Source organism: Thalia democratica, chromosome 7 (genome assembly GCF_965202585.1).
Source record: "Thalia democratica chromosome 7, ktThaDemo2.hap1.1, whole genome shotgun sequence".
In the NCBI taxonomy this organism is placed as follows: domain Eukaryota; kingdom Metazoa; phylum Chordata; class Thaliacea; order Salpida; family Salpidae; genus Thalia; species Thalia democratica.
In genome coordinates, this window is record NC_139171.1 from 50,345,000 (window position 1) to 50,416,957 (window position 71,958).

At 26.4% G+C, this 71,958-nt stretch overlaps 3 protein-coding genes across 4 annotated transcripts; 1 reads left to right on the plus strand and 2 right to left on the minus strand.

Annotated features, from left to right (window-relative positions):
- The first annotated feature begins 7,289 nt into the window (after positions 1-7,289).
- LOC145841746 (uncharacterized) lies at positions 7,290-27,650 on the plus strand. Its single transcript, XM_082949100.1, has 29 exons — positions 7,290-7,427; positions 15,421-15,490; positions 15,557-15,675; positions 16,533-16,614; positions 16,822-16,901; positions 17,074-17,328; positions 17,661-17,802; positions 17,912-18,036; positions 18,129-18,456; positions 18,558-18,651; positions 18,793-18,897; positions 19,053-19,129; positions 19,196-19,306; positions 19,452-19,620; positions 20,148-20,267; positions 20,591-20,702; positions 20,840-20,949; positions 21,033-21,190; positions 21,701-21,830; positions 22,019-22,110; positions 22,196-22,252; positions 22,921-23,030; positions 23,100-23,164; positions 23,399-23,570; positions 24,029-24,320; positions 25,045-25,170; positions 25,404-25,487; positions 25,563-25,743; positions 26,225-27,650. The coding sequence occupies exons 1-29, from the start codon at positions 7,364-7,366 to the stop codon at positions 26,369-26,371; spliced, it is 3,777 nt and encodes a 1,258-aa protein (XP_082805226.1). The 5' UTR covers positions 7,290-7,363; the 3' UTR covers positions 26,372-27,650.
- A 530-nt stretch (positions 27,651-28,180) lies between these two features.
- Positions 28,181-32,322, minus strand: LOC145840792 (tetraspanin-18-like). The gene is made up of 5 exons (XM_082948125.1): positions 32,232-32,322; positions 31,191-31,376; positions 30,606-30,749; positions 28,777-28,947; positions 28,181-28,348 (listed from the first exon to the last, which is right to left on the minus strand). The coding sequence occupies exons 1-5, from the start codon at positions 32,292-32,294 to the stop codon at positions 28,283-28,285; spliced, it is 630 nt and encodes a 209-aa protein (XP_082804251.1). The 5' UTR covers positions 32,295-32,322; the 3' UTR covers positions 28,181-28,282.
- Positions 32,323-38,297: 5,975 nt separating this feature from the next.
- On the minus strand, positions 38,298-46,251 carry LOC145840530 (monocyte to macrophage differentiation factor 2-like). 2 transcript variants are annotated; one of them, XM_082947822.1, is made up of 5 exons: positions 45,965-46,251; positions 45,322-45,457; positions 42,405-42,547; positions 39,149-39,238; positions 38,298-38,911 (listed from the first exon to the last, which is right to left on the minus strand). In XM_082947822.1, exons 1-5 carry the CDS (start codon positions 46,153-46,155, stop codon positions 38,746-38,748), a joined length of 726 nt encoding a protein of 241 aa, XP_082803948.1. In that variant the 5' UTR covers positions 46,156-46,251; the 3' UTR covers positions 38,298-38,745. The 2 variants fall into 2 exon arrangements, with proteins under 2 accessions (XP_082803948.1, XP_082803947.1); XM_082947821.1 differs by having other exon boundaries at positions 39,089-39,238.
- Positions 46,252-71,958: the final 25,707 nt, after the last annotated feature.

Sequence of the window (71,958 nt, forward strand, 5' to 3'; positions counted from 1 at the left end):
AATTAAATGTTAAGAATAAATGAAAACTAATCAAAAGTAAAACAGAAACTTTGTGAAAATTTCTATTAATTTTATTTTCAACTAAAAACGGACAATTTTCATCGTAAATAATTTAAACAGTTTATTTAGTTATAACTTATATTATAGTATTTTACTAACAAAAACCAAAATTTTATGACGATTTGTTTGTTAATCAACAATTAAATTAAAGTAAACTGCACAGAACTTTTATATCACAGGTATGTTTTATAGCATAAGTTTTTAGCGATAATTATAGCAAAGAACTTTTACTAATTGTTAGATAAAAAACGATTAAAAAGCTATAAATTTCATACGAACAAAAAGTTTAACTTAATTTTGGTAACGGATAAATTAAGTTGAAAAAATTTAATTATATTTTTTTTTAGAAAAACTTATTAACTAAGGGTATTTTTTTAAATATGTTGTATAAAGTTCAAAAAGCTATCTGTAGTATCTTTTTTATTAGGTGAAAACCAATAAATAAAAAACAAAATTGGTAGAATTTTCACATAACAAGACATAAAAAACAAAGTTTGAAAAAAAACGTTTAAAAACGCACATACTTAGTTTTTCAATAAATTTTACTTTTTTAAACATAAAATATAAGACTTCCTGATTTAAATATAAACTACACTAGTATTAACTTTAAAAGCTATTAAAAAAGAAATTCCGAATCGATCATTAAAATTAAATTAGTTTTATGATAGTTAGTTGAGGTTTTTGTTTTAACTTTTCAAAAATCTTTCAGCTCAAAAGTAGTAAAACTACTTCATTTTAATTAATGTAAGTACAAATTCGAAAAAGATTTTGGTATTGGCTAGCACAATTATGTTTAAAGATAAGGATTAAATCTGAAGTTAAAATTGTTTTTGTTGGTTTTGTTTTTCATTTCATCTAATTTAGACAAAAGTAGTTAGAATTGTAATTTTAAAAGCTGAGAACTAAATTGTTTTTCATTTCAACATGTCTTCTTTTATTTGAATTACAATTTAAAAAGTACTCTAAAACTAAATATAAGAAAAATTATAGTTTTTAAATATTACCTTTAGAAATTTGAGAGACTTTTTGTGAAACAAAATTTGTACCTTGTTTATATCAGTAATTTAGCAATAATAGTACTTATTTTAGTGTAGAAACTTAACTAAGTCATTTTACTTGATTTTATAAAACAATTGAAACTTGTTATAAGCTCTTTAATTTTCATATTTAGTTTTATTAATGAATTTCTCTTTAAAAAATCTTTCAAAGCTCCTAAAAGCAGTGAATAAAAGAAGAATTCTTAGAAAATCGTGTTTAACGTTATATAATAACTTTTTTTTTTTAAACCTTATTTTTTGAGTTTTGTTTTTAAAAGCAGAGAACAACCGAGAAATAGTGTAACAATGACAATTTTATGAAAAATAATTCTTACGAGTTTTATGTATACGTACAGCTGCAAATTGAGAACCACTGCTCTAAGTTACACCCTTTACGAACAATTTCACCTATAAGTTATCATGCAATAAACTATGCTTGCTAACAAATCAGCTTCCGTTTTGATATTATTAGCGTGAAATTTTACGTAAAACACAGTTGTGATGCGTATTAAGCGTTTTTGTAGGGGTGTCGTAACTAATTAATAAATATTAAAAAATTCTTCTAACTTTAAACTTTTGTTTTAAGATAATTTAGATCGTTTTTAAGTACTGAAGTTGTATTTAATAAAAAAAAAACTAAATTTAAAAAATATATAATAAAAAAAGAAAGCTTTTTTTCATTTAACTAAATTAAAAAGTCTTTAAACTATTTAAAATGCACTCATGATTGATTAAAAACTTTAGTGTTTATTATTATTCTTTAATGAATCCTTTTTAATTTACGCAGTTTTTTAAATTTTTCTCTAAATATTTCAAAACTTTCGAAATAACTTGACTAGCAAAGCTTTGCATTATACTGGTTATACAAACTAGTAAAATAAATATGATGTAACTTTAATTTAACAAAAGTTTTATTTAAACTTTACACAGTCAAAACTACTCAGATTTTATATTCAAAGTAATTACAAATTAAACTTGAATCTTACATTTACAATATTTTTGCTGGCAAACAGTTGAAAAATAGTTTTCAAAACTAAATTCAATTTTTGTATTTTAGCTTTAACCGTTAAATCCTAGTAGAAAATAAAAAAAAAAAACATAAAAATAAACAACTTACTAGTATTGTATCAATCTACTCTTTTATAAAAGTATTTTTGTCTAGCCAAAGCGGTTCTTAATATTTTTTTCATGTTTTAACCCTTTTTGGAAGATTGTTACCAAATTTACCCCTTTCTGAAGGTAATAACAAAGTTCACCCCCAATATTCAAAATAGTGTTAAGTTTTAAAGAAAAAAACTAGATTTTGTGAACTTTAATCTTATTAGATATAAAAAATCATAAAGTTTTAAGCGTTTATTTAATTAAAAAAAATTACAGTTATGTACAATTTTATATATTTTAAAGACAATTAATAGACATTAATTTACATAACTTGTAAAAAGAAAGTTTACCCCCTAAAACAAGGGAATTTACCCCCAGGGGTAAAATTCCCCAGGTTAAGAATTGCTGAGCTAGACTATAAGTTTCAAATTTTAAATTCCTTTAATACAAATTTTAAACTTAGCCCAAAGTTATTTAGTCGTTTATTCAAAATACCAAAGGTAAAAATAAACATTTTATTTAAAAATTTTTATTTAAAAATTTTTTAAATCTACAAGTATTTCTTCTTATATATACTTTTAATATATTACTTACGACAAATAAAGTTGTTTCGGTAGTTTAAAACTGTTTAAAAGAAAATAAATTGAGTTTTACATGTTTTTTATTTTGAATAAGTATATTCTTTTCGCTTTAGAATTAACAAAACTTTATGTTTTTTTGCTAATCTTAAAAGTAAAAAGTTAGCAAGTACCTTTAATCCTATTTAAAAAAAGTTTAAGTACCGCAAATATTTAAACATATAAAGTCACTGGAGTTTTTCTGTTTCGAAAACAATTTCATTATAGTATTTTTAGAAAATTACTACGAATCAGCTTAATACTTTTATGAACTAATATTTTAAAACTATTTACAAACTCAGATTACGAGCTGTAGTGTATTCAAACTGTCAAAGGTTTATTAAACAAATACTTTTGTTTTATGACAAATTGGCTAGTTTTAATGACTCAGATGATAAAAAATATTCATTTTGCAGTAAAAGTGTACACTGTTTATAACTTAAGAAGTTGTAAATTTATACTTTTAGTCAAACCTAAAAATAACATTTCACAACATCTTGGTCAAAATGTTTGTATTAAAGATTGAGTAGGCCTAAGATTGGTAAAGTCGGAAAAGAATAATTCATTTTGTTTTAATAATTTATACTATTTTTATTAAAAGTCTTAGTTACTTTAAACTAGAATTCTTACATTTCAATTAAAATTATCTTGAATAAATACTAAACTAAAATAAATGATAAAATATATTATGGTTGTAAAACGTAATAAGTTTTTAACTATTAATGAAAAGACAAAAATTACTTTGATTAACTGTGACCGTTAAAAGCGGAATATTTGAAAGTCATGTTTGTAAATATTTTTTAAACTTTCATTTCTTATTGAATACTGAAACAAAAAAATTAAAAGTTTAAAAAAATTTAAAATTACATATTGAGCTCCCATATTATTCCAAAATTTTTCCTAAAACAACGTAAATATTGCTATTCCCTGATTTTTTATATTTCACATTTTAAGCGAATTTACGAGGCTATTAACTAAGTATTCGTACTTAGTAAACTCGACCATTCTTATCATTTGTTTATATTATTGATTTAGCGTGTAAAATAAAAAAAAACACTTGCTAATAGTTTGCTAATGAAAATTCTAACGAAACAAGTTCGTTTGAATTCACAACAATAACAACAATTTGTATTGTTTAACAATGACGCAATGGTAACATTAATTTTTTCTCTAACAGTCTATAAATAAATCAGTTTTGAACAGTTACAATAACATTTTCACTTTCATGTTGTTTTTGTTAGAAAACGATTAAATTAAAAGAAGATATATGTGTGAGAACGTAGCAGTTCTCTTACTAGACTTAAACCTACAAACGATCGTTTACACTAATCAAAATAAGATAAATACTTTTGATGCTGCCAAGTTATTTCGGCAACATTCGCTGGCGCCCCGAGGCCATACAGAGATGGCTGTAACCTGGCACCACGTTTGTAAGACAGAAGCACGCGCTTGTAAGGAAGCTCCCATTGGGAAGCTACAACTTCTTGTTGTACTGTGTTTGGAAGAAGTCTTAGATTTTGTTTGTTGTGTGTTTACGCTAAACAGTTTTTGTGTATACTCAGGTTGTTGAGTGCAGTTTTGTTTGGAGATGTGTGATTTTGACTTGCATGCATGTCATTACGAATTACGTCATAGAGAACAAGCAGTTTTGAAAACTGTTGTTTTTGAGTAACTATATAGTAAAATAGTTAATATAAACTTTTTTTTTTTGTTTTGAAAAAAAAAACACTTAGCTATGTTGAAATAAAACATTTTGCTAACTAAACAATTAGTTTGTCAAACGAAAAATTTTATTGTAATTTTTGTGTCGTACAGGAAACAATTAAAGCTTCAAAGATTTTTTTCTTTAGTTAAAAGTCATTACATTCTCTTGACTAAAACATTTTAAGAAAAGTATTAATTTATAAAATCTTTGTTACTGTTGTAAAAACAAAATTTTATCAGAATGAAAATTAAATTAAAATTAGATTTAAGTAATTTTTTGTGTATCATTTAGTTTTAGCTAGTATTTAAAAGTATATTTTTTAAAAGTTAAAAATATTTTTTTAAAGTCAGAAATATTTAGTTTTTGTTTTACTTGAAAAAAACCTTAAGTTCAGAACATTTATTTATCGAAAGTAAAACCGTATATTAACATAAGTCTAATTTAATATCTACTTATTCTATGCACTGATTGATTATATGGTTGTGCTAAACTAGAACTTGAGATATCACTTGTTATTTGTACCAGCCACATAACTGAAAGCATTTACCACAAAAACTTTAATAAAGTCTATGTAATTTTCCATGCGAAATTATTTTAAGTAGTCATTTAGCAACTGCACCTCAACTACAAGCATAGTATTTCGATATAAAGTTTTTTTAGGTAGTGCTTTAAAGTTTGAGTACTTTTAAAATTTATTAAACAAATTTAGACATTTAGTTATTTTGTCACAAAAATTGCTTTGTGATCAGAAACAAATTAATTATCTTTTTTTTCATTCAAACTTTACTAAAATTGTTGTTTTGCCAAATAAATATATTTTACTAAATTAGAAATATTATTTTGTTAAAGAAGTATGCTTTATATTACCAATAAAAAACATACAAAACTTTTAGATAAAATTTAATTAAAGACATGTTTATGCATGTACAAAAAAAAAGGAAAATAAAACAATATTTACATAAAAGTGTTGTTTTATTTTAAAACTTTATTTAAAAGTAAATTTTTGTTTTAATTTATTTTTACTTGTTAGAGAAGTTTTACTGTTAAATAGAAATATATTTGCATGTATGTAACAGTAAAAATGCGAGTATAGATTTACAATGCTTAATTTAAATGTTTAGATTAAATTGAAATTCGTAAACTGAGAAAGAAGTATTAATCTCTGGGTTTAAAACAACAATTTTTTCATCTGTAAAAACTTATAGTTTGAATTTTTTTTTAATTTAAAAGATAACTTGTTTTACTGAAATTTCCCTAATTTTGACGTCATTAAAAATTTCCTTCGGCAAAAGTATAAAGTCTAAATAAGTAATTCTAGATGTGTTGTTTAAACTAAAAATAAAACTAAATCTACAACTTAAGCATTTTCGTTCATTTTATACAATATTTAGATTAATATTTATGTTTTAGTAATACTTTTAACCGTACTTAACAGCTTTTCAATAGTAATTTCAATAGTATTTCATAAAATTTGTTTTAATTTGTTTTATAAAATATGTTTTTTTATAATAAAAACAATGTAAGGCTTCTATTTGTTATGTATTTATTATGACGTGTTTTCGTTGCTCAAAAATGAAATCCAAAATAAATAGCTGTATTATTATATACGATGCCTGAGTTATGCTTAAATTTTTAAGAGAAATATAGCTTAAGATGATCAAACATTATTTCAAAAAGTTAAGCTGTTTTGTAAACTCAAACTTCAAAGAATAACTAATAATCAACATTTTATTTCGATAAAACATAATCCTGTTAACTGTTAACAATTATATATACACAACAACTAATTTTTTTTCATTCTAGAAATTAACATACATTTTTGTTATATATTTTAAGTAATGACGGTTATAGTTACAAATTAAAATAGAAATTAAAATGTTCGTACAGTTTTTGTTTACTAAATGTACAATTTATAAAAACTATTATTTATGAAACTGTCTTGCTACTCATATCTTAAATTACTTCTTAGCAGTTAACTTTCAGCAGATGCTGTATAGTATTTAGCAACAGTTTTGAAAGCAAGTTTTTATAGTTGATAGAACATTATACATTCAAATAAAAGAACCTTAGCTTCGAGTGAAAGTTTGCGGTATTTTTATTATATAAAAATCGTTTGCTTAATATATTTTGTACGTATTTGTCTAATAGTTAATTAAATTTTCCTTAGCGTTTGTAGCTAAGTTAATATTTACAAATTTTACAATCAAGTTACATACAAAAAGTTTTATTAACATATAAGTAAAACATTTAGATTATTTAAACTTGAAAACATAAAGTTTAAATCATGATTTTTAACAAATTGTCAATATTGAAAATAGTTTTACTTTTCTGTACTCTTAACAAGTATTTAAAGGGTATGCTTTGAAAATTTAAAGTTGAAATTAAAAAATAACATATTTTGTTTGTGTATAGAAAACTAAAAGTGTATTAAAAATGTTATTCCTAAACAACAAACGATTACAACTAAGTACTAGTTGTATACTTGAGTCATGTATAACTTAAAAAAACTACCAGAAAAAAAACTAAATCAGTGTCTTTAAGTACTATATGCTTCATTTTCAACTACAAACATATAAAGGAATACATTAATGTCTTAAAAGAAAACACAATAAAAGTTATCAAAAATTAACAACAATACATTAGTCAATAATTTACTACACTATTTTAATTAAACTGTATGGTTTATAAAGACAAACAAACGAATTTTTTTTTCGTCACGTACAAATCGCTTAATTTTAAACTTAAAAAAGTAATAAACACAAAATTTCCAGTGCAACGTAAAATCACTTAATAACACAAGATTCAACTGCATCCGATCGAAGTTCTGAAACTTTCCAGCTCAGATGTCTACTGAGAGCTGCGTTCGCTTTCCAAGGGAAGCTTTTTCGTCTCTGCACGCCGACGGAGGTGAGTGCTTTGTGTGCCTCAAGAAATATAAGAATATAGATTAAAAATATATCAAAGGCATAGTGTTAGTATTATGCAACTGGTTGTAAAAATTTCATGTTTTCAATATTTAATTTTTTTTTGAAAGTATTTAAATACGCATATTTTTGTAAGTTCGTATTTCAATCTAGATGTTTGTGCTGAAAATGTTCTTATCGTATTAGTGTATGAACAAAACAATATGTCTATCGCATCAAGATTTTATTATAGAAATAAAAACTTTTATGTACACTTTTAAGCATAGCAGTTTTTATTTTGTCGACAGGGTTAATCTTTAATTTATACGACAAGCGCTTAATTGAAAAAGTAAACAAGTAAAAGTTTTAAATGGTTATTTAGAAATTTAGATAAAATTTATAAGCAAAACATTATGACAGAAAAACTAAATAATTATAATATGACTGTAAATACTTTTAACTTATAACTATTCCGTACTTAAAATTTACAACCGACCGTGGCTTTTATCTACTTTAAATACTTTTTAGGGACAAACAAAATTCCAAAAATAATATTCAGTTAAATAACAAGGTTTTAATCAAAATTTTGACTGTAATCATACTTCAAACCGACTTTAAAGCACATTTGTTTACTGATTGGTAGCTGCAGACTTGAATAATTAATTGTTTTTCTTTTTAATCTGCTTTGTGTATTTACCAAAGTGTTTGTACAGCAGGTGTCTCGGTTTAAACTATGTTAGTAAAGTAAATAGCATTTAATCAGTTAATTATAGAAATCGCTATCAGTTTAAAATAGTACAAGCGTTATTTCATTTGATAATCACTCTTTATCAGAACAATAGTAAATGTAGTGAAAAAATGTTAACACAAAATAAATAGTTATTTTAGATCAATCTGTTATCATTTAAGTTGCGATATATTCTAAAAGAGTAGCTTTTTTTTTATGTGTACTTTAACTAAAGTAAAAAAATCAATAACCACACAAAAAAGTCCTTAGTATAAAGATTTGCACAAAGCTAGAAAATTAAAAAAAATGTTTTAGATTAGTTCTGTTTAGACTTTAAAAAAAAAAAAAAAAAAATATTTGTATATTTATTTTTTCTAATGGGTTGGTTGATTTAAAACAAAGAGCAATTAAAATATATCTTAAGTTAATTTTTTGAATTCCAAAGCACTTTTACAGCTATTCTTTTCTTATAAATAACATTATGTAATGTAAAGCTTTGACAAGTAGAAGTAAAAATATTTTTTTTGTTAATTTATAAAATTTTAATAAAGAATTTATGTATGTTTTGTAAAAAAAGAAAGAGATTTTTTAAAATTACATTCATTTTTACTAAATAAAAATTAAGCAAAAAAATACTGAAAAATCGTAGTTATTATAGTTTAACATAAACTAGAAAAACTAAAATTAATCAAAAGGGATCTTAAAACTCAATTACATCTCTGATCTTTTTATAATTAAAGATGAAACTTTTACAAGCCGGAAATTAAAAAAAAGTATGTTTGACTAAAACCATTATAATTAAGCCGTCATAAGTCGCAACCACAATCTCAGATCTGTAATCGCACCGTAAACATTTTATTTACCTTCAAACTTAAAACCATGCTTCAAAATATTGCTTACAATGTAGTGATTGTTTATAACTTATATTTTAAGTTTTCAGTTGCAAAAACTGTTTTCTTATAAATATAAAGACTTGTATTTGAACAAAAAGTTTTAAACAGCTACAATTACTTAGTAAAATGCTAATAAGAATTTTCACATACTCACCTTACTTGTCCATACTAATACAGCTTTTAAGCATCTGGAAAAACTTTAATTTGAAAAGACTAAAAAAGTTAAGCCTTGTTCATAAATAACTTTAAGAACCTGACAAAAAAGGTTGAATCATTCTACTAGACAATGTTTATTTTTGTCTATTGAATACTTGAGAAGAAGACGTTTGCGTTGCTTCGCACATTCTTAAAACTTTTTGTTCAAGTAAAACTCTTTTTTTTTTGTTATTTGTATTTAATAATATATTTAATAACAATATTTTAATCTACTTAAGTTTAGTACTTAAAAAATTCATTTAAAAAAAGTAACAGAGAACAGTAAAATTGGACTTTATGTTATTAAACAAAGGAAATTAAAATAGAACTTTGAATATATTTAAAAGTTTTTCTAAATTATAATATAAAAAATTCAGAAAATAAAAGAACATTAAACTCTGTACAAAAATAGTTTAATTTTTTTTGAGACTATAACATCAAAAAAGTTTTTTACTAACTACAGTCAAATGCAAAGTTACGGCAGTATGTGCAAGTTATGCGTTAAGACTAACAAGAAACTAATTTAGTCACAATGTAAAATAATCAATATCATTACAAATTAAGACTAAATATTTTCTCGTCTCCATTAAAATTTAAATTTTTAAAAATATACAACCTTAAAGATCTTATAGTTTAATAAATTAAGGGTAGGCAACTTTCCTAGTTTGCAGACCAAATTTCTCGGAAAAAAATCTTTTGCGGGCCTGTTTGTTAATATAAGTCATCGCGGACCGCTTGGATTTACAGGGTAGTAATACTAAATAAAGAGCATATTTCAAAACATTATTTTAACGATTTCAAATTAATTTACTTTATACAAGTTGTTCTTAAACAAAAAGTATGTGTAAGGTCATAAAATTCTGCTTGTTGTTTCTTACGTTGCCTACCCTTATTTTATAGGGAAAAAAAAAGAATTTAAAAAATATGTCAAGTTATTTAAATAATTTTGAATTGGTAGAATCCTTTTAAGCTTTTTTGTTAAATAAAAATCTTACTATTTTTATATATCACTATTATTTAAAAGTATCTTGACTACAAAACCGAAAGAAAAACTATTTTTTGAGTAAAACATATAGTAACATGTTTTATAAGCTGCTATCAAAATAAAAGTTCTTGTATACTCTAAAAAAACATCATACTTATAGTACAAGTGTACCTAGCTTTACTTCTGGCTTTGATAAAAAATCATTTAATATAAACAGCAGAAAACTCGCTGTATAAATATGGATGCATTAATATTGTAAAACAGCCTAAGGGGACCTTTGAGTTTATTCACACACTGAAAGTCTCTCGTCGTTTCTTATGGCAGCTCATTTCTTTCTTTATCTGAACTTTTCGGCCATGCTTCCAAAGATAAAAGAGTCACAAAGTAGAAAAGTAAGATAAACAGCGTTTAGTTCCGCCACAGTGCTTAGAAAATAATAGATAGTTCAGTAGAAAGTCAGAGCATTGCGAGATTTTGCCAAGAAAGGGAATTGAAAGCCGTTTAGCAAATCAGTAGTATTAAGCTTAGAAAAAGTTTGTAGATTAAAGTTTTATATATGTAAATTAGTAGAGTTATATTAGTTAAGTTTCAAAGGATCGTTTTAATAGTTGCATGAGTTATTTTTAATGAAAGATTGTTTGAATTTTGCTCTTTGAAGATAAAACAGAAAACAAAAGCTTTTATTTTTGTAAAGTCCAAGTTTAGTTTTATGATACTTAAAATATATAAGAAGTTTTTTATTAAAACTAATCTTAAAAAGAATATCTATTAAACAACTTAATAAGTTTCCTTATAACCTTGTATACATCTCTTTACATCCTTTTATTCGTTCTAAAAACTCGTTGATTAAGATGGATTAAAGAGCTGTATTTTACAACAACATAAGTGCAAACAGTATTTTTTTTAAAGTATTGTGAACCTTACATCTAGTTGACTATAAAATATAAATCGTAAACAACAAAAAGCTCTGTTTAAAGTTCTAAATTCCATGTTTCGTGTCGAATGTTTATCACTTATTATAAGTGTATTAATGTTGCACTTTATAGCGTGAAAACAGGCAATCACTCCATTGTTGGAAAGTAGTCAAAGTTGAATAAAACAAACAAAAAGTGCCATAAAACTAACCCAGTTCCCACGGATTAAAAGTAATTTAGATGTTTAAGGTAGTCGTAAAAAAGACGCTTGTGCGGCTCAAGTTGTAACTAAGATTTATTGAAGTTTACACAAACAAGAAAAAGGTACCTTGCAGATCGTGATATAACTTTTTCTTTAAAATTTCGCGAAATAAATTTTTTTAAGTTGACTGTAACATACTTACATTTTTGTTAATTTGTTTAAAGCAAAACTGCTGAAAAAAATTGTTTCAAGTAGTAGTACACAAAGTTGTATGTTATTGCAAAGTAACCAAGTTTTATTGTGAAAAAGTAAACAACATCAATACCAGCGTCGAGATTTAACAAACAAAGCCACATAAACAAACAAGCGTTATCTGCAGAGTGTACTTGATAATGCAGCTAGCGCACACAGTTTAATCCGAAAAATATCTGAAATTTTATACTAATAAAACAAACCTCCGACTGAACTAACAAATACGGTTGTTTATTTAACAAGGAATAACAGCTTAATTTTTCGCCATATTTTCTAGCCAAACACAAACAAAACTGGTTTTTTAATGCAAAGCTGAATGTATTTCAAAATGATTTATAAATGTAAAAATAAAGACAACAACGCTTAATTGCTAATACAAGTTTAAAAAATATATATAAAAAAAATTATAAATAAATTACAGTGTGAAATAAATTAAGTTTTTCAATATTTGGCGAATTAAACAAAAACTGTATTCTATTTAATACAAGCTTGAAATTGTTTTATTGGATTCTAAAAAAAATTTATACAACTGCCTGGAATAAAAAGTAAACAAAAACATTGCAGAATTTAAAAAATGATAAATAAAAAGTTTTTCACCAGTCCCCTTTTAAGCCATATCTATAAACACACTGTTGCAAAATAAAGCACTGCGGCCTTTGAACGCCGATTTAGTTACCAAATCAGTTTCAACAGAAACCTGCCAACTAGTTATTAGCTGACCATATTAGCCGATGATCACTCGCTAACTACCATCGTAAATTAAAGCGATTCATCCTAATCGCGAAAGTTTACCGACTTGTTTTGATTAAGTTTTTTTTTTCTACCTGCGCTCCATCGAGATACAAACGGAAAGACGGCAATATATGGCAAGCATGGCCCGAGGGTACTGCCGATGTCTTATTTTGGTAGTACTGAGTTTTATCAAAATACATTTAACTGCGCCCAAGTTAAACGCCGACAGTAAAGTTCGGCAAAAAGTTCAAAAAAAAACGTATTTGAGACGAAACGAGCTTTGTTTTTGGACTTTTTGGAATTTTTTTGAAGCAGACTGCTGGTACATGTTAATTATTTTTATTGCCGAATAGCTTCCTGTTTATGTCTAAAGGAATTGAGATTTTTGTAGGTCAGTAAAAAGCTTTGTTTTTTAGGAATAAACTATCACTAGTTACTTTTTTTTGTAATTTAATTTGCGGCTAATAAACTAGTTTTGAATACTACAAATTGAAAAAAAAAACTCCATTGCATACAATTAAAATATCATTTTGTTGGAACTCTATACTAGTCTAACTAGTGTTTTGTTTATATTTTAATTTATTATAAAAACATAGACAGAGAACCGATAAGTTTAGCTTTATTTAACTTTTTTTTTAGTTTAGGAAAGTCATGTTAATAATTGACAAAAAATCTTTTTATGTTAATGGAGTGCAAATTACTTTAATCAACATGTTAAGGAGAAAAAAAATTGACACAGTTTTACTTAAATAAATAATAATAATAATATTGTTAAATTTCTTGTTTAAATTTTTGTAAAGACAATTCAAAAAAGACAAAAAGTATAATTAAATTATAAAGAGTTTAAAAGTACATAAAATGGAGTATGAGTATTACTTTATTTAAAGTACATTATCGTTTTAAATTCAAACAGAAGTTTTTTGTACTTAGCATTATTTTTTTACCAACAAAAAACTTTAGCTACGAATTGTTAAAAAAAAATTGTTTTTTTATGCAGGCCCGTACGCGGATGTAGGTATCATACTAATTATCAGTTTTTGTAATCGTTGGTTTGAAAACATGTTTTTATATTTTAAATAAACCTTAGAACGTTCAATCGTAGTTTTCTAACTAGAACAAATTTGCTACATAGGTTATTTTATAAACAAAAACTATAGAAAAACAATTGTGAACAATGTGATGTAACCACTCAACCTAGATAATTTCCATGCGCTTAGTCATTATGCATATACTTTCGGAACAATCCGTGTGTGTTTGTTTGTTTTGCGAATAACAGGATAATAGAGAAGTGCATAATTTACTATCAGGTTTAATGTCGTAAATTGCAATCGCCTGCCAAAAAAGTTTTCAGCAAACAATTTTAAAGTGAGATAAATCGAAAAAAAATACACGTAGTCCCATTTAATACATTGCAATTAAAAAATGAAAATGTTGGTAAAAAAGTTTCGGGTTGAGGGTAAAAATGTTTTTTAGGTAAAATAATTAGTTTTCAGAATGAAATTTTAACTTTTATGTTTATGTACTTTAGTTTAATTGTTAAAACTTTTTATATAAAACTTTGTTTAGAAAATGTTATGAAATCAGTATTTTGTCATTAGTTAAAATAAAATGGAGACATTAAATATTGAGTCAAATCAGCATCTAGATATAGTTTCTCCGTTCAAAACTTTCGAAGGTTTATAGTTGTATTTATAATTGTATAGGCTTAGTAGTGTATTAATTTATATATTTTCCATAGTATACCAAAGTTAATATTGTATAATATGTTATCTAGTGTTTGCAAAAGATAAATTAAAAAAATAAAAATTAATTTTTGTACGTTCATATAAACGATCCAATTTAAAAGTATAGCTTTATTTGAGAATAGGTATAAGCAATACTCGAAACTTGAAGAAGATAAACCATAATGATCTTTAGATCATGGGGTGTTATGATCGATTATTGATGTTTGTTTCTAATTCACTAATATGCTGGTTAACGAAGTATATTCAATCCGAATTTAATTAGATAGTTTTACAAAGCGTTTAAATTTCGGCTTTCAACAGAAAAAATTGTTAAACACTTTGTGAAATCGTCTAATTGAAATTTTATGGGAAAATTTCAAAAGTCAATAAACCAGTAGTAAAACAACTTTAAACTATTATAATAAGCTAATAATATATATAATTATATATTAAACTGTATATTTATCATAAAAGCTTTAATAAGTTATTTAGATGTCTTACTCTAACAGGTAATTAGTTTACTGAAAAATTTATAAGTATTTTTGTAGTTTTTGTTCGTTTGATTTATATTTTTTTGAAAAACTTATTCTGTTTGGGATTTTGTAATTTTTTACTCCTTTAATTAAGTTAAAGGAGTTTTACCAAACTCTTAATTAGTTTTTAAGAACTACGCATGCCAAACATTTTTATCTAGAATTAAACAAATGAATAGTTTTTTAGTTTTATACAAACTGCTCATTAGCAAAACTTGTTTAAAAGTCATAGCTCTAAATATGTGTTGCGCTAAAAGTTTACGAAGTATGAAGCTAATAATATCTAAACTTAATTATTAAACTGTTAATTTTTTTCTAAATGTTCTAAAAATTAACTTAAATGTGTATTTCTATCAAATAAGTAGTTTACTACACACTATTCGTATAAATACTAAATTACTATTTATGCAATCTACTATATTATTGATATATGATAAATATGATTATCTTAATCAATTTTGTTAGAGTTATATGCTTCGCAAGACTAACTCAACTAGTAGTTTTCAACTAAATATCACTTTAATAAAGGTAAAAGAAAGTTTAACAAACTTTCAAATTTTTTTAAAGAACTACGCTTGAAAAGAATTGTTTACCTAGAATTATACAAATATGATTTTTTTTACTTTTGTAAATAAAGATAACTAGCATAAGAGCATTTAAAAGTCATAGTACAACCTATGGGTTGTGCTAACAGTTAACAAAATGAAAACATATTTCCGCCGTGGAAGTTTTCAATAACTCATATGTTATTTAAAATAATACTTTTTTGAACAAGTTGTCGCTATAAAGATTTAAAACTTCACAATTCACCGAATTTATAATAGTCGATTTTTAACGCAGATGATTTATTGGGTTCTGCTGGAACTATGGACCTTGAACTAGATGATATTTTGTCAAAAACCGGCGAATTGTGAGTTGTACTTTATAATGTTATACGATTTGAGTAAATTTACTATGTTTCTTATAATTGAAACAGCCCGCTGGATAGCAATTGTGGTTACCAGAACAACACGCAAGTAGGTCACCCCAACAACAATGTTTGCAACTTGCAGTTACACGGAGGTCAGCACGTTGATGAACAGCAGAAAAATCAGAGTAAGTTGCTAAAGAGCTATACAAGCTTAAAAAAGTTTAAAACAATGTTTTGTTAATATTTGTATTTGTGCTCCAAAGAGATCAGCTGTAGCTTTAAAAACAAATTCATTTTTAAATTAGGTAAGTTATGAACTTTAAGCTTGTTTTCAATTTTTAAAGATACACAAACATTTTTCTCGGAAATAAATATGTAACTTTTGTTTTCAAACTGAGTTTGTTACGAAATTTTGCGTGTCGATGATTTAACTGTGTAATCTAATTGCTAAGTAAACATTTCATGAGAAGTAGTAAACTAATTAAACTGAACTTTCCCAAGAAACTACGACACAAATCAGAAATAAATTTAAATTCGAAATGTTTGTTTTCGGCAAGTAGTTTATTTTCTTTAAACATTGTATTAAAACATAAAAATACATTGTTTTTCTAGTATTTGAAACAATGTTGTTTCCTTTTTCTTTTATAAAAATAAATGAAAGTATTTATTTATTTACTTTGCTCATTCTTATTATCCTAAAACGCATAAAAAGTCTAAAAGTTATTTTAAACATTTTTAAATACAAAAACTATCTAATTATGGTTGAGTATACAGTATCATAATATATAACTTTAAATTTATGAAAAAAAACACATGATAAACACTTAGATATTTCTAAGTATATTTATCATAAAAAATGCTTAATAAAACATCAAATTTAGTTAGTGAACTATGTGTACAGTTTTTTGTTATAGATTAAAGTTGCAAAACTTGATAATGTGGTACAGCTATGATATGCTTTATAACTGAAAACGCAATTTTTTGTAAACTAATCTACACATGATAAACCTTAATTTCTTTATTACTTAACGAAATATTTTAGCTAACATGTACAACAATGCGAATGGTGTTTACAACATGCAACAGTTCAAACAAACAGACCAGAGGCACCATTTAAACAACAAGTTAGTTTTTACTGCATAATTTCAGCTTATTTTCCCCTAAAACAGTTTAAATACGTATCTAGATATGATATAAAACACTTGATTCATTTTAGTACAAAATGGTGCTAGTACTATGTACTTAACTTGTTAAAACTAAAAAAAGGACAGTAACAGTTCTAAATAAATTCAGTTAGAAAACATTTGATCGAAACTTTACAAATTTTACAGCGGATTCAAAGCAAGTTTACCCGACTCGCCTCCCGACTCTAGTTCGGAACCGCCCTACTCCCCTCAACAAGTGTTGACAGGTTGATTTGTGTTATTATTACTTCGTTAACATGGAACAATACATTTTATTAAAGTGCATGTTAAAGTCACGTGCAGTTTACTGTTACCACATGATACAATGAAGATCAGATAGGTTAAAGCAAAAGTTAATAAAAATTAAAGCCTCGTGTTTATTAATGTTTTTAATTTCAGCACCGATGCAAGGGTTCAACGGCCAGCAGAACAACTACATCAACAGCTACCACCAGCAGAAAATAAACGACAACCACACCTCCCCCAGGCTGCACCAGAACCCCCCCGAAAACAACTACTTCCCCTCCCCTGCCCCCCACCGAAACGAAAACCTGTACAATGCAGTTCAGCAAAGGGGAAATACCCAGAACAAAAACGAAATTTGCATGAGGCCCATGCAGGGTCTATTGAACCACGAGTTTGCCGTTCCAAACAGTTAGTTTGCTGTTTTTATTTATTTTTTATTATGAAATGTAATTTTTATTATAAACTGATTTTGTATTTTTGTCCTTGTGTTTTTTTAGATGAATCTTTAGACATATAATACAACCATTAAACTTTTGCTGCTTGATTTTTTGACTTGCATAGTTTATTTTTATCTAAAACCTTCCACCTTGATAAAAATTAAAAGTTAGCGCTCCAATCGTTTTCTGAATGTTTAAAAGTATACAACTTCTTTCAGTTAACTTTATAATGGAATAAGTTAACATTTTCAAGTTAGTATAGTAAAATTTATAAAATTCGCTTTAAAGAAAAAAAAAATACAGGTCAACACGCTTACGAAAATACTGGTTTTCACGAAAGCTACCCAGAAGCGATTGCGAAAGCGCCACAAAATAACAACATACAAAACAACGATAAGAGCTCCAGGCAGGAGGCGCAAACAAACTTTAACCTCTACAAACGAGGGTTAGTTCTCTCTAGAAAAGTATGATTTTGAAAAGAAACCCAGTGAAGCTTGAGATCGTTTTAATAAAAATTAAAACCAACTTGTATAAGTGTTGTTAAATTCTAACAGAAGCGGTCCAATATCCAAAAAACGAAAAATATCAGAGCCGAAAAACACGCTGGAGCAGCTGAACGCCTCTCTGTTGAGTCAGAAGTACAACGAAACCAACCAGCCGCCAATAAAACTCGAGCCAGGTTGAAGCTTAAACAGTATAAAGAGTTATTATTCAAAAGTATTCAAAAAAAGTTTATTCAAAAGCTGAAGTTAACCAATCGAAACTTTCCAGGTTCGCAGAAGTCCGCGAGAAGCAACCGGCAGAGAAACGCGCCGCAAGTGGGCTACTGCAACAACAGCTTCGAGCTGGTGGAGCCCCGCAACCAGGCGGCCCCGATGCCGCAAGTGCCCGCCATACCGACCGCCAACTACATACAGCTGTCGCGGACCATGGGCGGGCACCACTACAGGCCCGGCGGAAGAAAGAACGGCCACGACCACAGGATGGACCACTTGAAGATGGCTTTCGACGGGCCGGGCGGTCAGAGCCAGGTGATCAAGTGGGCGCCGTTCAGGCCGCAGGTGTGGCACAAGCTGTTCGACGCCAACGGCATTGAGCTGTGAGTTGTGAAAACTAGTAAAAGTTATTATCGTGTTCAAACTTTCTTTATTTAGTTTTATTTTCAAGTATGAAGACTTTTTGTCAGTTGTTTTTTTTCAGTTGCCCAATAAACTATCGTGTTGATGCCGACAAAGGTTTCAACTTTGCAGTTTCAGACGACACATTCGTTTGCCAGAAGAAGAATCATTTTCAAGTAAGCTATTATCTTAGTTGATAATTTAGATTTAGTGTGATTGCTTTATCTACTGCTATAGAAATCAGACAAAGTTTATTTTTAATAGGTGAGTGTTTTAGAAGACAAAAAGTATATATAATTGTAGTTTTTGTCTAACAGGTAACTGTTCATATTGGAGTCACAGGACACCCATGTTTCATTAAAACTCCAGACAACAGATTAAAAAGAATAGACAACTTCAACATAAACCTTTATGGAGTAAAGGTAGATAAACACCTATAAAGACAACTTTTATCAATATCTAAAAATTATCTAAGAGTTAAAGTTTACTAATAATTAATTACAACTTTTTTTAATTAAATTTTTTATTATCTCTAATTAAGATTAATATTTGTTTTTATTTCAACTTATTTGAACAGTACGAAAGCACCAGCCAGACAATTTCAATCGAACAGTCGCAATCCGACAGGAGCAAGAAACCCTTCCACGCCGTAAAGTACGTTTTTTATCAATGCGTTTAATACTTTAAAATTTAAGCCGACTAAACCTTTGTAAACTTCAGATGCGATTTACCCGGAGACAAAGTGACGAAGGTGACGATCGGCCGCCTTCACTTCAGCGAAACGACGACAAACAACATGAGGAAGAAGGGAAAGCCGAACCCGGACCAGAGGTTTGTTTTCCATTCGTTTGATTTCACGCTGCTACGTAACAAATCAAGCGTGACGGTCGGAAACTTACAAGTTTTCACAAGCAATGAGCTTGTACGTAATTTGCATTTTATACACTTTTAAACAAAATTCAAAAAAAATTTGCAGGTACTTTATGTGTGTGGTTGGATTGAACGCGGAAGTTGAATCGAAGAGCTACGTGCTCGCGGAGCAAGCCACTGAGAAGCTGATTGTGAGGGCAAGCAACCCCGGTCAGTTCGATCAGGACGATATCCAGTGGCAGAGGTCCCATATGCCCGATGCTATCTACCACCAGGTATTTTAAGTATTAATTTGATGCGAAAACTTCATACTTTCTTTTATTAACTTAATTTTGTTTAGTTTTAGTTTTTAGCTAAAGCTAGGTTTAAAATTTTTTTAAACTTACTTTAAATGTTAGAAACTCTTGTTAAATAAATTTTTGTGCATACTTTTCAAAACCTTTATTTTCTGTATATCATCAGGTATTTTACTTTGTTTTTTTAAAGTTAACTGCACCAACTTTATACTTTCATTTAATTTTTCAACTGTATCTAAAACAGGTGATTAGTGGTATTTTTTTTTTAAACTTCAGATGCTTTTTAAATATTAAAGTTAAATATAGTTGTTTTACATACTTAAAATGTTATAAAAATTTAAGCTTCTAATTGCCTAAAGTCCAATAATAAATTGAGTTAAATTTAATTAAAAAAAAACAATAAAAATAAAGTTATTTATGAAAGTTATCTAAGGCATTAAGGTACATTTTTTTACTACAAAAACTACTTTCAAATATTGATTAAAATATACTCTACAAAAACAAAGGGTCGAGTCGGAATAAATTACAACGATCCCGACGAAGCTCTAGTAGTGAATGGAAACATAAAAATGACTGGCCATCTCATGCAACCTTCAGATAAAAGAGCTAAACACGAAATTAAAGAGGTAGTTAGAAAAATACTTTGAATAAACGTTTAAACCTACGTTTTTAACTATGATATGAACTGGATATACTCATTTTTTCTTTAGTTCTAATTGTCATTTAAAAAAATTAAAAAACTAAACTTATACAAACTTTAATAAATGTTCTAGAAAATATGCTTCTGTGTACAAACTTTTGCTGTTATGTAAATAAACAATGTAAATAATCGATGCATGTTTTTAAAACATTACATATAGCTACACTTTAAAAATTTAAATTATGGTGTTTTTACGGTAAAATATATAGAAGTTTGGAAAAAAATTGTACTTACATACAATTTTTTTAGGTGGATACCAGCAAGCAACTCGAAAACGTGTCTAACATAAAACTTTACAACTACAAATACTCACCAGAATATGCAATGTACGCCGGAATAGATGCTGAAAGGCAGGAAACAGGTTGATTTTAAATTCTAGGTTCAAAAAAAAAACATTAAAACTACGAATTTTTTAGTCTCTTTTAATACTTTTAGCACACGAGTTATTTAAAAATTAAAATACTAAATAAAACTTCTCATACTTCAAATGAAATTTAGGTGTAATTGCTCAAGAGTTTGTTGAAGTCTTGCCGGAAGCAGTGACGGAAACCGGGGACGTGGAACTGCCGAATGGAGAAAAAATTGACAAATTTTTAGTCGTAGACAAGGTTAATTTTAACAATTGAACACAACTTTAATAAACAAGTTTTCAATGTTCATGCATAAATTGAGCAACTGATTTCAACCACAGGAAAGACTGTTTATGGAGAATGTTGGTGCAGTCAAGGAGCTTTGCAAGCTGACGGGCAACTTTTCCGATAGAATAAACGAGCTAGAGAGGTGGAACAAGAAGCTGACGAAGCACAGGAAGTTCAACGACAGTTTCCGGTCGACTTTGAGCAGTTTAAGGTGACTTGTTTGCAACCAAGAAGTAGTTTTGAGCTCGATAGCTTTGTTTTATTGTTCCAATTATATTTTGAAAAGTTGTACGGTTGATTTATAGTTCGAAATTTTATTTTTTAAATGTTTCGGAGTTAACAGCTTATAAAAGATACAGTTTCTAGCACTCATATACTTTTTTAACAATATAATTTAACTATCTGTTAGAAAATCGATGCTACAGTATAACTAAAAGCGGCTAATACTTTGAAAACTAATTAACTTACATTAGAAAAAAACACTATGAAAAAATCTCTTAGTTATTATCAAAAATGTCTTTAATTGTATTTTGATATAATCAAGAAAATATTATTTAAGAACTTTTGACTACAAAATAACAATTTGTTTAAAAGTATAAATAAAGTTTTTTTTTGCCACATTATCTGCGCCTACTTAAAAAACAAAACAAATAATGTTTTAAAACAAAGTAAAGAACGTAAGTAGGTTTAAATAGAAATTAACCAGTGGTTCCTATTTCAGTGGAATTCATACAATAAGAACGTCAGCTAACAGCGACAGCAGTTTGGCAAAAGACCTGAAAAAAACTAGTAAGAAAAATACACCGACAAACAAAAACAACAAAAACTCAAACAACAATGGTTCATCCCAGGTAAGTATATTTATAAACAGCTTACGAACAACATCTAATTACAGAAAACATTTTTCTGTCTAAACCTTATTAAATATTTTTATTTTTTCATTGTCGCCAACACAAATTTTATAGCTATGTTTTTAAACAGCATTTTTGTTGTAATGTACAAGAAGCTCAAACATGTTTTTCAACTATCTTTTTTCTAGTCCTCAGGATCACTCAATAAGAAATGGTTTTCTTGCAACAGACCTTGGAGTCACGCTCTACTAATTGCAGTCCTTATCATGGTTACCTTGTGGTAAGTTTGTTAATTGATTGATAAAACAATGTTTTGATAGCTGTTTAAAGTTAAATGCTCTTTTTTACGATGAAAATGTACACAGTTTTATCACGTGGACAGTTTTCTATATGTTACATGTTCCTAGTACACACGTTCAGGGGTAAGAATAAATAAAAGCACAAAAAAGTGCTCGGTGGCTTATGTGATATAATTACTGTAAACTTTTGTTTATTGCTTGGGTGTTATGCTTATAAGCATCTAGATATTGGTGCATGTCATTAAACTTTAATGATTACTAATTGTAGATATAGAAACAAAACTTTTGAGGAGATAATTTTTTTTTGTAAAGTAAGTCAAACAACTAATTTTAGTTTTCTGCTGTATTGAAACTTGTTTTATACTCTTTGCATGGCTTTTTTAAAATGTGCTATATAGCTTTTACTAACAAGTATGTATGTATAAACAAATTTACAACACGTCGCTTGTTTCAGCTTTGGCTTCATGGTGTATTTTTTTGTGCAACAAAACGCAACTGTAGATACCAATGGGTGAGTTTTGCTTGTAGTAAAAACATATACAACTTTTAATTGTAAAGTATAAACTATTTTTGTTTTAATGTTGTTATTGTTTTAAGTATAATAACATCTAATGTTTTTGTTTCTTTTTCAATAAATTTAGTATCTTGTGTTGAATAAAGTTATTTATAAAATTATATTAAAACAAGTCATTAACTTTTATGTAGAAATAGTAACTCACAGAAACTTAAGTTGTTCTTACTCTAACTTAAAAGTTTGCCGAAAATTTCTTATAAATATAATTTTTATATAGAAATAACAATTCACACGGTCACTCGAGTTCTGCCACTGCTCCAAACAACATAAAATTTCCAACTATAAACAGTCGATTTTCCGAGATAACCGAAGACCAGGGTCGAAAAAGTAAAACGATTCAAACACTTTTACTGTTTTTTGTTTGTTCAGTTATTTTTAACTTGCATTTTTTTACAGTACCAGTTGTGGAGTATTGTCCAACGACTATAAGCAGATGCATTCATCAAGTTCGTAATAACAACGTTAGTTTTACAAATTGAAATTGTTTTGGTTTCAAAAACATATTTATGTTTAAGCTCGTTTAAAACGGTGTATTAGTTTAAAATTAATTTAAACAACAACTTGTATATTAGGCCAGCGCAATGCAAATCCAAAACTTGTTTTTTAGAAAAAAATTCAAAGTCTCTTGACTTTTTTTAAAAGTTACAGAACTATTTTTTATTCAGAAAAATTCTTGAATATTTATTTTTGCACAGATACAGTGCTGTTCAACCAACCATATCGCGCAGAGAGACGGTTCAGTGGTGTGCCCTCGTGATTGGCTGAATCCCTTTGATCCCGATTTTATCGAAAAGTTTCAGAAGACGCATCCCGGCATTCCCATGGATAATCCCGGTAAACGAAAGGACGGAGTTGAAAATTCAAAAAGTAAGTTAATTCTAAAATTAAATTGTAAACATTTGTAAGTTTAATTGTAAAAAATAGTCTTTGAAGCTTATACCCTTATAATCATTTTTTATCTGCCGAAATAGATAAAAACTTAAATATGAATCACTCAAAACAAAAGCTGAAGTTCTGAATTTCCTAATAAAAAACTTTAAATTCAGTTTCTGTACTATCAATCTTTTTGCCTTAAAAATTTCGACTTTCTTATTTTTGTAAATCTAAACTAATATACTAAACTGTTTCGAGCAAACAAAACCTAAAAGAAAATAATAGTTTAACTCTAGTTTTAGAACAAATAAAAAAGTTCAATATTTGTTGATGTGCAAAATGAGTGTAGCTATTAAAATTTGACATAAAAAAATAATTTGATGATTAAAAAAAAGCTTTAACTTATTCTGAAATTTCCTTCTAAATAACGTTTCTTTAATAACCTTACGCAGTGTCATCGAGAATAAGACCGCACCCGACCTCAATGGTGATGACAAAGTCCAAGTTTCAGCCAGACTTTAAGCAAACACCACCGACCGCTAAGCTAACCAGAGATCGTGATTATCACTACGAAAACCCGCAGTATGACTACCTCAACCGCGACGACACCATTCAGGGGATTGACCCCCAGTCCGTCAGCCCCAAGCTGCAGGCCGTGTCCTCCGGAGGTCGCCAGAGAGCTCCGTTATACTTTGACGACGAGAACAACATTGGTGAGGGAGAGCGGTACAGGGAAAGATACAGGTATTTGCTTGCTACTGCAGCTTGTTTCGGAAAAGTAAAGTTAAACTGATTTTAAAAGTAACTTTTTTAACTTAAAACTTTAATATTTTATAAATTTTTATTTGCTATATGGTAAGTCTTTTTTTTTTTGTTATTTTGATATGCGTTGTGTTAAAATAAATAAGTTTAAAATAATAACCAAACTTTGTTTAAAGTTTTTTTAAAAAGGTTGTCGTATAAATATAGTAGTTTTTTTATCGATATAGAATTTGTCCAAAAGCTTTTAGAAATTTTATTTGCATATAACTTAATTAAAGAACAATTTACTTTTAATGAACAATTCATTTAAGTTTATATTAGTTTTGTGTTTGTCGTGAAACATAAAATATAGACTTATATTGTCTTTAATCTAGATAATATATCTAAGTCAGCTTATACAATTTGATAATTTTTGTTTGTTTTACACTTTAATCAAACGATTTTGACTATTAAAATACGTTTAAATTTTTTCTTATCTAGAAACTGCATTTTCATTTGTTTAATAACAACTTTTAAAGTTGCTGTTTGATTTATGCTTTTTTTGCACAGATAAGCTTTTAACTCATAATACTACAGGCGTTTGTTATTGCTTAATTAAAAGCATCAGTGTAAACAAACTGATAATCATATTTTATGCAAGCAAAAACAGCCTTCACCTTGTCTGTTTGCTTTTCATGCTGATTACGTAATTATCAAACGTTTGCAGGCGATCCGCCGATGAGACGAAAACGTTTCCAGTCGCACACAAAATAAATGCCATAAAAATTCTCGACCAGAACACAACGCTGAAATGTATATCGGATCCGGGACAAAGCACTCCCTACTTAAAATGGTAAGTACAATTTTAAAACACATAATTATTGTTTTTTACTAATACTTGGCCTATAATAAGTTTCGTTTATCGTTAAAAGTTAATTTAAACTTTTGAACTAAACTCCAAATTTTGTATATAACTTTAAAAAAAACAAAATAGTCAGTATTCTCTAGGTTATTCAACATACCCTATAATCTTTAGTTAGCAGAGTAATTGTTTAAAGCAAAACTAAAACTGTAAAACTCAAACAGTGAAGTGAACAAGTGGAACTTCACATACAATATTCCGATATCTCCCTTCACGCACACACCGGCCCAACTGAGCCTGAAAATTTTGTGAGTTTTTTAAACATTATTTCAAGATTCACTTTCATTACGAGGACATCGATTGTTAACAATAATTCAAAACAGCACCGAAGGCGGTTCCAAAGTGGTGCTGTGCAGTCAGACGTTGTACGAGCAGTGTTCCGGGCAATCGACTACTGTCAACGAGGCAGTGGAAGGGTTGGAAGGAGCGTCCAACGATTTCACTTTTGACATAAAACACGTGGCTGACTTTTCGATGACCGACTACAAGTTCCGCATCACCAATGTGAGATTTGTTTAATTATCGGCAGTAATATCACTGTGCTAGTATAGTTTATTTTTCTTAACTACTTTCAACTTTTAATTTAACTAATCCTTTAAAGATTATTAATTAGTTTGATTCGTCTTTAAACAAGTTTATGTACATATTAAATAGATTTACTAAAAACAACATACAATTGCTTATGAAGTTTATAGGTCATAAAAAAGGTTTAGCTTGTTTATTTGCTGTTAGCGGCAGTAATATCACTGATTAATATGATTTACACGCCTTAATTACTTTTAAGATTGAAATTAATTAACTACTTAAATCCGCTTTTAAGCTTTATTTATTAGTTTTAGTTTATAAAAACAACTTTACATCTGTATTCAAATTATAACAATTAGAATAATAACCAGAAGCTAAAACTTATAAAAATAAATAAGTAAAATAACTAAACGCAAGCTTGCACTAAAAAAGCAATAATTTACAATAAACATATGTTTAGTTGAATGAAAATGCGTGTTCGGAAGTAGAGAGCAATGAGGGGGTGAATTTTGTGGAACTCAACTTGAACTTCTACAGGGTGTGCCAGTCCGACATCAAGCACTCCAAGAAGGAAGATCAGGACTATATATTTATACCCAACAACTAAATTTTGCTTAGTTAGTACTTTTTCCGTTTAAACGACATATTGCAGTTTGAAGCCAACAAAGTGTTTTTAGTTGTGGTTTGTTTCTAAATTGATAATGTTTGAAGTTTGAGGGAACTGATTTATATGATAGCATGTCTCAAGTAGTTTTTTAAACACTACGCTTCGTTGTCAGATAGTATACGGTATCTTTTACTGCCATAAACGAACTTTGAAACATTTATAAACAAAACCATAAAAATTTTGCATGGTAACTGAAAGCAGTTTTTCTATAAAAAAAATTTCCTGTTTCAGCTTGTGAGCATTAAGATATACGTTTAAGTTTAAAAAAAATACTTTCGATATCCTTTGATTTAGAAAATTTAATACTTTAAACACAAAGCTTAAAAAGCCTACCTTTTATTTTACTTGAATGGAAATTGGTAAACGCACACTTACTTGCATATCCTTAGTAAAAGCACATAAGCTTGTATATTCGACTTGTATATCCGACGTGCACTGATAAAGAAAGCTATTTATTTTAGACACAAAATTACCCTTTGCACTTTGAGCGAACTTAAAGCAACGTTAAAAAATAACTTTCAATTTGCAATAAAACAAAAAAGCGGTTTTAGATGTTCATCGTTTAAAACTAATAAATCTTTAAAGGTTTGCACTTGATTCCTGATTTAATTCGTAAACTGATTAAATACTTATACAGTATGAATAGGTTTTTATATTAGCACACGCTTTCTGGTATTAAAACACCCTATTGAAGTTATTAGAGTGATAAAAAAATTTAAAATAATATTTAAAAAAGACCTTAAAATTTTACACTTTCTACTTGTTTTAAGAAAATTGTACAAAGTTTTACAACTTAATTTTGAAATCCACATCGGCTAAAAATGACGTATTTTTGCTGAAAATTTACACTTACTAAAATGTGCAATCAGTTTTCAGTTTTAGTTTTGTACAAATTTTATATTTGCTTTGTACTTTTTAACTTTTAAGTTTTGTTTTAAAGCATTTTAGTTTTATTAGTTGTATGTTAAAATATTTTCGCATAAATTTTATCTCGTAAAGTTCAACATAAGCCTTGTAAATTTTAAGTATTTTAAAAATTATCTAGTTTTTACGTCTTAAGAATATAATGAATTCTTTTTTCTGTGTTTTTTCGTTTAAGGGTACAAGTGCCTTAGATTTATGCGTTTTTCACTTTATTTTTCGAAAATATTTATGGTGGAAAGTATTCTAGTTATTGTATATACTTAAAAATGTGTTTTAAGTTCGTTATACCTTTATATCTCACACGTAGTATATTAAAAAAAGAAAACAAAATCAACTACAAATAAATGTACTTTTTAAATTGTTTTATGCACTTTTTGATCGTTTTTACTGTAAATAAACTTTTTTATAAACGTCTTTTTTACATAACAGTTTCAGTATGCGAGCAGTAGAACATGTGAAACTTTTACTTAAAAAACCGCATAATCACTTTTCAATACGTAATATTAACAATGTTTTATAAGTTTATTATGTCGTGAAAATATTCAAACTCTACACAAAGTATTCAAAGTTTCACTCAAGTTTGTATTTACATTTAACTTAGAAAGTATAATATTATTTTTATCCTGTACAAAAGTACTTGATTAAAAATTTTCAGGATACTAATGTACGTATAAAATTTATTCTTTTCTAAAGTGTGAAATATTACTCGATTTAAAAACTAAAAATTAAAATAGATTATAAACTTTAATTGTACTCTTAAAACTATTCATACAAAAAATGCATGACACAACAGTTTTTTTCATAATAAAAGTTGTGTTCAATATAGTAAATAAACATTAACACGTTTGCTTTATTTAACAAAAGTTGAACAAATAATGTAAAAACAAAAGTTTATATAATCAATAAAATGTGTGCATACATTAGCACTTAAGCTGTTTCGTAGCCGGAATCGGTTCCTTTGTACAAGCAACAAGCAGATATCATCCCGAATACCTTAAAAAAAAATTAAAAATGTTAATGTGTTTACAAGTAGACTGTGCATCACAGTTAGAATTTCCGCGTGGAAGTGACGCTGGCATACGCGCTTGAATAAAGTCATCGAAAAAGTGCGCAATATGAGACTTGAGAAAGTTTGTATGGTGGTATTAAATCATTTCGTAATAGTTATATAGAAGCATTACTGAAAACAACATGTGCACTTTAAACAAAAACTAAAGCAGAAATTTGTTCATAAGAATTCTTGAAATTTTTGATCATACAAGAATTATTTTCTTTTATTATCTTGACACATTTTATAGTTTTAAAAAGCTCATAAGTATAAAAATACTTTAGTTTTACAAACTGACACCTGTTTACTTAACAAACGTACTGAAAATACTTTAAGTACACAAAACAGCCAACAACACAAGCTTCGGCCTAACCTCAAGCAACAGTATTGCGATTCCGATTCCTCCGATGTAGTAGAAGTAGGTGAAAACGAATTCCTTGCATCCTCTGTCGTACAAACCGGTTTTGTTGGCTTCGTCCGCGTAACAAGCGCCCGGTATTTCTCCAGTGTAGTCTTTAGGTCCGTACCATCCGCAGCATTTTGCCTTGATTGGGTAAAAACAATCTTAAGACTTTTAACGGTATAAAATAAAGGATCTTGAGTTCATGAAATAAAAATTAGAATTTAAAAATTTTACAGTTTATGAATTTTATTACGAAAATAAGAACTCAAAAAATATTTATTTAAAATAAATTCTAGAAGAGATTTTGATTATGAATAATTTCTAAAAGTCTAATACGTAGTAGTATGATAAACTTTTATTTTAAGTAAAATGGTTTTAATTAATTTAGTAACATTTTTTTTTTTTATTAATTTACAAAAATATATGATTTTTCGCACAAAAATTTTGTGAACATCATTTTTGTTAGCTTAGCTTTTTAAGATTAAAAGATCTGTATTTTTTAATTAAATTGTCTAATAATTTTTATTTGAAGTTATACTTAAAAGTCGCTGATAAATTTGGTTTAGTAGGTATTTGAACCAAACTTTTTGAACGCTTTATTTTTGTCGTTCAATAAAAAATAACTGTTAAAAATTATTTCTTAAAAATGTTTCTTTACTTGGTAAAATTTACTGAGTATCTTTTATTGGCATAGTTAAATTCAATTACTAAGCTTTAAAAAAAAAGAAAATTTGCGTTATTAACAAAATATGCTGATAATATGTACCCCTTTTATTCATAAGATTTTTTGAATTCTTGAATAAACATAACTTTAGTTTTTTTTTAATAAAACTAATCAAAAGTTTACAGAAATATACCACTTAAGTTATTGGCACATTATTATAATATAATTAACATTTTTATTAACATCAAAACTAAAAATACTCTGTTATTGAAAATAGTTTTTATTTAATATATTTTTAAATCAAGCAAGTCTTTTAAATGTGTTATAGAAAATATAGCAATTGAAGCTTAACAAAAAATATTTTTCACTCAGATTTATATGTGCTTTTCTTAGTCTTATTTATTATGTTAGAAATTTAAGATAAATGTTTTGATAAACTTTTTTTTGATCACTTGGAGTCTTAGAAAAATAGACTACTAATTAAAACTTATCTAACTTCTAAAAAATCTCAACAATATTTAACTAGCGTAAGAGAATTTATTTGAATTATTTTTTTTTGAGTTTCTTCGAAGATAAAAATTACTAAAAAAAATTACTGATTTAGTTTTATATAAAACTTTGTAAATCATTACTATAGTACTGTTACTAAGAAAACAAATCTTCATACAATCGAGCAATTTTTTTTCCAAAACAAGAACACTAACAGTTCTGTAAAGTAAGTCTTTGAGATAGATTCATATAAAAAAGCTGCTATATAACAGTTTAAGTTATACTTTTGCAGTCTTTTTATTAAAAGCCTTCTGTTGTGTTAATAATATTTAATCTTAAGAGCTTTTTAATTTCAAACAAAAGTAAATTGTTTTCAAATAATTGAACATTTAAACTTCAATTAATAAATTTCTTATTAGTCTAAATTTCATCATAGTCATATATATATTGTTTGTGGAAATATTTGTGGAAATTTACTAATCTAATTTTTTATAACTTATAATATAACTTTATAACATTTATACATCGTGTTCATTATCAGTTCAGCAATGTTTAGTTATTAAAACTCCCACCGTCTCTATGTTTATAAATAGTTGGTTTAAAAACTTTGGTCTAAACTGAGAATAAATAAACAATAAATTCTTACATTTTTTTCTAGTGCTTCGTAATCTTTAGCGTTACCACTGTTTAGAACCTCAATTATTGCGGCATCTACTTTAGGTATGAAGATGTAATAAACAATGACGATTGCTATTTGAATGAGGAAGATAATCAACAGTACAATTCCATACTAAAAAATAAAAGTCAATTTTAGTTCTTTTGATTAAAAAAAAACACTTATAAAGAGAATATTAAAAATTTTTTACTTGAAATGATATACCTTTTTTATCTTAAACTTTTAAAAGGTTACAAAGTATATATTGCTGTCATTCAAAGAACTGTAGAACATATTTTAATTTAAACTATCTATACAATACTAAATTGTTCGTACTATTATTTCTTAACTTAAAAGTAAATAAATAATTAACATCACTTTAATGTGTATACTAAATAATTTAGGAATACACTTAATTATAAAAAATAGCTTCATCATAAACTAGATTAGTGCAAATTGTTGAAAAGTTTGCACTAAATGTTGAAACAATGTTCTGCCCATTAGGAATATTCTGTTATAGTCAGGACTAAAAGCACAACACTGTAGAAAATAAAAACAACAAGCAGGAAAACTAACAGTCATAAGCATGCACTTGCTCTCCCTGATGGCGCCGCAGCACCCGAAGAAGCCGGCAACGAGCAAGATCGATCCGACGAAGATGAACGATCCCACGACGTACTTCAGCTGGACGCCCGCAGGGAGCTGGATGGTGGTCTGGAGGAGAGCGTAGAGGCCGAGACCTATGATGCACGCTCCTCCCAGCTGAGAAAAAAAAAATTTGTTGTATATTGTATCATTCCTTTATGTGGTACTGTTAGTGTGAACAACCTGCAGTGTTTAAATCAAAAGAAAAATTTAAATATTAGCGGTGGTTGTCTTATATTTTTTTTTGTAGAAACTCTGAAGTATAACTAATCAATTTATCCTCCCAGGTACAAAAAAGTTTAACTCTTTTGTTTGTGTGTTAATGTATCATTTCTTTCTTTGTTGTGTTACTAACGTAAATCATTAACAGTTTTTTAAGTTGAAACATGTGTATATGTTTAAACGGTGGTTATTAATTGCCTTTTTTAAATTTTAAAACCTAAAGTTTAACTTTTCTGTTCATTTAATTTTAGTTGTAAAAGCTAAAAAACTAGCAAAGTGTATACATATATATATAATGTTTGTTTATAACATGCTGTATGTTTTTTGTTTAAGTTAATTATACTAGTGTTAAAGTTTTTTAAAATTTATAGAAAAAAGAAAACTGGAAAGTGAATACATAAAAATGCTTTTTAGAGACTTTTAAGTAAAGTTAATCGCTAAATAAAATAAACTATAAACAGTTTTAAATTTAAAGTGTTTATAGAATAGCTTTAACAATAAATCAAACTCAAAAAAGTTTTTTGTTCACTCTTACGATAAGCACAGCTGACTAGACTAACTCTATAGTATTTGAAACGTGATAATTTTTGAAACTGCTTCCTAATACTTTTACAGTAATTAAAAACAATTATAAACACTATAATAACATTTATAGACTGTTTAAAAATTTTTTTATTCTTCTTTAAAACAATGTGTCAAACAAATAAAAGTTTTATGCTATTTTTTATATTAATAAAGTGCAAAACTTACGAAAAAAAGAAAGTTAAAAAAGAAGACGACATACTTCCAACAATTCAAACAATCTGACTTCATGTTTGTAGTATTTATTAAAAATCTAAACCTAACTGTTTTTTAATAATTAAATAAAACAAAGAGTAAAATTGTTTGTAAAAGTACAAATATTTATATATATTTCAATAAAAAATAATCATCACTATTATTAACAACTTTTAAGCAAGACTTTTAAAACAAAATTATTTTATATTTAAAACATTTTGACTGTATTCAATGAAACTACATAATTAGTGTATTTCATGTTTAAAGTGCTTAGTTTAAGTAATTTTTAGTCATAATTTATTTCTACAATAAATGCAAAACAAAGTTTTTTTATTCACACTTTTAGCTAGTTCACAAAATAAAACTAGAAATTGTATCCAAAAAATATAATTGAGTAAAACACTTTGACTTTACTATACTGATCTAAAATTATACTTGTTTATTATTTTCTTGTTTTCAATTCAAGTTATCATACAAGTTTACCAGCATTAGGAAACTATTTAAACATTAATGCTATTTAATTGTACTAAGCTTTAAGTAAGGAAAAGTTGTCTTACTCATGTCATGATATTTCCATGACGTAAAAAAATATTTCATCTATTTTTATGTGATATACTTTTATAAAAACTTTGAACTATTTCGTTAAATTATGACTTTAAACTAATAATTTTTCAACGCAACTTAATTCTGAGTGTATTAATTCTAAAGCTTACAAATTTTGAATAAACGTAGTTTATCGCTACTTCTACGCGCACAAAGCTAACCGCATTTCGAACAGGAAGTCAAATGAAATTATGAGTCATTCGGTAATGTAGTGTACTTAAAATTTATTTGTTTTTCAATTATCTAAAAAGTATATATACATTATTTTTTATACTATAATTACGATTAACATACTAAAGCTGAACATTTTCTAACAAGTGTGATAAATTCTAAATATAATCATAAAACTTTTTGTTAATAAGCAATAAAAAAGAAACCTTTTTTTTCTTTTTAAGCTGAAATATAATTATTTTATTATAGGTTAAAAATCTTCAGCTACCGACAGTTTTATATCGTGTTCAGTTCAATTGTGTTAATACTTTAATTTTCAAAGTCTAAAATTTAAATTTGTATAAATTTATTGGTTAATATCTATGGTTTTCTATTAATAATAGAGCTTTTAAACTGTTTCATATAAATCTACATAAAACTGTTCTTCATTGAATACCTGAAAACATTCTTAAAATTAGTTTAATTAAAGCCTTTTAGTCTCTAGACATATTAGTTGAAAACATATAAACTAAAATACATTCAAAAAACTACCTTTTTGTTCTTTTTATCAAAAAAAATAAATGGACGTGTGGGAAACGAAACAATAAATATTAGATTAAGCAAAATTATTTTGAACAAGTTACTTAAATATTTTCATTGCATAAGTTTTTTGAAACAAGTTTTCATACTAAACTTTAATTAAAAGTTTTATAATGGGTTTTTCTTTTCCAGCTCGTTGTTACTCCTTATAAGCTTTTTGTTGGTAAAGACAAACAGTTTTTACTGGTTTAAAACAAATTTAAAGTTCAATTAAAATAATTAAACTAAATCAAAAGTTTTTTTTCTTGATACTAAAGATCTACAATACCATTAAATCTTTTTGTAAAAAAAACTTTAAAGTACAATTTTTTTTTCTCTTTTAATTTAACAATACAAGTATTTTTTTACAACTCGGTTTAATAAAATCACTAGTTTTCCACACTTGAAAACGATGACATATCTACAAACACATTTGGTTCTGGGGTCCCAAAGTTAAACAAATATAAGTATGTAGCTAGTTCATATCAATAAAAATTAAATACTAAAAACCTTTTGTATTCATTTCAATCAGTTATTTGTTTATTTTTGTATTTATTACGGCCATCATCAACAAAGTTGAGATGCTTCGCGCCATCAATAAAAAATAATAAATTTTACCAAACGAGAATCAACAACAGTACACTTTAATTTAAATTGCTTTCTAGTACTAGAGGAAGTTATATGAGTAAATTAGAGTATATTTGAAAAACAAAACTTATATGCAAATACTATTTTTAAGCATTATACTTTAGAACTAGTTATATTAACATAATGACATGTTAAAGAAATAATATGTTACTATAATATTGTTATTATAAATTCGATTGTTTGGCTCACTATCAAATATAGATTTACATTGACTTACATATATATTGTTTATTGATCGATAAAAAAGCGCTCAAAAAGTTTGGTCTAAGGACCTGGAGTACAAAGGAACCTTTCAGTTATCGAGTCGAACACCACATGCTTATAAAGTTTCTTACGAGCTATTACATATATTTTTTTTTATCATTTGAATATTTAAATCTTTATTAATAAAACAACCAACATTATAATTGTTCTTGACTTTACTGAATTTAAATCTATTGCAATAATTTCTTTTTTTCTCAAGTTAGAATAAATAAGTAGTTTTCCTAATCTTTTTTGGTTTAGTTTAGTTTTTGTTCATTCTGAAACTTAAAAATAAACAACAAATTAATTGATTATTATTAGTTAAAGTTGTTAAGACTCAAATTTTGTCAAAAACTCTTAATAATTACACAATTTTATGTTCATATTTGTAGTCTTCTTTAAATTAATATGGTTTTAAAATAATAAAAAAAAACTACTATTAAGGCTAAGTCACACAAGTTAATTTTTAATTTTAAATAGTTTGTACAACTTATTTCTACTAGCTTTTTTTAGTAAAAAACTGTATTTAAGCCTAGACAAAAACCTTAAATCTGTATTTAAGTTATGTACGACTCGATAACCGAAATGAAAGGTTTTTTCGTGCACCACTTCCTAAGACTTATTTGTCGTTCAATAAAAAAAATATTAAATTTGTTTAAATAGTTTTTCATTTGTCCTTTTTTATCTACTTGTATCTTTTTACATAAAACTTTTTAATGAGCTTTACTTATTACTTATCTCCAATATATTTAGAAGCATAAAGTTGTAGGTTTTTGGATGTTAAAATAGATATTAGTTTTTATTAAACAGAACATGTAATATTATTGAAAACTAAAATCAGTATATTTGGTGTTCAAAACAAATCAACACAGAGAACTTTTTAAACAAGAAAATTTTATAACTAATATTTAATTTAATATTCATAAGTAATACATATTAGATAAAGTTTGTTGTGTTGAGGCACAGCAAATATATCGAGAACCAATGAAGTTAATGTACTTTAAAGCAAAGCGATTAAGTATATTTTACATTAAAAATACAATTGAGTACAAAAAATATATAAACTAAAAGAAAAAATTAGATGTTGAAAAGTTATTTATTTATGAGGTAGCTGAATTTACGTATATAAAAAAACACCACTTAGTTTTAATTGTCATGAAAAAATATAAATAAGTTTTATAACAAGGTATTCTTGACAAAAAACTTTTTATTGCCAACAATTAATAATAATCATAGACAAAATTCTTTTCTGGGTAATAAACTGTAGACTGAAATGCTTAGTAACTTAAAAGACCAAGATCATCTTGGAAGGTTTCAAATTGATATGCGGGTTTTTTTACTTAAAAAACAAATTGACAAAGTATAAAGGGTTGCATGGATTTATCTTTATTAATATATAGTGAATATAATGATAGTTATTTTACATCAAAGATAGTCTTTAACAAATATGTAAACTTGATTCTGATGAATTTAGTTCTGTTTATAGTAAATACTTTTTTTTGGTGTTAAGTTAGTTTAATCTAAATTTTGCTTTAGAAATACTTTTGCATTTTAAATTTAAAATTTTAGAAAATTTGTTTTTCGATGTAGCTAAAAATAGTTAAATTAAATATGTGTTGAGTAGCTCAATTACCGAAATATTTTTCTACTTGTCAGGTCCTTCGGTCAAATTTTTAGACGTTGATTTTTTTTACTGCGTTCAATAAACTTTACATCTAATGTTGAATATAGTTTAATAGCTCAATGTTCTTTTTTAACAAGCTTATACTGGTTAGGTTGAATATGTTTAAAATTTTTTACTTTTTGTAGAACTGAACCCCGTTGTCATTTTAAATATGCACAATAATCAGAAAGTACTCGGTTCATTTAATGCTTCTATATAAAAACTGCTTCCGTTTTGCAAACAAAATAAATTACTTGAATTATTTTGTTTGCAATACTTTTATATTAAGTTTTATTATATATGAATTTCAACAAAAACTGTTAAAGAAATTCTGTCTATGACTGAATTTTTGCAAGCTGCCTGAGGCCGCTTGAAGTGTTTTTGCTTAGATTAAATTTGAATGTTTCAGAATTAGAAATCAACCCGAAAAAGCCGTTCAAAAATTACCTTTGCATAAAGATATTTGATTTACATTTAATTTTTAACTTATCTATTAATAAAATAGAAAGTGTTCAGTTCATTTGTGAAAACAAAAACTTTGTACTAAATGCATGTTTGAATAAAACCTAGAACACTCAAAAATTGTGTTAAAACGCCTATAAACTTATTTATCAGTAAAGGCCGAAGGTTTAAGTGTTAATTATAAAATTAACAGATAACCCTTACTTCAGGCAGCTATATTTCATAGTTTTAGCTTTGGCAGATGTGTAGTTTATAGATTTTCTTTAAAAACAAACTAAGTAGAACATCTTCTTTCTAAGTATCGAAAAAAAGATACACACCTACAATTCATCAAAAAAACTGCTATTAAAACAAAAAAAGCTTAACTTAGCTTAATTTAAAGATTAATAACAACATAAAATTTATTTTTTAAGCTACTTTTCAGTTTTATAACATTTTATTTAGCTATATTGATTTTTTATTAACTAAAACTAATTATTCCTTATTTCTAGTTCAGCGCGACTTTAAATCACTATGTTACTTATAAATGTTAAATCAAAACTTTACACTCCAATATATTTATAGTTGTGTTTTTATTAATTTATTACAAATAGTAAGAGGCGACAATGGCGTAAAAACCTCCCCTGAACTAATATTTGGAAATAAAAAATTCAAATTTACAACAAGTTGAAACGCTTAATGTTTTCATTTAAAAGAATATAATTATCTAAGTCTTTCGACCAAAATTTTTAAGGGTTGATTTTTTACCTTGTTTAATAAGCTATAAATTATATTACATGAAACTAAGAAGTTTTTGAGTTAAATGAACTTACTAATTTTACCTTAAAACTTTTAAATAAAATATTAAATAAAGTTTTCTAAACAGTTTAAGTTTTTGCATAGTATTTTGCTAAACTATTTAATTTTTACAATTAAAAAAAAAAAGTTTTAGGTTTATGTCATAGAAAATAAAACCTTTAAGAATTTACCAAAAAAGTTTGAATACTTTGTATTGTGGCAGTTTATAAAACTAACTGTACTGATTCTTTGGTGATATTAAAGTCAGTACAAAAAAGAAGTTCATTGTTCTCTTAGAATATGTTTACAGTATCTGTATCTAAGCTAATTTATTTGGACTAAACGCATATTTTTGTCATATCAAAAGATACTGGATTTCGAATAATTTTTGTTGATACTTCTACTTTATATCTGTTTATATAGTTTATCTAATTTAAGATATAATACACTTGTAACAAATTTACTTAAAAAGTTTACTGTTATTAATATATTAACTTTTGTAAAATGAAGTGACTTTTACTGACAACAAACCTAAAACAATTTACTTAGCAGTTAAAATGGTGAGTAACACAAATAAAATTAATTAAATGTAAATGCTTAGCAGTCTTTTTAAAACAAATAATACTAAACATTTAAATAAAATATCTATTTTTAGTTATCAAACTCGATAGACATAACTTAATCAACACTAAAAATAAAAAGCTAAAAAATTAATGAAAAGCTAAACAGTGACTTTTAATTTTTGATAACTTGAAAAAAAAAATTAATTGAAGCGTGGGTGTAATCTTTTACTTTCTGAGCAAATTTTCATACCAATTTATAACTGTTAGTTAGTAATTTTAAAGAAAAAAAGTTTATAATTTATTAAGTTATAAAATTTTTAATCTTTTTTAAAACAACATTTCTTACTTATTACAAAATTTATTTCATAGCTGATTATATGATACAAAAATTTAGAGGAACAATGTCGACTAAAAAATAGTTAATTTATAAGAAAATAACAATTTTGTAAAATAAAATGTTTAAAACCTCACATAAAATATTTGATATATTATAAAAACAACAATGTAAATATGATTAAATGCAATTCTTGTTAAAATTAAAACGAATACGTTCTTACAAACATGCAATATTACTTATGTATAAAAAGTGAGCTTCAATCACAGTACTAAGATAAAAATAACACAAACATAAATCAAACTATTGCAAGGAAGCAGTTTAATACAAACAGTTAATGTTATGTTTATTTAACTTTTTTATCTTTATATATATATATTACAGACTTATCACATAACTTCAATGAACAAGTTCAAGAACAACTACAAGTTTTTTTATAATTTATAATAAAATAAAGCTTTAAATTCAAGAGAAGAAAAACCTCAAAAATGACAAGTAATGAGTAAGAGCGCCGGCGATAACAAACAGGTGCCATATAGCGTGGGCGAAAGGTAGACGACCGTCCAACTTGAATATGAAAATTCCAACTATGTAGAACATGCCTCCCAAGCACGTCTCGTACGCAGCTAACCTGTGTGAAAATTAATGTATTCATTTTAAACGAAAATTTTGTTTCTAGCTTAACAATGTTAAGGTGTTTATTTTGAGTAATATGTACAACTTTAAAAAATTTTTGCTTCACCGAAATCACTTAAATATTAAAATGTTGTATGAATAATAATTGCATTTTCAAAGCAAAATAATTAACTGGTCAATTTTTGATAAGTTGAAAGCTATCATGTAGATTCCAGGTGACACACCAACTAACACATACAGCAAGGTTTCCACTAGCTTATTCTTTTCTAGAAAATAAAGAGAGTATAAGGTGCCCAACACGGCTGCTACCCACACAACCCATCTGATAAAAGTTATACAAAAATTAAAATTATTTATTAAAATGTATGACAAGCATATTTAGTTTTAAAAATTAGTTAAACTAAATCGGACAAAACTCATAACAATATTTTTATAAACTCTAAACAATAAAAACTTCTAAAGTACAAAGTCTACAACTTGTTATTGTATGTTACATTGCTTAACATGTGCTAAATAGTTTTTATTACAATTAATTTATATATGCCTTTTACAACTTAAATTCATAAAGGCTAATATGATTATGATTTTGATTTTTAATTGAAAATAAGTTATACACTATTTTAGAAATAAATCCTTTTTACATAATGTTTATAAAACAACTTGTAAAATACAAAACTTTAAAATAAATTTTTGATACGTTTTTATGTAGTTCTTAGTTTAATGTTTTTGGAATGAAGACAAAAGAAAAAAACTTACTATTTTTCTATACGGTTAGAACAAAGGTTTACATAAGCTTTAATACTTTAATAGCTAGGTATAACAACTATATGTAAAAAAAGGCAGGTAATCAATATTTTCAAAAGTTATACTTAGTCTAAATCTATACTTAACTTCTAAAATCTTATTACGAATATTATTGATATCATGATTTAAAACAACAGCTATGAAACGTTAAGAAAAATACATGCAAAAAAGTCTAGAAAAGTTTTAAACTGTTGACATTTTTTTGTAATTTACAAAAGTTAATCTAAAACTATTGTATGAAAATTTTAATAGTACTAAAAATTAAAAAAAATAAAGTTTTATCTTAAAAAATTAAACATTTTTACATTGTGTTTTTATTTTTGTTTTTTACACATATTATCTAAAAAACAATAATTTATACGTGTAATATTCTATTTAAGTAAAACATCAAGCATAATGAACCTATCTTTTCTTTTTTAAATTTCTTTAAAAGTACAAAAATAGTTGATAAAAACTTTAAATTTTATAGTTTACATAAGTCCTTATCATAATTTAAAATTGACAATAATATTAAGTTCCGTATCATTAAAAAAACTTTTTTTTTTGATTTCTTAAATTTTATACTTCTTTTTATTGTTAGTAAAAATATAATTATGCTTTTCAAATCACTGGAACAAATTTTTAAATGGAAAAAATAATATGCTTAGTAAATTACTTGTTTCAATTAGTGATGTACCGGACTCACTATCCGGGTCCGGGTCCGGCCGGATATTACCATTTTTGTCTGATATCCGGATCCGGCCGGACTCTAATTTGAAAAAAAAGTCCGGATCCGGTTCCGGCCGGATTCTATTTTGAAAAAAAAGTCCGGGTCCGGTTCCGGCCGGATTCTAATTTGAAAAAAAATTCCGGATCCGGGTCCGGCCGGATCCTAACAGAGATCCGGCCGGACCCGGATGTAGTTGGTAAAAAAGAGCATATTGAAAAATATTTTTTTAAAAACAAACCCTGTGTTAATTAATAAGAGTCATTTTCGTCACTTAAAATTAAACACCTACCCCGATTGGCTCATTTTGTACACATGACTAATTTACACTTGTTTACATTTAAACTATGAAATAAACATTTTAGAAATGCTACTCTTTACAAATGTTGTAAAATTGAAAACTTTGGAATGAATACTTGCATTATTTGTTGTTTAAAGTTGAGCTCAGAGAATATTTAGAGTTAATACGGTTGAATGTACGAGCCAATGAGAATCATATGACGAAATGTTTCAAACTAAATACTGATGCAACAAAACATCAGAACATGACAGGCAGTTTATATGTAAGCAGTTAGTTAGTTTGGTGAGCAGCTTGAAGCAACAAAATATCTTGAACTTTTTGTGAATGTTTTTGTAAGTAGTGTTTTGTTTTGAAAGTGAATATTTCAACTGGTGTTTAATTGTTTAAATATTTAAGCCAGGTGTATAGTTTAATAGTTTATGAAAAATTTTACAGTTTCTTGTTTACTAAAAGTTTTATTTAATTTTTAGTATATTGTTTTAAGTCTTTTGAAATAGATTTAAATAGTTTCCAGTTTTTAAAGTGTTACCAAAGTAATTAATAATTTTGTATATGCTAGTATTTCTTGTTGTGTTTTATGTAAAAGATTCATCAATCAAAACTGTCGTGTCTGATTATAGAAAGTAGTCTCAGTTTGAATTTAGTATTTGTTAGATATTAATTATATACGGTAGGATTTAATTATGATGGGTACTACTAAAAAGTTAAGTGTACCACAATCAGTCCACAACTTTACTACCAAATTGTCAACCTTTGCTAGCTGTTATCTGATTATTAGATTAAAGTAATTTTAAAAACCTCATTCTGACTCAGGCTTGTTTATACTCACTCTAGCTAGTTTTATTGACTTAAACAGTGGCAACCCTGCTAGTTTGAAAATTTTTAAGATTTAGAAAATCTTGGACTGCCTGCCTCAAGCTAGTTTAGTTTTTTGTAATAACTCAGGCTAGTTTTCTTTTAGATTTTGAATGGGTTTGAGCTGATCCAGTTTTCAATATTTTGTAATTTTCTAGTGTATTTTGTTCATGAACTTGATTTCAGATTTTTAATTGTAAATAACACCTAAATTTGTAAACCTTGTGGCTAGCTGTTCTACTTATTATTAGATTAAAGTTATTTTTTTTAGTTTTTAAAAACCTCATTCTGACTCAGGCTAGTTTATTCTAGTGATGTACCGTACTCACTATCCGGGTCCGGGTCCGGTCGGATATTGCCATTTTTGTCTGATATCCGGATCCGGCCGGACTCTAATTTGAAAAAAAAGTCCGGATCCGGTTCCGGCCGGATTCTAATTTGAAAAAAAAGTTCGGATCCGGTTCCGGCCGGATTCTAATTTGAAAAAAAAGTCCGGATCCGGTTCCGGCCGGATTCTGATTTGAAAAAAAAGTCCGGATCCGGGTCCGGCCGGACCCGAAATTGTGGGTCCGGTACATCACTAGTTTCAATACAGTTAAGTTAATTTTCAAAATTTAAATTTACAAAATGAAATAAACTAAACTGTACTATAAAAAATATTAATAAGTTACACTTTATTTAAATAAAAGTAACTGTCCAATACTAAGTTTGTTTATTTTAAACTTAACATTGTAAAAATATAAAATGAAAAAAAAATCTTATCCTTATTAATGTTATAAAAAAAAATACAAAAAATAGTTCAAAGTAGTAAACAATGCTCACTGAAAACCACTGAACGGATTATCCATTCTACAGAGTACCATCCAAGGAGTGTAAGATGCAGCTATGAAAACATAGATCGTAGATCTGTCACACTGATGCAGACATCTTGACAAGAGAGGCCTGCTTTCACTGCATCCTTTATTCTGTAAATAAATATGGTTGTATAAAAAATGTTTAAAAACTTAATATATATTCATTAATAAAAACGTAGTACATTAGACATTTAAAAATCTAAATTTCGTAATTGAAGCTCTGAATTTACAAGTTATAAAATTGAGTTTATACAAATTTAAACTATTGACTTGATATCTTCTTATTTTAATACTTAAAGTAGCAAATACTTGAGTTACTATGCTAAAAATAAAACTACTTGTAATGTAAATATAAAAATGCAGCCCAAGGCATGATTTATACATTAAAACGGTGTATGTAAAAAAAAAACAAGTTTTTTGGATTAGAACAGTTAACTTATTCAAAAATTGTTCTCAAAATTTGAGTATATACAAAATTAGTTTTATTATAACAAACGAATTTAAAAAGTAAAAAAAATAAATTACTATAACAACTTGTGTTTTGTAATTAATTTTTTTTTTGAATATTCTAATAGTGTGCAGATTAATTTTTAAGTATACAACCGCGAAAAATTTAAAAAAAATTTGAACATCAATGGCTGAAGACGTTTCACAACAAAGTTCCACAAAATAAATTTATTAGAACAGTTATTTCTAACAAGTTCTCTTTTCATACAAAACCATATACTTCACAAAACAAGCACGCTAACTGTTATTATAAATGTTGTATTAATTATATAACTGTTACAAAATTTTGTAAATTTAGCCTGACTTTTCAAGAATTTGACCGACTTGAGTTGTACGTTTTAAGTACGCATATCAAGATAAATACGCATTCTGAGTACACATATTTTTTCAAGTACGCATTTTAGTGCAACATGTTTCTAGGAAAATTTTGCAATTTTAATCTGACTTTACAGGATTTTTTGTTAATTTTTTACCATTTTTGGCTTTAAAAACTAAGAGAGTTTTGTAAATTAGAACTGACAAATTCTGACTTAACCGGACTTTTTCCAATTTTTTCAAAAAACTGACTTAGCCTGACCCGTGGCAACCCATATCTAATGTGTGTGCAGAAAGTTTTGACATTGATTTGCTATACATTTTTTTTCCCAGTGATTCTTTGCGCCCATTTTTTCAGATGCTTATGATTAATTTTCAAATCACTAATGACAGGACTATAAATACATCATTTACCGTTTTTTATAAAGGGATATAAAAACTACCTTTGATGTATTAAATTAGAGCTACCTGCAAAGGAAAAAATCAATCTCAAAACTAAAATCAACTCTGTAAATTTAACAAAATGAAATGCTAGTAGAACATAAGTTAACATAAAAAAAAAGATATTAGAATCAATCAAACTTATTTAAAACGTTAAACAACCGCCTGAGTTACTAAAAAAACTAATCTAAACTGACCTGAGTTACCTTGAAATTTTCAAAAGATTCAAAATCACCTAAATTAGCCAGAGTTTGTAACAATCCTGATTTTGGATTACAAAAATTAAAAATACTTTCATGGTAAACAAAAACAACAAATTTAAAATGAAAAATAAGTAAATTGTTTTCTATATGAATAAAAACATACTAAAATTATTTAAAACTGTTGTGAATAAACAAAAAGTTATTTGTTATGTTGCTATACACGTTTTTTATTAAAAAGTATTGCTGTTTTAATTTACAGCTTTTCCTGGACACAAATATTTATGTACTGTTTACACTTTGAATAGTTTTTGTTATGCAAAACATTTTAAGAGTAATTGAAAAACGCTCTAGAATTTAAAAACAAGCTGTCTATTTAAAATACACCAAATTACTTTTCAAAGTTTGAGTCATTTATTGACATTATAAATGAGTAAAACGTCTGAAAAAAACAAACAAATAAAATAAAACAATACACTTAAAACATATGTTAAAAGAAAAAATTAAAACTAAAATTTGAAATAGTCAATTAAAAAAAGAAAATTTTCAAAACATCCCAAGTTATCCTGAGTGTATGGCAACCCAGATACAATTTAAAAATAAATAAATAATATTTTACTAGATAAACATATAGTTTGAATTAAGTCTAATATTAAGTTAATATATAAGAACTAGCAATAAAAACAATCCGTAATACTAAACTATTAGATCTAACAGTAAAAAAATCAAGAAAGATACAGAGGACACAAAAACCAAGCTTTATAACAAATGGGATTTAAAAATTTTGCTGTTTAATAAAAAATAAAGCTTGAGCTTAAATATTTTGAAATTATAAAGTAAGTTAAAGTATTGTCTTTCAACTTTTTGTTCAGAATAAAATTTTCACACTTAAACAGCTTTGTCAAAAAACAAACCAAATAATTTCTTAATTTACAAAAAAGTTTCTTTTAATAAAAAAGCATTAATAAATATCTTATTTTAGTATGTAATGCAGTTTACTCATAATTTTTTTGTTAGTTGCTACTTTTACAACTAGATATACCTTATTTAATTATCTAATTAAAAACCTATTATATGCAACAAAATTAATATTCAAAAATTTTGTGAAAACAACAATATAATATGCAATACTTTGTTTAAAAAAATTATGCCTTATAAAGTAGTTAAAGCACAGATAAATTTATGATAAAATTTAGGCGATTACTTAAAGAATTAAACATAACTAAGTTTTAAAGTTTTGTGTATTTTTATAAAACTGCCTCACTTCTTTGTTTTAAACCTTTATATCACAGTTTTTTCAAGATATACACAATTTATAGTTAAGAACTTATTAAATCATTCAAATTTTAAAGCTGTTGTATAATTTTTTAACTGAAGAAAATTAAGATAAATCGTAATTTATAAAAACTGTTGTAAACAAACTTTAAAGTTAGTCCAAGAGCTTTGTATCCAAGAAACCCAATGATATGCTGAGGAAAAAACAAAAACAAGCGTCATACAGAATCCATAGAGATAGAAGCATATTTCGTATAACTGTTTTTCATCAATTTCGTCTAAGCTGTTTGCAAACATTATTACTTTTAAGTTTCAAATTAGAATCAAAGTTTGTAGATTATTAACAGGTGTAATTGTTTCAAAAATAACTGATAAAATGTTTTTAAAACAGATATATAAAAAACTAAAACAGATCTATTTAAAATCATTACAAAAGTAAAAGAACCTAAACTTTGACATACTTAGTACATCTACCTAAGAATTTAGTTAGTTACTTATAAAGGTTTAAGTTAAGCTAAGTCTAAGTATTTAACTAAAATGTTGAAAAAAAGCATAAAATTACAAATTCAACTTTGGTTAACTTAAACAATTGTTTTTAAACCAATATAGAAAAATTTAATATTCTGCAAAACATTACTTTGGTATAAGTAAACTTAATTCATAAACTCAACTGTAAACTTAAATTTGTTGATAATACTTTTTAGTGTAATATAAACTCAAACAACACTTTTTATAGCATAATGAATAAACAAAATTAAGTAATGATTGTTAATGAACTACACTTACTTACTTAAACTTTGATTCAATCTTTGATAGAATTATTTTCAAGGCTAACACACTAGGTAAAATCATCAATCCATGAGTATATGTGTTAGCACAGTGCTCGTAATCTGTGGGGATGTACATTTTACCTGGGTTTGCAGGAAAGTTCATCCATTTATGCTTTACAGCCCATTGTTTTGCTGATCTTATTGAAACCATGGTTTAAAATTTTATATGGACCGCACGTTTGGTCTTAAACATCAACCTTTCTTCAAATTTGATTTTTATTCATAATTTCAATGAAGTTATGTTAAACTGTTATCTGCATTTTTTTTGTCAGCATGTAATAACATCTAAATTCTATAAAAGAGTATGATATACAAAGTTTTTTTAATATAATAGTTATATATCACATTTAAAATTAAAGTTTTGTTGGTGTATGCTACAAAAGATTTTAAAACTACTTTAAAATATGTGCTTCCTTTGTAACTTTGAAAGTAAAAGTGCTTAAATTAAAAAAATAATAATTGCCTTAAGTAAAGTATATAAAAATTTATAATATTAAAATGGACTAGTTTATAAAAATTTCAAAAATCAAATCAATTGCCAGCTTAAAAAATAAATATATATCTTTACATAAGTTGTAACTAAAAAATGGGTATAATATAGTATTATTACTAATAGTATTAATACTATTAATATATCAAACATTAAAAATTTAAAGACACACATAGTAAAACATAGTTAAGTTAAAAAAATTTTTTACAATTATAAAAAATTATTAAATTAAAACTTATTAAAAACTTTTAGTATAAACTTATACAATTGTATTGAATATCAGTTATCTACTGAGTATATTTAAAGTGGAAACGGGTCTAATTTGCACAAAGATAAAATTGCACAAGGTTACTAAATTGCACAAGGAGACTAGATTGCTTGAGGGAACAAAATTACACGAAGAGGATTTTGCACCATGGGTCAATTTTCCACGTGTTACCATTTTACACAAGATAAAAATTACAGAAAAAACAAAAAAATAAACAAGAAAAAAACAAATAAATAAACAGAAAAAAAAGTTACTGACCGAGGGTAAGGGTTAGGGGTAACAGTGATAGTAAAAAAAAAATAGCTGTTAAAAATTTTATTAAAAAAAAAGCTACCCACTGAGGGTAAGGGGTAACAGTGACAGTAAAAGTTTTTTTTTTAATAAAAATTAAATAAAATAATTTGCTCAATCGGCGGTAAGGGTTAGGGGTAACAGTTATAGTAAAAAGTATAAAATACAATAGAAATAAAATTTAATAAGTAAAAAAAAAAAAAAATTAAACCGTGCAAAATTGTCTGATTGTGCAAAAGTGACCCTTTGTGCAAAAGTTAGTTTGTGCAATTTATATTTGTGCTATTTTATCCCCTCGTGCAAAAGTCTCTTTGTGCAAAAGTCTCTTTGTGCAATTTTGCTAACTCGTGCAATTTTGTCCCCTCATACAATTTTGTACTCTTGTGCAACTTAGACAGCTACCCATTTAAGGTATAGGGCAGAAGTTTTAAATTTAATAATCTTTAATTACTTTAAGTGGGACATATAAGTTAAAAATACTACACTTCAATAATATAAATTAAATTTTTAAGAGCAGATTTAAATGAATTAATTAAATTAAAAAAAAATATATTAATAATTAAAAAGTAGTTTTCTAGTCAAAATTATGGACTATTTGGATAAATGTGATTAAAAAAATGGAGTGATTTAGTTCGTCAATTACACATCAATATAGTCTGTTTGTTTCTTATTGTTACTTAAAGCCAATCATTTTGATGCAAAACATTTTTGAAGTATATTTCTTGTGAGCAAGACAGAACCCCTATATTTTTAAATCTGATGTTCGAAAACTATATATAAGTTGTTTAATCAGCAATCTTGTAATTATATCAAATACTTAGAAAGAATTTGATGTTTTCCACAATAGATTTAAATTTAATTGATCACTTTAGTTGCAGTATACAAGACTTTCAAATATACATAATCTTGCTACTAACAAAAGGGTTGCCATAATTTTTTTTTAATTTTCTTCCAGGTTTTCTGAATATTATCCAGATTTTTCAAAAACTAGCTCTTTTGACAGTTTTTAGTACAAAATTTCAATAAAATAATTAGACAATAATTTCTTTGTTTGATGTTTTTATTTAGTTTAAACATGTGTACAACCAAAGTTGCTATATACATAATTTTAATTACTTTATCTGCTTTTCGATTGTTTAACAATAAAATTTTTGAATTTGGTAATTTTTTTTATTTTTCTAATAAAAACTAGTTTTGCCAAACATATTGTGAATTACAAAGACTAATTTTTATCAACCAAATATTTTCAAATTTCATTATTAATTTTTTCATTTTTTTCTTTAATTTAGCAATAAAATAGTAAAATACTTGTATCTTTTGTATGGTAAAATAAAAAACTTAGTTAAACTTTAACAGCAACGTCTTTTAAACCTAGTTTACTTACTTTTCAGTTTACTTATATTTAGTCTAAATTTTGATAGATGTTATCAGTGAAGTCACGGAATGCAGAATGCAGTGCAAATCAACATAAACTGCTTTGAAAAGTTAAATTGCTTAATTAAGCCTTCCAATTTTCTTAGGAATAAATATTATAGTAGATGTAGTTTAAGTAGCTTCATTAAATTATTATATCTACACGGCTAAAAATTAGCTAAAAACGTGTCGAACTTGGCATGCTAAAATAAAAAGTTTTAATCCAACAAAGAAAGTTTAATGTATTGTATTAGAAATATCACTGCTCATAAATATCAGCCAAATGGCAAAAATTAAAAAATAGGAAGTTTAAATAAGACCTTTAAGAACTTAAATACAAAGCTTCAATGTTGTCAGAAAAGTAAAAGTATCAACTTTTTTTTAAATTTAATGTATGAAGCTGTGTATAAACATTTTAACATACAATGAAAAATAAATGTATTAAATCACTGCTCATAAGAAAACGGCCAAATAGCAAAAATGAAAATATAGGCAATTTTATTAAGACCTTTAAGAACTTAAATATAATGTTTCAATGTTGTCAGAAAAGTATAAGTATCGACTTTATTTAAATTTATTGTATGAAGCTGTGTATAAACATTTTAACATAGAATGAAAAATCACTCTATTAATAATCACTGCTCATAAAAAACGGCCAAATAGCAAAAATTAAAAATTAGGAAGTTTAAATAAGACCTTTAAGAACTTAAATAAAAAGTTTCAATGTTGTCAGAGAGGTAAAAGTACCGACTTTTTTTAAATGTAATGTATGAAGCTGCTTATAAACATTTTAACATACAATGCAAAATCACTGTACTAGAAATGTCACTGCTCATAAATATCAGCCAAATAGCAAAAATGAAAAAAAAAAAGGCAATTTAAATAAGACCTTTAAGAACTAAAATACAAAGTTTCAATGTTGTCAGAAAAGTATAAGTATTGACTTTTTTTAAATTTAGAATTGATTGTTTTGTAATAAGTTTTATAGGATATTTAATTATTACAATATCAAATATCACAAAAACTTCATGCTAGTGAGAAAGATTTAAAAAAATTCAAAACTTTGAAAAAATCTGTCTCAAAATTTTTGATTACATACAACTGTATTGTTTTTTTGGTTTTACACACGAATCGGGGCACACGCTTTTTAGCATTATTTGCAGGAACTTTTTTTTCTATTTTATAAGATATGCAATATACATTTACTAACAGGTCCAAATTTCTGTGATTTCAAAAAGTAAAGACGTCGTAAGGTACGCACTTTGAGAAGTACGCAGTACGCACCCGCGTAAGGTACGCATTATTAAAAAAAAAAATTTAACTCTTCATAATTGGTTGAGATACTTATTAAAACTTAACATTTAAAAACTTTTGCAGTTATTATCATAGACGAAGACAAGCTCTTTAAAGCATAGATAGAAAACTGTAACTACTAGTGACATTTCAACTACGTTTGACATTTTTACTACATCAAAACTTTATCGTCAAATAAATATTTTTTTTTACTTTCATTAAATATATATTTTATTTATAGCAAATAAATAAAAAAAAACAATAATAAGTTTAAATTAGTTTAAGATAAGATTTTTTATTTTTTTATCAGTAGACAAAAATGCAAATACTTAAAGATATAAAACTCAAAAATTTATCAAACTTAAATAAAATATAATAACTTTTTAAATAAAATATAAACTACAGACCGTTTTTTAAATAAATAAACAACTTGAATTTAATTTTCAAATTTGATTCATCAGTTTTTGACAGAAAAAACCTTGATTAAAGCGTTACAAGTTTAATTAAACAACTATAATACAACAACTGATCTAATATATAAACATACGTTTATTTAACATAAGTACTTTAAAAATTAACACAAAATGAGTTTATTTGTTGTTTTTTGTTTTTACACAGTTAAGGTTTTACAATTTTAACCACTGAATCGTAAAACAAGTGAAATTAAACAATAATATATAGCGTAAATTGTTTAGAATTATTTTAATAGGTTTAACATATGTTTTAGACCAGTAAACTTAAACATATTTAACTGTACATATGTATCAAGACTTCAGTCGGGACTCGGGGTACACATACTTAACTGTAATCAAACAATATATGCCCCTATTTGGGTACGACTGTTTTTTTAACTCTTATTTTGATTTCAATGTTGTTAGAAAATTTTTGGTATACATTTTGTTTGTAATTTACTAAGTAAATATAGTATTCAGAATTTTCGTTTGTGTTATCCGTTAAAGATAAAAAAATATTTTATTGTATCGTAATATAGGGGTGGGCAACGTACGGCCAGCGGGCTGGATCCGGCCCGCAGAGTGAAAATGACCGGCCCCCGACCGTTTTTTAAACTTAATTGGAGTCCGGCCTCCGGCCCCAAATGAAAATGACCGACCCGCGAGCAAAGTGACAGGCCCGAAAAGGGTATAACAAATTTATTAACAATATATTATCTAAATTAATAGCAATATAATAACAATATAACAAATTTTTTTTTAAATATATGTCATATTTTTACAAAACAAAATTGTAAGAATCTCACTTTAAAAACATGCTAAGAAATTATTTTATAAATTAATTTGTACTAATAAATACACTATTTTGTCCTAATATTTTTTATTGTTCTAACTTAGTTGGAATATCTTTTTGTTAAATTACCCCAAGCAAAGATTTTTTAAGTACAATATTTTACATACGTACCTTTGTCAATTACAATGTCAGTTCTATTTTGTAGACATTATTTTAACATCTGACATGTCTCAATCTACATCAAAAATTCTTAGACTTGGGAAATTTTGTAAAGTTGAAGGATTAAAAAAAGCGATCAACTGTTTCCATAAAATTAGATTCCGGCCGGTTCCAAAACTTTTATTTAAATGAAAACCCGAGTCATTATTAGGTTGGATACGGATATTGGATCCGGTTAATCGCTAGCTTGAAATGCTCCGGTCCGCAAAAGGCTAATTTTTTCCAGATCCGGCCCGTTGATTGAAAAGCGTAAGCATGTTGGGTACGACTTGATAACTAAAAGGTTTGATCTTACACCAGGTATTTAGACAAAGTTTTTTAAGCGTTTCATATCGTTAGGTAAACAATATTATAAAGTATAAGCTTCAGCCGAATTTCTAAGCTAAGTAAAAAACTAACAAACAATTTTAAATATAAATCTTTATTTATTTCAAAATGAACTATTATTTGTATCAGAAACTTAGCCTCAAAAATACTTTAACTTTAACCTTTTTTGTTTAAAAACAGCTTCTATTCATAAATACTTGTTTTGGAATCTTAAGATTACATTTTAAGCGTAACTACTATATTGACTGACTTGACTTTAGCAAAACATAATATTTATTCTAAAGTAGTTAAAAAACTAAAAGTAGTATGAAAGTAGCTTGAAAGCTTGAAAGAAAAATTGAAAGTTTTATCGTATTATTAAGCACATATATACTGTGTGCAATAGTTTTTTTAATATGTTTAAAATATTTATCGAGTTTTAGTTTAAATAAACAAGAAATTTTACGCGTGCATAAACTTTTAGAGAAAGTAAAACAAGTTAAACTAATTTTATTGTTATATTAAGCAAAAAATAGCAATCTCTGTAGTGGCTTTTTTTAATACACGATTTTAATATTGTTAACATTAATGTTTTACTTTTGTTTCGTATATAAAAAAAAACTAAAAAGAGCGTAGCAGTCGCCTCTTAATTGCCATGAAAAGGCTTTTTATAGCTCAGCTTTATTTAAATAATCATATTTAAGAAAATATTTACGAAATTTCAAGGTTTAACTTTTAAGAAATGTTCAAATATTTTAGAACTAATTTAACTTGAAACTATTTTAATACTTTTAAAACCTTAATTGTATAAAAACGATCTAATATTTTTTTAAATTTAATTTTCAGCAAACAAAGCAAACAAAAAAAGAAACAAAATTAAACAAAAACTTTTAGTAGTATCTTTACTATAAAAATATAGTACATTTGTTATACTTAATTAGTTTTGATAATTAATTTCAAGTTGTTTTTATATTTAAATAAAAAAATGGTCTGTAGTTTAAACTTAAAAAGTTATTTGAACTTAGTTATTTAAAACTTAAAAAGTTTGATAAATTTTAGAGTTTAATTTATTTTGAATAGTTGCATTCTTATTTTTATCTACTGATAATAATAATTATTTTTTTTTTAATACAGTTCTATTCTAGTACAAGTTTGACTAAACTTTGGTTTCCCTAAATATATTACTAAACTTTTTTTTTTAATTTATTTGGTTTAAGTCAATTACATGTTTCATAAAACTAACGATAAAGTTTTGATATAGTAAAAATGTCAAACGTAGTTGAAATGTCACCAGTAGTTACAGTTTTCTATCTTTGCTTTAAAGAGCTTGTCTTCGTCTATGATAATAACTGCAAAAGTTTTTAAATGTTAAGTTTTTAATAAGTATCTCAAACCAATTATGAAGATTTAAAAGAAATTTTTTAATAGTGCGCACCTTACGCGGGTGCGTACTGCGTACTTCTCAAAGTGCGTACCTTACGACGTCTTTACTTTTTGAAATCACAGAAATTTGGACCTGTTAGTAAATGTATATTGCATATCTTATAAAATAGAAAAAAAGTTCCTGCAAATAATGCTAAAAAGCGTGTGCCCCGATTCGTGTGTAAAACCGTTTTTTTTTATCTCAAAAGTTAACTTAATTATTCTTGTTCTAAAAACAGTATCTTACAGTTCAGGGGTTGGCAGCTTTTTGTGACTTTTATATAGAAAAAAATATCTTTGAGTAATTTTTTTAAACTTATTGTAGCAATCATTGGAAGAAAATATTTAAAACTAAAAACATAATAAAATAAGCAACAAAAATTGGGTTTTCTAAAATAACACTAGAATATAGTAAGAGACTGCTAAGTATAGTAGCTTTTTCCGAAACATAATATAATACCATTTGAATTCTTAGGCAAACATTTTCCTTACGTTAACAAGTAAAAACTTGCAGGCTTGTTATTCAATACTATATCATAATGGAAATATTTTATTCAACCATAGTAGAGCATATTTTTTTAGAGTTAAGTTGAGACCAGTTTTCATAAATTAGTCTAGTTTTCAGAGTAGGGTGATTCCCATATAAAAAACAAGTTAGTTTTTGTATTAAAAAAAAGCACGAGTGTAAAGTTAACTTGGTAACGTTTTTCAAGAACTTTTAAAAAATGTCCAAACTTTAGACCCAATTATTTTCCTTATCTTAATAGCTAAATAAAAACGATTTTTTATTCTAGAGAACGGTACGGTTCTTTATCCTTAGTTTAAATAAAAATCCATTGAATTTGGGTTTGACTTTTAGTGTGGTTCCTATCCATAACTTTTCTTAAAATTTTCTACCTACAATCATTATTGACAACATATATTACAATTCAGATAGTTTAATAATCCGTTCGGCAATTTAACTTAATAACAGTTTGTATAGGTAATACAATTTTCTATGACAATACAATAAACAATTTAAAATGATTTGGTACGCAGTTATAAAAAAGATAATGTTACAAAGTACAAATTTTTTGGTAAAAACAAATACAAAAAAACTTTTAAAACGTCCTAAGTAGAAGGTTTTTATCACATAAATTAGAAAACTAGTTAAAAACTGTAAGTTGTGCATGTTTAATAAAAAAATTTACAATAAATGAACTTTTAGGCTTAAACAACCACAAAAGAACATTTAAAACAACTTTAAAGTTGTTGTAAACAAACTATTTTAAAAATATTTAAGTTTGTATCTTATGTTTGTTTTATGAATTCATTTTTTTTTTTGTAATACTATTAGCAAAAAATACATACAGTTAATTGTCTTAGCATATATTTCTTGAACTTACATCTAAGAATATAATTGTAGTCCAGAAATTTGTGAAAAATTTCTAAAATTATGAAATATATAAAAGCTAAATATGAAACATTTAGCAAGCTTCGATGGCCGAGCGGTTAAGGCACAAAGCTCATAACCATTATATTCTCTCATGTGTGGTTTCGATACCCACCACGACTAACTTTACATCATTAATTGATGATCTGCTTGGGCCACACCTGCTGGTACTTTGAGTATAAACTTTTTGTTTTTTAAAAGTTGTTTTTAAAAAAAGTCAGTAAAGGAATCAGGTTAGCTCTGCTGATACAAAACAGGGTTAATTGAAATTACCTTACTGAAATTTAAAATTCACTAAAAATAGATATCCTCCATCTTTTTAAAAGCAATGTAATTCAAATGGTTTCATAAAGGCAAATTTTAATTGTTTGAGCAAAGAAAAAAACAAACTGTTACTAAGGCTATTATAGGGAGGGGTCAATCAATTTTGTAAAGAAATTTTTAAACTAGATGTTTAATGAAAACTCAAGTGTTACCTATAAGTCTGTTGGAATAAATACAAAAATTTGAAGCTTTGGTAGAACAGAGTTCATATAAAACTATTTAACTAATCACTATCAATAACTAAAGTTTTTTACAATAAAAATACTTTTATGGTATATACCTTAAGCTTTTAAATGTTATAAAAACTTAATTTAATAACTTTATATAAACTGGGATATATATCAACTAATAATCTTTTATAAACAATGAGAACTACAACTAAACAAATGGATTTGAAATACTATAGCTTACATCAATTTTATTTAACTATGTGCTGTTAACTGTGTCACCATTAATACTGTTTATAACTTCAAATATTATAAGATTTTATTGTTTAACTCAAAAATTTTTTTGTTGTGTTTTACTTTTTAGCTGTTTTACTGTTTAGCATCAATTTATACGGTTGAATGATTTTACCTCATTAAAAAAAGCTATCTTTTGTGGTCAATAGAGCGAAGTATCTGTTGGCTAAACGCCAAGCCACCCCTAAAAAGCTTACAAAATCTACTTGTTTAAGTAGGGTACTTGTTCAATATGTTAGTAGAAAATTTTTGCAGTTTTATTAAGGATATTTTACTAATTTATACCAGATGAAGGCATTGGAAATAAAATTAGATATTTTTGTAAATTTCTAGGAGAATTTGGGAATTTTTTCTTACTTTAAAGGACTTTTAATTAAATTTTACCATTTGAAGGCTTTGTAAAACAAGGAATTTTGTAAATTTAAACTGCCAAATCTGACTTTTTTTAAATTTTATTAAATTTCCTGACATTTTCTGACTTTTGTCATTTTTTTAAGTTTTTCCTGACCGAGTGGCAACCCTGTACAAACTACAATGCCTTCGGAGTTTATTGATATGTTTTTAAAGTTTATAAGTTTACTGGTCGAGGATTGTACAAGTGAGACAAGCATATTGATTATACAAAAATATGTTAGTTTTATGGTCACTCAAGCATAACCTAATATGCTCAGTTTTGCTTATTTTTTCCTGGAACATTTAGCCCAAGGAGATATCTAAATTAATACTTTCCTTTAGTTAACATTTTATAATATACAAAGCTTAAAATAACAAAATGATATTTTATAGCTTTAAGAAATAAATGTATCTAAAATTGTAGGTTTTCTGATAAAAGTGCAAACTTTTAAAGTCTATAAGTTGACTGCAAGGTCTAAACCCATGGCCGACTTTTATACAAAAAACACTAGAACTTCAGTTTATATTTCCTAATCTATAAAGCATGTCTATTGAACTGCTACTATTAAATGTCATTTCAAATTTTATTAAAACATATATTATGTTATAAAAAACTTTTAATTTTCCATTTTAACTTGATACTAAATACAAAACTTTTTTAAAACTACTACAGCACTGCAACTTTAAGTTAATTCAAATCTTAGATTTTTTTTTAAAACTGGTTCAAGCAGCACTAGAATATTTTTAAACTCAAAAATTATACTATTCTTATACAGAAATTACTATATTTTTTTCAATTTAAAGTTTATAATAACCAGGGTTGCCACTCTTTGGGTCAAAAAATCTTTCCTGAGTGACTAGAAACTTCCCTGAGTAACCTTAAACTTCCCTGAGTTTTCCTGAGTTTTTTTCAAATCCTGAAAAAAATATTTTATTAAAAAATTACAATTTTAATTCAAAGAATTGAAGAACTAGCCGCAAGGCTTAAAAATAAATTAAATTTAATGTTTTGAACAAAATTTTGAAACTAGATTAAGTAAATCTCATTCTAGATCTAGAAAAAAATTTCCCTGAGATTTTTTTAAAAATCTTAAAATTTACCTGAAGTTTTCGAAAAAATCGAAACTGCCCTGAGTTTCATTGAGTTTAAAAAAAAGAATCAAAATTCCCTGAGTTTCCCTGAGATTTTCTATAACTTGAAAATTCCCTGAGTTTCCCTGAATTCCCTGAAAGTGTGGCAATCCTGAATAACATTTTAAAATTGATAAAACTATGAATGAAACCGTTAGTACCAGCTTAATAGACATGAAAGTTGTTTAATTTCAAAGCTATTCAGTAACTATAGTGTCTAAACAAGAATTTATTTTTAATATAAAACGTTTTGTAAACTTAAAAGTTGTTTTTGTGCTCTCAATATTAAAGATGAAAATCATTAGTTTTATTTTATAATGGCACCATCTATTCTTAAGTTGATCTACAAAGTAAATATGTTGTTGTCACAACTTAAAATCATAACTGTGGTCTGAATGGTTACATGACCATTCAAATTCTTAAAAATGTTTAAAGAAAATATCTCAAAAAGTGTAAAATTTGAAAAAGTTAATATGTATTCACTTATTTATATGAAGATCTTATTAATATATACAGCAATTTTTTATTTTTTGCTTAGTTTTGAATTTTTATGAAAAATTAAAATTAATAAAAATAACAATAATGTTTACTTTATTTTAGCCACATATCAAGTTTTTTTTAAATTTTTTCAAAAAGAAAAAATGGCTTGTAGATACTAACAGGACTTACATAAGTATTTTTTACATTTTACAAATAAACATTACTTTTTTAGTTGTGGCCCTTTTAATTTCTTTAAAGAATTTGAATAGTTGCACTCTGGGTAGCTGTCCTCCAATTAGAAGACTAAACTGTTTATGGTCAGTTAAAGCACAAAATTGTATTTATAAATTTTTAACTTTATTACAATTATTTTACAGTTTAATGTAAATTTAAAACTTTTTAATATTATTTTTAATTTATAATACCTGTTTAGTTAGTTGTTGCAACTTTTGATGATTTTTTAAATTTAGTTAGGTGCAAAAATGACCCCCGTGCAAAAGTGACCCTTCGTGCAAAAGTAACTCGTTTCCAAATAAAAATATATATAATTTATTCTCATGGTAACTATCTAACGAATGCTATGCTTTACTACAATAGAAAGGAGAATTTCAAGTTAGTGATAGTTAATATAATAAATATAAGAGCAAAAGTATTTGTGAACATATTTTTAATGCAGCGTAGAAATGCTAAATGATACTTTATATTTTATAAGTAAAGTATGAAGTGGTTTTAAAAAACAATTACGATCAGAATCGTTTTTACCTGAAATTCTCACGCAATAAGCAACAAAATATTTAGTTATAAAGCTATAAACAACAAAGTCTTGAATTAATATAAGAACTGAATAAACTAATAACTGGATATTTGATTTAAGTTGTCATATAATAAGAAACACAGCAAATCATGTTTTGATAGAACTTTAAGTATTTTTCATTGAAAAAACTAAAATTGTAACGATTTATAAAATATCTTAGCTTTTAAATTTGATTCGAATTGAAGCTGTATCTGTATCTTATTAGTTTTTAGCTTGTTCTTCTAATTTTATAGTTTATTTATTTCTTTTTATTTATTTCATCGACATTAAAATTGAAAAAACAAAGCAAGTCTCACATTATAAAGTTTACTTTTGATTAAAGCAAAATAAAGAAAGTTATTTATGTTTGAAACCTTTTATATTGTTTAATTTTAGTTTATGTCCGACTCAATAAACTAAAGGTTTATCGTACACCAGGTCCTTAGACCAAGCGTTTTGATCACTTTTTTATCGTTCAATAAACACGAGTATATATATGTCAAAAACAATAACCAAAGTCCTAAGCTTGCGTGAAGGGAAAGAACTTACAAATTTATTGATTTACCAAACTATTTATAAAACTATTTCAATCAATTGATAAATAACATAAATAAGATCCTCTGTTACAACAAATATGTTTTTCAAATAGAACTTCTAAACACTTATACAAATTAAACTTTCACTAATTAAAACGAGTTTATGTTACTGGTCTGTATTTTGATAGTTTTTCAATTATAATTAAGTAAGCAGATTAAATTCTATTGATTTAAAACTGATTATAAGATTAGTAGTAATTGTATTTAGAATAGATAATTGTCATGTGTAAGTGATTATGTAATTATAACAAACACCAATATACATTACAAACTGATTATCAAACTTGTGGCTTAAATTTTTATAAATTGTTTATTAAACCCATACTGCATTAATTTTTAATTTTCCATGACCAGTCTACGTTAAGTTGAGTTTAAAGTAGTTTTAGATGTATTTATTCTAAGCAAAAAATTAAAATGTTAAAACAAATATTAAATTATTTAACTATTGTTTTACATTTATATTAACATTTTAATAAGTATAAACACTAATGAGATTGTAGTAATTTGAATTACAGCCAGAAGTGAGGTTTATAATATAAACACTAATAACGAAGAATTTGTTTTAAACCTCACTTCTGGCTGTAATTCAAATTACTACAATCTTATTTGTGTTTTTACTAAATGAAATGTTAATATAAATTATTAAATGTAAACAATAGTTAAATAAATAACTAGTAATAGTTTAAAACTATAATTAAATATTTAAATATTTGTTAGTGTTTATCTCTCATTAACACTAATAACGAAGATTTTGAGAGATTAATGTAGAAGTTTTGAACAAATCTGTAAAATAAAAATATAACAGTTCTCCTTGGTTGAGTACGCACTTTTAAAACAGAAAAAACAAGCAGAGTTTGATCAAAAGTGCTTACCTTGAGAAAGTATTCAGCAAAATAAAAAACAAGAATTGAAAAGATTTATTGATTTGAAAGTGCGTACCCAAAAACTGCGTATTCAAACGGAAAGTAGCTGTATGTTTTTAGTTGAGTCACAGCAAAAAATATATATTAAATATTTTTTTTTTTTAGTTTTGTTTGGACAAATTAGAGCACTTTATATATTTAAGTTTTATACTTTTATATCTTGATTACGTTTAAAGCACGTTTAAGTCAATATACGCACAAAAATCGCATACTAAAACTTAAAACTATTTTATATTCAATGTTAAGTCTTTATCGGTTTTTTTTATTACTTTTTTTATTAAGTTTATTGAAGTTTTAAATTAGTAAATAAAGATTTCAACCACTATAAACAACTTCAAGTTTTGTTTTAATATTTTTAGTAAGAAGTAATGTATATAATGTTTAGCACTAAACTTAATAATATTTAATAGAAAATATTATTAACACCACCATTATTATTATCTTTATAGTGCTTTATACAAATAATGTTTTCAAAATACAAAAACAAAGACAAAAAAAAAAAACTTATCGTGTAATTACGGAGCAAAAAATACAAACGCTTTAGTTTCATTGACAAAAGTTTTAGGAGTGTCATCTCAACAGCTAAAAAGTAAATGGTGCGAACAGTTGTTATACAAATTGTACATAATACACAACAAGTTTTAAAATGATCATTTCAGCATTTGCCTCGAAAATTTGAAGGTTGACAAAAATAACTATTTAGTGCTTATTAATGTCTCAGATTGTCAGGACAAAAGTTTAGAAAAAGAAGCTTCAGCACAAAGGGATGTCAGATTTTAAGCACCTGAACTGATAAAATGCAATGAAAAAAGTAAGGCGGGAGATATTTGGGCAATAGGGATATGCATCTACTTTATCATTAATTCTACTTTTCCTTGGAAGGCTGCTACTGAAAGAGACAAAAACTTTTGTTTATGGGCAAACAAAGGTACCTTTCCTCTAAACATGAATAGTTGTTACACAAGAGTTCTGAACAAAATGCTTTGTGTGGATTCTGAGATGCGACCGAGTATAAAGAATGTGTTTAGAATAATGTATGACAAAGGAATAGATAAAAACGTTATAAGTAAGTTGTATTTTTTGAAATTTTATTTAAAGTGCTTTTAAGTTACAACTTTAGGTAATCTCATTTCAACGATAGCGGCTGACTACATAAAGAGTAATGCTTATGAACAGAGTAAAACAAAAAAGTTTCAGCTACAAAAAAATTCTTTCCCCAAAATAAATTAATAAACCCTAAACAAGGTTTGTTATGCTTTTTTTTTGGTATTTGTTTGTAACAAACTTTTAAACCAATTAACTTTAAGTAAAAATACTGTTTTTTTAGTTTTTATATGTTATCAAATTATTATTGTTCATTAATAAAATATCGGTTAAAAGTCTATATAACCATTTGAAAAACAAAGGGATATATATTAAGACACATTTAATAAATTCTTACTATTCTATTTTAATAAAAGTTAAAAAATAGTTGCAGTTGAGACAATAGGAGTTGAAAATGAGATGTCCAATTCTTCTGAGTTTGTACTCACTGCGGATGACCTTGACTTTATTAATGGTCTGCTTAACTTGAACCCTGTTTATAAATGTAACATTGAACAAAGACTTCCTAAATACATTATGGAAAGGTTTAGTAATGCTTGCGACATTTTAAAAGTTTTTCCTGACTCTGAACTATTAAATACTCTTATGACAAGAGTTAATGTTCCCATTGACATGACCCACAACTATAATGATTCTGATTTTAAGAAAATCTTCTCAGCAACCCTTGATCGAGTCCACTGTGGTAAAGAAATGCCTTGGAGTTCAGAAGACTTCAATCGTTCTCATTGCAGCCCGTGGCTCAGCAAAGCGGAGCCTTTGAGCGTGGTGCAAAGTAGAGGAAGCCGGAAAAGTAAAGAAAGAGCGAACATTTACACGAATATAACAGCGACGCATAGTGTTGACAATGACTACATCGTGGTGCAGGAAACTGAAGGAAATACTTTCGGTTACTGCACATCGGCTGTCGTAGTCAAGGCAACCGTGGCTTTCCCGCCAATTTGCGAAGGGGAAGTTTGGACAATTGGGTGGATACAGGGAGTAACGAAACATTTGACAAGTTGTTATGATGATAATAATATAAGGTTTGTTGCTTCAGGAACAAAATTTTTAAGATTTAAAAAGTTTTATGGTTTTAAAAAAGCATATTTCAAGGATATCTTTAACAAACTAACAAATAGTCGAAAAAAATTAGCAATTGTTTATAGTTAGTGATAAAATAGAAAACTTAGGTTTATCTAAAAAATTTAAACTGTGTTTTAACAAGATTAGAATTTTTAATTTTTTACAGTTAAAGTTTGTTTAGTTAAATGTAAATGCATGAAAGTTAAAAAGGGTAAAACTCAGATCCGTTCGATAAAGAAGAAAATAATATATAACACACAGAAAAATATTTAAATATTTTCAACAGCTAAAACAAAGCTTCAATTTTACTGTATTTTTACTTTTACATTAAAACGTAATCGTTACATGTTTACTGCTTATTTTAACTCGAATTAAATAGAAATTAATGTGACATGATCAGACAACATATTTCTTCATAAAACTATTCACAGGCAATCTTATACTAATATTAACCATGCCAAACAAATGAAGTATTGTAATGATGGTGATAATATAGCGTTTCCTTGGTACGGCCAGGAAGAAATAGTTACCTTGGAAGGACCTACCACGAAGCACACTGTTGTTAAAGTCTTGGTAAAAATTTTACTATTTTTTCATAATTCAATAGCTATTAACATTTTGTAAAGCCTCATTAAAATGAATTTAAAATGTTTAAAATTTAATTTAAAACAAAAATATATAAAACCAATAGTATATATTTTTATTATTCTTATCAATATATTCCAAATTATATAATTAAGTGCTATTACGCATGATTTTTGTTATCTTTTGGTTTAAAAACCAAACAAATACAATTTAACTTATTAACAAACAATATTTATTATTTTTATACATGTTGCAAAACTATATTTCATTTGAAGAAATCATCAACAACAAAAAGTACTTAAGTAATACAAACAAAAATTATATATTAAAGATAGTACATGGTAGGAAACCAACGTAATGCTATTTCAGTATACTAAATCGCTAGGAAACCTAGTTATATAGTAATGATGAGTTACTAGCCTATGCTAGTAGCTATAGACTTACAAACAGCAATTACTACTATATAACAATTTTAACGAATCTAAAAGCTTCTAAAAATATGATTAAAAAACAATTTCTACAAGTGAACTTTTACCACAAAATTATTTTTTCCAAGAAGCTAATTTTAATTAAAGAATAGTTTCATTATTTTATTTTTATTTTGGAAAAGGAGTAACACTTTTAAAGTAAAATTATACAAACTATTATTCTATTATTTAATTTTTACTGTGAGGCACTTAAAAAATTCGAACGTTTTAAAAATCGAGCTTGTCTTCTGTTGAAATTATTCTTCTGTTAAGCCTTTACTATCTCAGTTTTATTAAATTTATAAACTGGTAAGATGGCATGTGACTTCAAAATTACCTGAAAAATGGCAAAAGTTAAGTAAAATTCATGTTTTTAACATGTCCACATCTTATTTTTTTTTAGATTCGTTAATGACCATTACATGTTTACTTGTATTAGCATTCTTTAAATTGTGCATTCTTTGTATCAAAGTCTATATTAAATATCATTTATTTAACCCATAAAGTGTCATCGAGTTTTAACCGATGCACCTTAAAAGCATTTAAATTAGAAGACATATACTGTTGTATAATAGAGTTTTTGATTTAAAAGAAACTTGAATAGTTTTATGCTTGTTAATCACGTAAATTTGACCATTTTTTCATAATTAGTTTTTTAGTTTTATTCGTCGTATATTTCGACATAATCATAAAAGTTGTAAATTATAAATTATATAAGTGATAAAGTTTTGTCCGTAATAGTAGCTTTATTGTTTTTATAAATACTCTTATGTTGCTTCTTTATTTCAATATAATAACAGTTTTATTATTAAGCATTTTTTAGAAAAAAAATCTTATATTATATATATATATATATATATAGGTTCACTTAGTTGTCCAAGACAACATTTCATTGCAATATTAAACTACTATTATCCTTAACAGTACCTTTTTTTTGAAGTTTATTTCTCTGAGTTCATCTTTAGGTTTTAGAAAAATAAAAACTTCTTATATTGTTTCTATCATACGTAGCTAAAATGTATTTAAATAATTAATGGACGTTTTCACAGTTCACAGAATCTCCTGCTAGTGTTATAAACAATATAAATGGCAACATTGAAAAATATGAAAGCGATCAGTTTTATAACTGATTAAGTACTTTTTAGAAAAATAAATTTTTAGTTTTCTATACAAGTTCACTTAGTCCGGTTCACTTAGTTGTCCAAGACAACATTTTATTGCAAGATTTAACTACTATTATCCTTAACAGCACCTTTTTTTTGAAGTATATTTCTCTGAATTCTTCATAAGGTTCTAGAAAGAAAAACTTCTTAAATTTTTTTATCATATGTAGCTAAAATGTATATAAATAATAAATTGAATAAACACCAATAATTGAACAGTTAGTTTTTACAGTTCACAGACTCTCCTGCTAGTGTAATAAACAATATTGATGGCAACAATGAACATGCTGAAAGCGATAAACAGTTTGACTTGATGCTTACTGCGATTGAAGAAAACTCAGGTCACATGATCGTCCTTGCATCTATTGAGTGGGGTAAATTGATACATTTCAGTACGATCGCACAAGGCAAAGGCATACGAGAATAAAGTTGACCGAACACAACAGTCACTGCAACCTTAAAGAAAGTTAGTGTGTTGATTAAATGTCTTACTTAAAGTATAATAAGTATTAAAACAGTAAATAATTTTCTAAATTGTTTACGTCCCCAAAAACTATTAGTCTTTTATAATCAGTTTTTATAAGTTGAAAATTTTGAAATCAGTTGAAAATCTCACACAAAAGTAAAATAATAAGTGGTTTGCATTGAATACTTTTCTTTGTATTGCAGATGTAGTAAATAATAATATATAAAATCAAAACTGCTTATAGTTAAAAACTGATATCCTAATTAAGTAGTTATCCCAATTCAATTTAAAATATTTACATAATAAGCTACATATTGTTATTTAATAACTTTTTTGAGTATAAAGATAAAAATAAATATATGTTTTATAGTATTAACTTTTTTAAATTATTGTATACCAAATGTCATAAGAAAATGGAATGAAAGTTTTTTTTTACGTAATATATTTATTCATTAAAACAGGAACTTCTTCGGATCCACCAGCTCTGACGTCTAGGAAGCCTGCTTATTTTATTACAAACCTTTGCCGAGCCAAGGAAAGACCTGAAAGTTCAAATGCTCTGTACAGTGCGTTACACGGACCCGTTGGTAACAACGCATGGGTCAGACACGAACACATACTGGTCAACAACTGCTGGCATAAAAGGGTACCAGACCAATGCTCTAACGAGTGGCTGTATCAACGCCAAAGCGAAGAAGTTTTGTATTTGTACCACGGTTTCAGGTGGTGCTAAGCGGAGAAAATGACACTCGAGGCCGCGACTTGTTTCATTGTTTTGAAGATGCTTCGGATTATTACTACGCCCGCCACTTGGATCAGATTGAGTGCATCCAGCCCCTTCACAGTATTCACAACAAGTTAAGGCAGCTAGTAGAAACAAGTGACCGACCCGAGCTGCCGACGACAACTCTTTTTGCGAGGAACATAACTCGCGGTGCCGGCAGAGGCCCGGAAGACAGAAATCAGTTTTTCATGTGAACTAAAAGGCAAAGACCGAACGAAAAAAGTAGACTGACATTTTTGCTTAGTGTTTAGTAAAACCTACTTTTGGGTATCAATAATAAGTTGTAAACTAAGTGCATAGTAAGAAAGTTATTAATTTTCATTAATTCAATATTTCGAAGGCAAGTACCATCTAAATATACTAGTTCTCTATACGATGAATTTTGGACTTGACAAACAAGTTTACAATTTGTTCTAAAAACTGCAACAGAGTATCACCAACACAATTTATACTTCTACTTGTTATTATCGGTATCTTTTAGATCTACCTAACCTATATAAACACTATTTTTAAAATGCATACTTTTAATATTTTGTTTAAACATGTATTATTTTCTACGTTCACTTTGATTTTAAACTTGTTTATTTGAAACTTGTTATTTTATTGATTTTTAGTTGTATGTGAATAAATTAAAGGTTAATTATGTGTGTGCTGTGTGCTTTCGAATAGTTTAACACTTGCGTGGTAATAACCAAGAAGCATGTTTAATTTAAATAAAACTGTAAATGATTAAAAGACTTAAAAAATACTTTGTATCGTAATGTGTTAATTTGTTTTGTACTTATTAAATAATATAGCCATTTCTTTGTTTAATTGTTCACTTTTAAAATGGGAACGGGTCTAAATTGCACGAAGACAAAATTGCATGAGGTTACTAAATTGCACGAGTGCAAAAAATTGCACGAAGCCAAATTTGCACAAAGTCAAATTTGCACGAGGGTACAAAATTGCACGAGGGAACAAAATTGCACGAAGACTATTTTGCACAAAGGATCAATTTTACACGAGTTACATTTTTGCACGAGAGTAAAAAAAAAAAAAAAGTTTAATAAAAAACAAAGAAAAAAAGTTACTGACCTAGGGTTTAAAAAAATAAAGAAATTAAAATAACTAATAAACATTGAAAAAATTAATAGAAATTGAAAAAGGAAACTTTTCACAAGCTGCGCACCTTAAATTACTGCAAAATAAATTGTTTGCACCTCAGACTATAAAAAGATAAATTGTTATTAAAAACTAATATCAGATTGCGTTTTTTAAGTTTCTTAATATATGAATATGTTTAGATATGGTTAGTTATGTAATTACTAGCTGTTTAAAAAAAACAACATGTGCACATACTACCTGTTTATGTGCACAAAAAATAGTACGACTGCACACTTAGATGCACAAGTGCACACTGTATAGACCACTGAAAATAGAGATTTATTAGCTTTCATAAACTAACTAAAAGTAAACAGATTGAAAACTTACGATACCTTTATAAATTTTATAATTTTAAAAAAATATGTCATAAACTTCACCTTTTATTTTAATTAACTTTATCAACTGTTAATCATAATTTTTGTTATTTAGGAATGTTTAAAAAAAAATTGTGAAAAAAAATTCTCATAACACTACAGGATGAAAATAGTTCTTTAGACTTTTTTAAACTTAAACATAATTCTTTTAAATTTCATGTAAAAGTAGCATTTAGTGAAGTATTTTTCCTATTTCGTAATATTTTATTGACTTTTTTAAACTAGCAAATAAAAGAGGAAATAGTTCAGCTTGCATAAGAAAAAATTAAATATTTAATTTTTTTAGTGTGTTTTAAGTTGTTATTTTGTCTTTAAACCAATTTATAACAATATAAGCGTGAAGTTAGCACAAAAGTGTAGTTTCAATTTAGTTTGTATCATACTTTTTGTTCGACCATTTACTAAATCTATTTGTGGTAAACAGTGTTCATTAGAAACTTAGTCGCAAGCCGGATTCTGTCTGCATGTTTTGTCAAGCTGTTTTTTTTTTGTAAATGAACTACCAACTAAAGATTTTTCAAGAATAATGTAAACAAATTTATATGATATTATTGTTTTTTGCTTTTTGCAAACAAAAAATCAAGAATGTTAAGTGACTAAACAATATTTTTTTTGCATTTCAACAGTTTGTTTATGTACTTTACAACACTGAAAACTATATACAAACACACAGACAAATTTAATTTTAATTTAGCTACGGCAAAAATAATAATTGCTTTGTCTGACTTACAAGTTTACTCAAACTTTGAATTATTTATTAAAGTTTCCTTTTTAATTCATCACGAAGCAAGGTGGTGAGCACGACCGGTTGTCTGACACACCCTTATCAGGGCTCGATCGGACAAGTGGTCGGCGTGCGTGAGTCTTAAGCTCAAAATCAACTGAAATCACTTTTGAACTCAAATGCGCGATTGATGTTATTGTTTAAAAGTATGTTGCTTATCTCGCATTGTATAAACAATCTTTCAGCATAATTTGTACGCAGTAGTTTAATTATTGATGACCGATGTTATCAAATAATCTTTTTTCGACTGTATAAGTTTTTTTTCGACGGTTCTTAAATAGTTATAGTACAAATGTTTCAAGTAATAATTTTTTTATATTCAATAATTTTTAAACTTTAAGTTAGTATAACTTGAAAAAATAATTTTGTTTTAATAATAAAAGATAAGAAATTTCTGTAACTTTATTTTCTTAAAATCTTTTTAAAACTATTGAAATTAAGCTTTAAATTTTAATTTTGACTTTTAAGCAACTTGTCTTAATAAATGTATTGACTACAAGTATAATTTATTGAAAAGTTAAAACTAAAATAACATTAATTATAAATGAGTTTTGATTAAAAGTTCTAAAAGCTAACGATTAAGCTTAGTTTACTTTTATTGCTCAATAAATAATATACTTAGATCATTTAAAAATTTGTAGTTGTTTTCTATCGAATACGCTAAAACTTACTTAAATACTTTTATTATTTTAGTATAAGATTAATAGTGTAATTTTCTTATGCGTTTTAAGTATATATAGTAAATAGTTTATTAATAAATAAAACCTTTTTTTTAAGTCAGGAGCTTTTTTACGGTTGTTACTTTGTTTATAAGTAATTAAGAATGTATAACTTATTAAGAAAAAAGTTCATCTCTTTTACATACTTAAGACTAAAACAACTTTGTTTATGATGTTATTTTAATAATGTTAAGCTAGTTTAAACTGTTTAAACAATTTTGTCCATTAATTCTGTTCTAATTTTTTTTAAATAAAAATAACCAGCTTAGTTTCTTATAAAAAGAACGATAAAGCTATAGTTTTTATCTTTTAAACTAACAAATATTTAACAGGTGTAAATTAACTTTTAAAAAGAAAACCTATGTTATTAATATAAAACTAATTAACAAACAATAACAGAAACAAAATACCCGTGCATTTTTTTGTCTGAATAAAATAATTCTTTCAGTCTGCATTTGTTATGAATTAATTTTCGTTAAACTTAAGTGTGTTTTTATCATGTATTTCCATACAAAAAGTAAAACAATGGGATCATTAACAATTCAATTTTACATAAAAACAGCATTGTACATATCAAGTTTCGTTTTAATTTAGTTTTTCTTTGTTATTCATTTTCATTATGTTTGTTTTTTTTTTCTTTTGGATAACTAATATGATTAATTAGTACTCACTTTATCTCAAGTGCATAAGTTGTGTTGTTTGCTTGCCATAAAGAAAAGTAAACATACACACCACTTTGTTTGGCTGTAATTTTCTGCCCTTATGTTCGAGATAAGATTACAAAAAGATTTGGCAAATTTTTGATGCTACTACTATCTTGAAAGGGCTTGAAAATGTTCGCGGGTTTCGATAGTTTAATACATGTTTCAAAACTGACTGTTTCTTAATTAATGTGGAAAATCCGTGCCATAAAGTAGTCGTACTTTATCGCTTTTTGTTTACATTTTTGATAATTTTTAATAATATTTTTTATTTTTTTCATTCTATTTAAACGTCATATGTTTAAGTATGTTTTTTGTAGCATCTTTTTTTAAACAGTACTGTACTAGCGATAGTTTAAATTGTCGTATCTACGCTTTCTACACTTTTGGTTTGTATGTTAATTGTATCAGTTTCTCAAAAATACACAATATATATTTTTTACTCGATACTTTAATTATAATCTAAATACTTTTTTTTTACAAAAAAATAGTCTTAATATAAAAATGCAACTGCTTTAAAAACAACTAAAGATTTTTCTTTTAAATTAATTGCAACTAAAAAAATTAGCAAATAAGTTTTAAATAAGTTAAGTGCAAATAGTATTCTATTTCGTACATTTGTTTAGAGTTTTAGAACATGCCTTGTGTTTTAACTTATAAAAAAAAAGTTAAATATATAACCTGGGGTTGGCAAATAGCGTCCCACGGACAAAACGCTAAAAGCTAAAATGTTTGCCCGTTTTGTATTTGACTGCTAAAAAATACTTTTTAAAAACAATACAATAATGTAATGTGGTAAAAACTTACAGTTAGTCTCTTTATTTGGTAACTACTGTTGATTAAAGATCTATCATTGCTTGTTCTTTCACATTATTGGTTTATAATAGAATTTGTTATTACTTACTAAAGTTATATAAAACGACCTTTACTAGCGAAGGACTTATTTTAATACAGTACGGTTCGCAAGCTACAACTTTTTTTCTGAAATTGGCCGCGGACATATAAAATGCTGCGAACCCTAAACTTACCTGATCAAAGACTTTTTAACAAAACTACTTTCAACTTATTCATTTGTACTCTGAGAGTATAATATATAGAATTTAGTTTAAGTTACTTCGTACTTTTTATTTGTATATTAAATCATGTTTGAATAAATAAAGTTTTTAAATACCATACATACTTTTTTTCTTAAAGTAATCGATTTAGATTTAACCACTACAGAATATATGAGTCAAAAAATTAGCTTTAAGATATTCTTAATTATTGTGATAAATACTACTAAGTTAAGAATTTTTGATTTATAAGCAACTTAAATTTAATAAAAGTTAAAAATTAATCATATGAAAACTGTGTCGTTGAGTGAAAGACCTGTCTAGTTTGAAAATATACAACAAGTACATGGTTTTGATTTTTGTTGTATTTTCTACTGCAAAAAATTTTTGTAGTTTTTAGGTACGGAATAAAAATAAAAGTACTTTTTAGCTTAGGACAACAAAAAAATATAACGAACACTTTCAATTGAACAATATACTTAAAATATACTTTACAAACATTTGGTTTAAGTTATGAAAAAGTTTTAAACTTATTTACAACAATTTTTGTATACACTTTTTTACTTTTACAAGTTTAAAGCGCTTTTTTTACAAAACTTGTTTAAGCAATACAACTTTTTTCAATTAATGTCTTAAAGTTGCATTAATATACATTAACATTACTATTTTTACACCAGTAGTTTTCATAGTTTTTAAATACGAAACCTTTGTATTTTAGTTTTAATGTATAACTTAATATTTTGATTACCTATGTACACAATTCCCACATTGGAAAAAAAATATTATAACTTAAACGAAGGAAAATTAATTCAAAATAGACGTAACTAGTAATTCACTATAATGAAAAAATAAACTCTAGTGTAGTTGTAAAATATTTAAATGAAAAGTTAACTAAAAAAAACACTCATAATTTTTTAAATCATATTTTCTTACAGTTGTCTTCTGCATGTGAAGTGAAAACGAAAGGATAATAAATATTTTTATTTTAGATTCTCAGTGTTAAAGTTTAATTTTATAAATTTTACTTTTACATGAAAAGCACATTCAACTAATATTTATATATTGTTTATTGAACGACAAAAAACGCTAAAAAAATTCGGTCCAGGGACCTGGTGCACGAAAAACCTTTCGGTTATCGGGTCATACACCAGAATAGTTTATCGTCATGTCCAGGACTAGTAATTAGTATATAAATACTTTTTTTTTAAGTTACCTTTTGAGGATTCATACTTTTATAATTTCGTTATTAACCGAGAAACTTTTTAGTTTAGACTTTAGTTTAGTTAGGAAAGTTAAGATAACTTTTAGATTACTTTAAAAACTAAAAGTAAAAAATGTACAATTAGTGCTGCAATAATGTATAATAGTCTATCATCATCTTTAGTAAACACGAAAAAATCTAAGAAACGTTATACGTTTTAGGAATGAATAAAACTGAGTTTTACGTATTAAAATTAAGTTGCTAAACAACTTCAAATTACGACTGCTCTATCATTTTTTGCTTTGTTTTATTAAAAATCTGTTTTGAATTAGATATATATTTTACTTTATATTTAAACTATTGATTCCTTTTTGATTTAAAGTTAAAAGGTCTATTAAAGTAGTAAAACCAATAATTTACTAATTATAGGTTTTTAAATAAATATTGTTTCGTACGTAAAAATTAAATCTAAATTTATACTAGTTTTGTTAAAACAAAAAAGTCGTGAATTTGAAAAAAAAACTAATTTCCAAAACATGACAAGGACCAGAAAACATTCAAAGTACATAGTTAATTGTAAAAAATTAAAAATATTCTAAAATAAATAGCTTTACAATTTCATTAAAAAGTAATAGCATTCAAACGTCATAGGAAAATTACAAAAAAATAATTTATTGACAAAAACTTACACATCGGTAACTCGACAATGTAATTTCATTGTTTATTTATGCACAAAGACTTAAGACATGGAGGCGCCACGTCGGGTGACATCTGCCCCATCACTATGACGTCACAATGCGGGCAGGTGCATCTTCACGGTTGAATGAATGCTCTTGCATTCGGATTGATCGTCTTAGGGCTTACAT

Excerpts from the sequence above, each read along its gene's own strand:
- LOC145841746 (XM_082949100.1), top strand. The coding sequence starts at position 7,364 with ATGTCTACTGAGAGCTGCGTTCGCTTTCCAAGGGAAGCTTTTTCGTCT. Across the intron at positions 15,491-15,556 it reads TTGTCAAAAACCGGCGAATT|CCCGCTGGATAGCAATTGTG; the intron begins GTGAGTTGTACT and ends TAATTGAAACAG. Across the intron at positions 18,457-18,557 it reads GACGCCAACGGCATTGAGCT|TTGCCCAATAAACTATCGTG; the intron begins GTGAGTTGTGAA and ends GTTTTTTTTCAG.
- LOC145840792 (XM_082948125.1), bottom strand. The coding sequence starts at position 32,294 with ATGAAGTCAGATTGTTTGAATTGTTGGAAGTATGTCGTCTTCTTTTTT. Across the intron at positions 31,377-32,231 it reads TTTTTAACTTTCTTTTTTTC|CTGGGAGGAGCGTGCATCAT; the intron begins GTAAGTTTTGCA and ends TTTTTTTCTCAG. Across the intron at positions 28,948-30,605 it reads ACGAAGCACTAGAAAAAAAT|GCAAAATGCTGCGGATGGTA; the intron begins GTAAGAATTTAT and ends TACCCAATCAAG.
- LOC145840530 (XM_082947821.1), bottom strand. The coding sequence starts at position 46,155 with ATGGTTTCAATAAGATCAGCAAAACAATGGGCTGTAAAGCATAAATGG. Across the intron at positions 45,458-45,964 it reads AAGATTGAATCAAAGTTTAA|CTTAGACGAAATTGATGAAA; the intron begins GTAAGTAAGTGT and ends GTTTGCAAACAG. Across the intron at positions 42,548-45,321 it reads GCTCTTGGACTAACTTTAAA|AATAAAGGATGCAGTGAAAG; the intron begins GTTTGTTTACAA and ends ATTTATTTACAG.